Source organism: Equus asinus, chromosome 8, assembly GCF_041296235.1.
Source record: "Equus asinus isolate D_3611 breed Donkey chromosome 8, EquAss-T2T_v2, whole genome shotgun sequence".
Lineage (NCBI taxonomy): Eukaryota > Metazoa > Chordata > Mammalia > Perissodactyla > Equidae > Equus > Equus asinus.
The window spans coordinates 86,021,029-86,081,976 of NC_091797.1; the positions used below are offsets into that span (position 1 = coordinate 86,021,029).

The window sequence follows — 60,948 nt, forward strand, 5'->3', positions numbered from 1 at the left end:
CCCACCTCTCCCGGAAATGGGATCAGGGCTGGGGTTTCCCAACCCAGAGGAAAAATCAAGCTAATGGATGTATAAAACTAAGAGAAGGAATAATCGAAGGTAAAATAAAAGTGTTCGGTTTTTCTTATTCTGAACTAATCTAACAGATTCATTTTGTTCAAAATAATAATTGTAAAAATACAGTTGGTGATAATAGTTCATGGATGAGTGAAGTGTAGGAGAGCCATTTTACGAGGGATGGAGGGAGGAAGCAGGAAGACTCTGTCATAAGGGACCTGCGCTAACCATGAAGAAACACAGTTTTATTTCAAAGTGAACTGAGGTTACTAGTGAATTTATATTGCAAGCTCTAGGGAAACCATTTAAAAACTTTAAAAGAAGTATAATTGATACACTGAAAGAAAAGAAAAAAATGGAATCATATAAAATGCTCAATTAAAACCAGAGAGGGTAGGGGCCAGCCCGGTGGTGCAGCAGTTAAGTTCACACGTTGTGCTTCAGTGGCCCCGGGTTTGCCAGTTCTGATCCCGGGTGTGGACCTACGCACCACTTGTCAAGCCATGCTGTGGCAGGTGTCCCACATATAAAGTAGAGGAAGATGGGCACTGGCTCAGGGCCAGTATTTTCAGCGAAAAGAGGAAGAGTGGCAGCAAATGTTAGCTCAGGGCTAAAAAAAACAAAAACAAAACAAAACCAGAGAAGGCAAAAATAATTTGAAAAGTGCAAGACAAAAAAAGAAAGATCAAAAGCAATGGATAGAAATAGTTATAAATATGGTGGATATTAATCAAACTATATCAATAATCACTTTAATTATGAATGGACTCAATATAGCCAGTAAGAGACGGATTTCATCAGCCTACATTAAAAAAATAAGAACAAACTACATGTGTCAATGAGAAACCCACTTTAATTATAAAGACACAGCTAGGTTAGAAGCAGACAGAACAAGATAAGTCAGGCTAACACACATACAAAGAAATCCAGAGGAGCTGTATTTATTTCAGAAAGCGGATTTCAGAACAAGGAAAATTCTCAGGGACAAAGAGAGGCATTCCATATGTTAAAGGGGTCAATTCTACAAGAAGACGTAACAGTCCTTAACATACATCTCTCTAACAAGAGAACATCAAAGTATGTGAGGAAAAACCGATAAAACTGCCAGGAGAAATAGACAAATCCACTATCACAGTGGATGGACGCACAAATGGACAAATCCACCCCCACAGGACTAAGCACTGCTCTGTCAGTAACTGATGGACGCAGGAGGTGGGGCATGAGGAAGGATGAACTGAACGGTGTCATCCATCAACTGGATCTGATAAACATTGATCAAACACTGCACTCAACAGAAGCAGAATGCCCAGGCTTCAAAAGCTCCCATGAAACATTCACTGGATAGAACATGTTCCAGGTAAAAAAAAAAAGAAAACACTTCAACAAATTTAAAACATAAGAAATCATATACAGTAGGCTCAGAACCAAAAAGGACTTTAAAGTTTGAAACAAAAACGGAAAGATAACTGGAAAATCCTGAAATATTTGCAGATTAAACAACACATGAATCAATAAAAGGGGTCTCAAGACAAACTGCAAATATTTTCCACTAAATGAAAATGAATATACAGCTTATCAAAATGTGTGGGATGCAGCGAAAGCAGGACCCAGAGGGAAATTTACAGTGGGGAATGCACAGATTAGAGAAAAGAAAGAGCTGAAACAACAAGCTAGAGAAAGAAGGACAAAGGAATCCTAAAGTAAACAGAAGAAAGGAAATAATAAAAATTACAGCAGAAATTAATGACACTGAAAATGGGAAATCAATAAAGAAATTGATAAAACTAAAACTAGTTCTTAAAAAAAGATTTCAAAAATGGAGAAACCTGTAGCCAGGCTAATCTGAAAAAGAGAGAGAAACACAAATTACTAGTATCAGAAATGAGAGAGGAACTATATAAATACTGATCCCATGAACACTAAACGGATAATAAAGAAATACTTGATATTTGATATCTTCCCTGATGAGTTCTGTTGGATCTCTAGCAAATCTTGAAATGAACTAATTCGAATCTTTCCCTGACCCTTTCACAGCTAGCTTTTAACTTATATAACCAAGATATGGATGAGAATATGATTTAATGTCTAAATCATTTCCAACTTGTAAAACTCTATTGTGCATAAATTAGACATCATCAAAATGCAGAACTTTTGGGATTCAAAAGACACCATTAAGAATGTGAAAAGAGGGGCTGGCCCCGTGGCCTAGTGGTTAAGTTCTCACGCTCTGCTTCAGCGGCCCAGGGTTTCGCCTGTTTGAATCCTGGGTGCAGACACAGCACCGCTCATTAAGCCATGCTGAGGCGGCGTCCCACATGCCACAAATAGAAAGACCCACAACTAAAAATACACAACTATGCACTGAGGGGCTTCGGAGAGAAAAAGGAAAAATAAAATCTTTAAAAAAAAAAAAAGGATGTAAAAAGACAATCCACAATATAGATAAAAACTTGCAACTCGTATATCTGATAAGAAACATGTCTAGAATCTATAAAGGACTGTGGCAACTCAGTTATAAAAAGACAAATAATCCAATTTAAAAATGACCAATGAGCTGAACAGACACTTCTCCAAAGAAGATATACAAATGACCATTAAGCATGAAAAGATGCCCAGCATCATTAGCTACCAGAGAACTACCACTCAAAGCCACAGTGAGATATCATTTCACACCCATAGCATGGCTAGAAGCAAAAAGACAGATGGTAAGTGTTGGTGAGGATATGAAGAAACTGGAACCCCCACACACTGCTGGCAGGAATGTAAAATGGTGCAGGCACTTTGGAAAAAATTCTTCCGGGTACTCCAACAGTGAAACAGAGAGTTATCATAGGACCCAAAATTCCACTCCCAGGTACACACCCAAAAGAAATGAAAGCAGATGGCCACACAATGTGACTTGTATTGTGCGTGAACCATATCTCACTAAAGCTGTTACGACGATTAAAAGACTGCGCTGTGCATCGTCAACATAGACAGTAACCCCCAGAAGGGAGCATGGAATCTTGTTCACTCACTTGAAAGGACCTGAACTAGGGCAACGAAACCCAGAGGAATTCTATTAGTTAACGTTCAAGGTACCAGGAAATCCTGAAATATTCACGAGGATTTCCATGTTTTAATTTTTTTTAAAGCATCTAAGGTTTAAAAACATATTCACAAGTGTCAGGAAAGAATCATCAGCCCTGAGGGGGAGGGGAACACGGGGAAGTCATCAAATGGAAAGCAGTGTAAGAGTTTGGGTCACACAGATCTGCACCTGAATGTGAAAGTGGACCCCCATTTATTACTGCCCCACCCCCAGAGATGGGCTCAGAAGTCAAACAGCCCAATAACAACACCTCTCTCAAAAGCATCAGTTTGTGAAAAACTAAAATATTAAGAAATAAATATTTTGGAGTCATGAAGAACTGAGTCTTCCAGATTCCCACTTTTAAAACTAAAAACTCCTGAAGAGTCCATATCATAGGCATTGGAGGGACTCTCCTCCTCGTGATTGGAGTGGATTCCAGAAGTGACAGATGCCTTCAGGATACAACTGAAAAGAATCCAAGAGTGTTCTTAAAAGGCTCATTGTTGACACTGAATCTAATCCTAACTCTATATAAGATAACAGACATAAATGTGGGTCAGCACGACCAGAGGGTAGAGTGACAAGGATCATGAGAATTCAGTACATTGCAGTGATGTTGCAGGACGTGTCTATTAAAATCCAACAGGCTTTAAAGTACCTTCCACAAGTGATCAAACACAAAGACAGAGACATTCCGGATTGTCACAAAGCTGTGCACCTGTCCTTGATGCCAATCTTTGTCCCCTTCAGTTCACACAACCATCACTGACCACAATACGCTCCCCTGGGCGCACGCCACTCACCAGGGCCAAGGGGCCTGAGGTGCTGGTGCCACAGAAGTCTCGGCTACTTAGCCAGAAGACACCTCCAACCTCCGCCTCCCCTTCTGTCCTGGCAGGTCAGGAGGACCCCCACCCACCCCACCCTAAGGGCTCTCAGATGGCTGTCCTGACACAGTCAAGGTTCAATGATTTGGGGGATGTAGGGTCACCAAGTACGAATGCATAAAGAAGCTGCCTCTACCCGCATTATGATCCTATCAAGGAACAGTCTTGACCCTAAAAGGGAAGGATGTTGTTCCAGAATAGAGGACAGACCATCCCATGAAACCGCATTTGCCAAGCTTCCCCTGACATGTGTGTGCACATAATATAGAAATTGCACTCACCCCACCTTTCTAAGGGGTTTCCTCCTCTATAAATGGAGATGATGGTAAACCTGCCTGCTGGGGGTGTGGTGAGAAATAAGCACAGGGAGAGTGTGGCCCCAGTCCCAGCACAGAGAGAGAGGGAAGACGTGTCAGAACTTGATTCTCACACACACGTCTCCTCCTGTCCTTGATCTGCCCCCTGCCCGTCATCAAGGAAGATGGTCATGGGCCAGCCTGGAGCAGAGCTTGGCCGTGGGAACCAGGCCTTGGTGAGGCCCGGTGGGGACAGCAAGTCACGAGGCAGGGGTGTGGCCCTGAGTCTGCCACCAGAGCCCCACAACTTCATTAGTAGAAAGCAGCTTGCGTCCATTCTGCACACCCACCCGAGCTACTTTATACCAAGGACAGCGCTGGGCAGCTACAGTCGGGGCCACAACAGCTCCTGCTCTCCAGGAACTTCAAACCCAGGGAAAGGACAATCAGTGACATCCTCGGATAAGTGATGATCATTGATCTTGCACTTATTATAGAGGTTTAAATAGAAACATAAAGAAGCATGGCATTTGAAATATATTCAACAGGAATTGGAAAAATACCTAAAAATGAAATCACCCAGCTGAATGAGCATGGGGATTCATTTGCTTGTGGAAATTTTGGCAGGACGCTCAGGACCTGTGGAGGCTGCAGGCTGTGTTGTGTAGAGGCAGCGGAAGCACTGGGGGAAAAACTCAACCAAGAGTGGGGGCTGTCATTACTAGTGCCCCAAATGACCTGTGGCAGAATCTGACCCTCCCCCACACCTCCCCAAAGGGGTCATTTTATTCATGGAGACCCATGTGAGCACCGTGTGCTTCGCGCTCTGGAATCGCAGGACAAACCCACACATACCAGGACCCAGCCTTGGTCCTCTACCCAGCAGGGTGCCCTGGTGCCAAGTGGTGAGCCTACCTTGATCTGCCCAAGGCCGATGGTGACGGTAGCAGCAGAGGTGAGACCTTTAATGACTGACGGGGCCGGAGATGGTGGGGCAGGGTTTCAGCAGGAACCCTGGCCAGCCAAGAGGAAATACCAAGTTGGTCACAGCTCTGCCCGGTCCCAGAGGACAGGGGTGGACATGGGCTGGGAGATGGGGTGTGGGTGGGATTGAGGTTAAGGGCTGAGGGTGTGACATGCCCTGTGTGGGCTGGTTTGGAGAGCAGGAAAGGGAGTCCAGGGTCTGAGGGCCTGGGAACTTCTCCAAGTGCCCTGGCCTTTAAGCAGAACGGGGTAGGGCTTAGGGCTGAGGGCACCACCCCCTCCCCCCACACACACACACAGGGACAGCCCTTGGAATATAAAGAAGGAAGTGCTGAGGGCAGGGGCAGCCGCAGGAGGCAGGTGCCTCAGGGCCCCAGGAAGAGCAGCAACGCAGCCCCCACCTCAGCAGGAAAAGAGTCTCACCCAAGCCCAGGAGCCCATGGCCAACTGCATGCAGCCCCACAGGAAGGCCAGCAGCACAGCACAGGGGGGGTCACGGAAGGTGTAGAAGGAGACCAGGAGGGACATGATGGCCACGGGGCCCAGAGTCACATCCCGGGAGGTGCCAGGAAGAACTATATGAAGCACCCCTGAAGGAAGAGTGGAGGCCAGACCGCTGGGGAGAGAGAGCGATGAGCACCCAGGAGACACACGGCACACCCACGGTGTCCCTGGTGTAGACGTCTGAGCACAGGATCCGTGTGTCCATCGTGTACTTTGGGCACACCAGCGCACACAGGCAGGGTACACGCTCACCCTCCATCATCCACGGGTGTGACCTCCAGTGATCGAGGGACCTCTTCTCCACCCGCACCCAACTGGGGCCTCGGGTGCCACCTGCGGGAGCACAAAGGCCTGTGTGCCTCTGTGTGAGTGTGTGAGTCTGAGAAAGTGTTCTTAAAGCTACCGTGAGTCATCCTGCTGTCCCACCACACAATCCAGAACTAGGCCTGTGTCTGTGTGTGACAAGTGTGACAAGAGCAGTTACGGCGCGTGAGTGTGCCCAAAGGCAGTCACAGGGCTGGATTGTAAACCGAGACTTCTTGGGCCCCATGGAGCCCTGGCTGCCCTGCTGTCTGGAGGGGATACTGTGCATTTCTACTCTGCTGCTAGGTGGGCGCTGACAACCGGAGTGGGGTCAGGCCATGGGCAGGGCATGTGGCCCGCAGCAGGGCAGACATCTCACCTGGGGCTGGAGTCAGTCAGCTCAGCACAGGCCAATGCCTGGGGAATGACCTTGAGCCCCACCAAGAACCTGGCCGGTAAGTCCACTTGAGCCACCGCACAGAGAGGGGGTCAGCCAGGCCTGGAAGGGCAGCTTTCCCCGCAGGGCCGCAGGGGGCAGCAGAGGGCCGGCAGGGCCATGCGCGCAGGAGGCTGAGGGCCAGGGCCGAGCCAGCACCCGCACAGTACAGGGCACGCCTGGGGTGGGAGAGCGGGTGACACAGACCAACAGCCAGGGTCCAGGCCCCGGGAACCCAGCAATAGTGCGGGGGTCCAGGAGCATCAGGAGAGGCACAGCCTGTCTCCCCTCCAGGGGGTCTGAGTCAGATGGTTAAATCCGACCCCCCCCCCCTTGCTGGTCTAAGAGGGGAAGCCAACAACCTGTGCAGGGAGGGCCTCAACCAAAGGTGGATGTCCCCCCCACTGCTCACTGCTCTCCCTGAATCCCACCTGCCCAAACCCTCGGCGCCTTGTCTCCCTCCATCCACGCTGGCCCTGAAGAATAGGATAAACGATTTCTCAATGAGAAGCCTAAACGCTAATTAGACTCCAGGTTTTTCCTCCCCGGAGAATTTGTTTGCTTTTTTTTTCCTCCCCAGGGAATTTAACGGGAGCAGTGCACAGAGAAGCTGGGTGCAGGGGGCACCCTCGTCTGGCTGGCGGGGCACGGGTGGGGGACTGGAGACCCTGAGGGCGGGGAGCCTTTCCAAGCGCGCGGCATGGGGGCTCCACCCACTAAGGGGGTCTGCAGCGCTAGAGGTGGGGTCTCCCATCCTGAGGCCGCATCTTATCCAACCCAGACCTGTGGCATTCGCATCCCTGAAAATATCGCAAGGGTTCTAGTTGGTTCTGGAGAACTTTAGAGCCTCCTCGATTGATTCAGAGTGGCAGCATCCTCTATGATCCTGGCGCCCCCTGCCGCAGAGCCGGCCCCAGACCACCCCTCACCCAGGGCCCCGCGAGCCTCCTCTGGGCAGACCCCGGCCCCCACCCCCGAAGCCGCTTGCCTGGAACTCTGGGGTCTAAGGGTGGGGACTCCACGCCAGCTAACGGTCCGCGGCCTGCCGGCCCCAGCAAGGCCGAGGGCGGCGGGGACCCCGGTGGGGACGCCGTGGGTGGCGAATGGGGGTCCCCGATGGAGGCGCCCGCACCCTAGGGCCCCGCATCGCCCCTCGCGTCCGCCGCCCCCGGCCCGGGCCCGCCGCGGACTCACCTGACGCCGCAGCTTGGGGTCTCGGGTTGGCGCCACAGCCGGCTCGGCAGGAACCACAGAGGAGGGGGAGCGAGGGGCGGGGCCTGCGCGCACGCGTCCTCGGGGCGGGGCGGGCTCCGCAGCTTGGCCGGCGCTCTGTCCCGCGCACCTGGCGCTCCCGGAACGTGCTGCGCGTCCTCGCTGAGTGCGACCCACCGAACCCCCGCCGCAACGGGCACCGCTTTCCACGGCCGCTTGTTGTCCCCCTAGAAGCAGTCACTCGTCCCTCCCTCCAGCGGTCGGTGCTGACCCCAGCGTGCCCTGTAGCCCCGCCGGGCCGTTCCCTTCCGGTCTCTCCTCCTCTGCTGCCCCCAGACTCTTCGTGGTCTGCTCCTGGAAGAGGGAGACAGGGGCGGCCTCGCCCACCGCGGGATCTGCGGGGGTCGACCCAGCATTCGGCACCTCACTTCTGCCCCCAGCTCTGACCCTGCACCCCAACCCGTGCCCAGAGCAGTCTGGGCTAACCCTGCGGGTCCCCGGCTCGGGAGGATGGGCGGCTTTCCAGAGCTCAGGGATCCACAGATCCCAGAGAGGACACCAGAAGGGGGCTGGCGCCCAAGTCCCCAGAGACCAGCCAGCGTGCCCTGGGACTCTCATCTCCTCCTCATGGATTTCTCAGACCTCAGAGCCCTGTGGCTCACCTCTCATTCTCCTGGCTGAGGGGCACAGCCCCCCACGATCCACCTGTCCTCTCCCCCAACCCCATCCCCTCCCAGGAGCCACAGGTCCCTCCAGCGCCCTGCTGGAGTCTCCTGCAGACTTCCAGGTTGGTGACCCAGGCCCAGCTGTCACAAGGCAACCTGATTCTTTCCTGTTTGGAGGTCTGGCCCTCTGCCAGGTTCTCTCCTTCTGATCAACTTTGTGGTCTTGGATCAGGCCCTTCAGCTAGTTGTACCATAAACAGCTCTCCACTGAGGGGCGCCCATCAACTCCCCCCTCCCAGAAACAGGGCAGAGAATCTGCACGTGGATCCACCTCCTGCCAGAGCTGGGGTTAGTGCTGGAACCTTCCGGAGCCCAGATGTTGTAGCCCCTAGGTCAGGTCCTTCCTTGCTCAGCCAGGGCTGCTGCAACAAATCCCATAGATTAGGGGGCTACAACTATAGGTGTTTATTTCTCACAGTTCTGGAGGCTGGTAGTCCAAGATCAGGGTCAGGAAGGGCAGTTGCTGGTAAGGATTCTCTGCCTGGCTTGCAGATGGCCACCTTCTCGCTGTGTCCTCACGTGGTGGAGAGACAGCTCTCTCCTCTTCTTAGAAGGCCACAACCCTGTCAGATTAGGACCCCACCCTTATAACTTCATTTAGCCTTAAAGACCCTTTCTCCAGATACAGTCACGTTGGGGTTAGGGCTTCCCCTGGTAAATTTGGGGGGCACGGTTCACCTGCGTATGGCCCAGCTGGGTGTCACCCCGGCCTGGTCTCATGCCTGCCCAGGTATCACACCCACCTTGGCATCACCTGTGTATCACCCACCTGGCTATCACAATGCCCTGGTCTCCTGCCCACCCAGATTTCATGTCCACCCAGGGATCACGCCCACCTGAGCATCGCTGGCCCCAGCCACCTCAGCAGAACCCCAGGTCCTCCTCACTCGCACACACTGCTCCTTCTGAGCCCAGCCCACCATGTGTGTCCTCTTGTCTCCCAGCTTCTTCAGCAGATGACAGAGGCTTTGAGAGTGGCATCTGCAACATCTGCGCCTTCACCCCTTTACCTGGACACCTTGGCCCACCGCAGCCTGATCCTCTGCCATGCTGTCACCTCCGCCAGCAGCTGCGCCCCCAGCCGCCCAGGCTTCTCACCCGCCTGCCCCAGGGGAGGAGGGGAAAAGGAGGAGGGCATGGGAGAGAGAGAGCCCCAGATGCCTCTGCTGCAGGGAACCCCGTCCTGGTCTCCCCCCAAGGTGCTCCCACCTTCCCTCCCCCACCCCCAGCCAAGTGGTCCTAGTGCAGGCTGGGGGCTCCGACCACCCACCCGTGAGCCCTCCTCCACTGCTCTGTGTGACAGAGAGCAAGTCACTAACCTCTGTGTGCCTCTGTCTCCTCCCCTGTCACATGGGGTCATAATAACACCTGGTTGTGGGATTGTGATGGGATTGGCCAAGTTAACACTTTCTGTGTACAACACGTAGCAGGGTGCCTGGCATGCACTCGCCTACTGTTAACTCCTGTTAGGATGTTGTCCCAGGAGCTCGAGTGACCATAAGAGCTGCCGTTTAAGGCACTTACTCTGGTTTTATTGTGCTAAGAGAAACATTATGTAAAAGGTACCACTTTGCGCATTTTTAAGTGTCCATCAGGTATGGTGGCATTAGGTACATTCTCATTGTTGTGCAGCCGTCACCACCATCCATCTCCAGAACGTCTTCATCGTCCCAAACTGAAGCTCTGTCCTCACTAAACACTAACTCCCCGTTTCCCCCTCTCCCCAAGCCCCTGCAACCTCCATTCTACTTTCTGTCTCTATGACTCTGCCTACTCTAGGTCCCTCGTAGAAGTGGAATCATACAGTATTTGTGCCCTTTGTGCCTGATTTCACTTAGCATACTGTCCTCAAGGTTCATCCGTGTTGTAGCCTGTGACAGTACTGCATTCTTTTTCAGGGATGAATAGTATTCCAGTGTGTGGCTATAGCACATTTGTTGATCCGTTCATCCATCAATGGACACTGGGTTGCATCCACCTCTTGGCTGCTGGAATTGTGCTGCCGTGAACCTGGATGCACCCGGGCTCTCACGATTGATACATTGTCTCCTGACATCACCTTACCGTGAGCAGGTGTGCTCTGAGCGTCCGCATCTGAGAGAGCGAGGCTGAGCAGGAGGCCCACGTGCAGAGAAGGACAGAGACCTTCCTGAAAGGTCCATCAGGCAGCTGTGGCCACACTCCCTTCTGGGGGGGCGGGGGCGGGAATACGGAGGGGCTTTTCCTTCTCACCTGGCATCGTTCTGGTCTGTTTGAGTTTGTAACATGTGCCATGATCCCTTATACACTAGAAGAAAGCGAGTTAATAAAAAGAGGCTGCTGTGGTCGTTTTCAGTCTGTTCATGATAGAAACGTTGGGAAGAACGGAGAAGCGCAAAGAAGAACATAAAAGCCCCCCAGTGTTGGTGTGCGTCCTCCCAGCCTATTGTGTTTCCTGTCCATGTCCTATGGGAGGGACCTGGGGGCCTGTCGGGCCAGGAGGGAGAGGCAGGGAGGACCTCCCTGGGTGCCAGCCACCTGAGGTGTACACCAGGAGCTCAGATGACCGCCCCCGGCATTGGGCGGCCCTGCCTCTCAGGCTCCCTGGGGCAGCATCAGCGGAATGGATGGCCGCACCAGGCCCTCCACCGCCTCGCCTCCTCAGACAGGTGCAGACCTGCTGCTGCTGCCCGGGCTGGCTGGTGTCCCCACAGTGAGGGGCTTCGTGCCACCCTGGGGACAGGCTGGCAGCTTCCCCCCCTGCCCCAGAGGGACAAGGCCTTGACCTGAGCTACCCTCAGCCCCACGTTGCCTGCTCTGAGCACTTGTCCCCAAGGCCCCAGGCCTCCTGGCTGGGCCATGGGTCCACGAGAACAAGGGCCTGGGCTGCCCTTGTAGAGGCCACGGCCGGGCGCAGGGCTTGGGGGGCAGAGAAGGGAGCCAAGGGCAGTGGGAGACCGAGGAAGCTCTGGACAGGCCGTCTCCTGCCTACAGCATCACTGGGAGGAAGCACGTGGGGCGAGAGACAGTGTCCCCGATGGACTTGGCGTAAGGAGGTGGATAGCTCTGTCCTCCAGGTGGGGCGGAAGTCGCTAGAATTAAGCTGTTGCTTTGGAAAGTCCTGCAGACTCAGGATGACGGGGCGATGAGGGCCCGTGTCCCCTCCCCTCCCTCACACAGCCGGACCTCTGAGCAAGTGACACGGACACACGTCCCGGAGTCTTTAGTTGCAGTTCTTGGAGTCCCCAGATGATGGAGTGGGGGTGGGAGAGAAGGTTCTGGATACTCCAGTTAATCTGGGCAGAGGAAAAGGGGACCTGGGGAAGCTGAGGCAGTGGGTATCACGGGAGATTTTCAGTTCTAGGGGAGCAGGCAAAGCCAAGAGTGCTGTGCCTTCCTAAGGACTGGGGCTCCCCAGGGTCAAAAGGTGGGTAGTGTGTCAACCGGCTGACCTCAGCTCTCCAGCCTCCACTCCCAGTGCAGGCTCTTCTTCCTCTGTGTCACCTTCCATGGCCCCCACCAATGCGGACACCACCGCCCCAGGGCGGGACCTTCTGTAAGAAGTCTGGCAATGGGGAGCAGCCTGGGTGGATCCCAATCTGGGCCCCAGACCTAGGATCTGCAGGATGTGCTGGTAGGAGGGCCCTGCCCATGTTTCCAAGACGCCCCCTTCTTCCTCCACCTCATAAGTCTGGGGTCTGTGCCCCTCCTATGGGCTTGCAGGCCTGGCCTTGGATGTGTGACTTAGTGTCTAAGAAGAGACCCTCTGACTCGCTGGATCCAGGGCCCCATCCTGAGGCCAGTGGAGAGAAGCGTGAGGACGTGGAATGATGGACCCAGAAACGTGGAGGTTCTGGGCAAGCCCATTCACAGGAAGGAAAGTGATTTCAGGCCCCAGGAGGAGGGCCGGTGCCTCCATCTCCTGCCCCAGTTCAAGGGCAGTCACCCATCCCCCACCTATCTGCTCGAACCTTGACTCCCCACCCACCTGCCCCCCACCCAGGTGACTTACTTCATCACCAACACCCCAGCAGCCTGAGCTGACCTGGCCACTTAGGACACCACCATCAGCCAGATGGACCAAAGTGGGTTCAAGGATCCAGGCAGTGGGGCGTGCCATGGCCTGGGCCCCATCCTGGGCCAGAAGCCTGAAATCGTGGTGTTAACAGGGCTGTGTTCCCTCTGAGCCTCTAGGGTCCTTCCTGCCTCTTCCAGCCTCTGGAGGCTCCAGGCGGCCCTTGTGACATGGCTGCACCACTCCAGGCTCTGCCTCCATCATCACAAGGCCTTCTCTGTGTCTTCTGCTCTGTGTCTGTGTCTCTCCTCTTCTTCCTTTTTTTGGTTAAGAAGATTGGCACTGAGCTAACATGTGCTGCCAATCTTCCTCTTTTTGCTTGAGGAAGATTGTTGCTGAGCTAACATCTGTGCCAATCTTCCTATGTTTTATGTGGGATGCCACCAGAGCGTGGCCTGACCAGTGGTGCTAAATCCACATCCAGGATCCGAACCTGTGAACCCTGGGCCACAGAAGTGGAGCACGCAAACTTAACCAGCATGCCACCAGGCTGGCCCCTCTCTCCTCTTCTTATAAGGACACTTGTCATTGGATTTAGGGCCACTTGGGTACTTCAGGATGATCTCACCTAGAGAACATTGGCAATTACATCTGGAAAGACTCTTTTTTCAAAGAGGGTCATGTTCACATGTTCTGGGGGGACATGTCTTTTGGGGGGATCAGCAGTCAACCCACTACAGGAGGCTGGTGCCTTCCTCATTTCCCTGTTGGTGCCACTAGTTCCCAGTGACCTGGGAAGGGGGTGGGGGTGAGGGATCCTGCCTTCCAGCCCCTGCCCAAGGCTGACCCGTTAGCTCCATGGGCAGACATGGCATCCCAGAAAACACAGAAGCCAGCACATGGCAGGTAGCAGCTGCACAGGGGTGACAGCGGGCAGCTGTGAGATGGCCTGCAGCGCTTTTATTCTTTCTTCGTTGATCAAACTTGGTTAATGACGTCAGCAGTCACTCAAAAACTAAAACCCATCTGAGCTTTTTGTATTTGAAGAATAGACAGATTTCACTGAAGCTTCATTAACAAGGACTTTAAAAATATGTACAATTTATGAACTTGCATTCTGACCTTCCCATATTATCAATCTCAAAAATACTTAAAATAAGCTTCATGATTTTTGATACACCTACACTTTTATATTTCACTGTGCGGTAAATCACGATGGCAACAAGAAGTGAAGAATCTATCTCCTAGGATGGGCATAGGGCACGGCCAACTCCCATCTCAGTTCCCTTGATTCCACACGATTCCAGCCGATAGGTCGCGTATCCGTCAGCCTGGACCCACATATTCTAAATTGTTGAGCCAAAATGAGTGGGTATTTATATCAGGTATTAGTGAAGGGTGAGTATTAATAAAGCTGAAGGTTTTGGGTCTTCAGAAAGTAACAAAGTCAAATTAAAATGAGAGTTTTCCCTACCACTGTGTAGTTTACAGATTAAACAGGAATTTTTACAAATACGTATGGAGTAATATTAATGAAATTAAATGTACATGTCTGATTTTGTCTAAAAGCCAAGAAAAAATATATAATTGTTGGTGATGGGCAACGTTCTTGAGATTTATGAATACTCGAATACGACATTTCTGAAAATGCAATTTGTGTTAGAGAAACTCAGTCTTTCCCCCTCCTGCGTTTCTCTGCCGTGTGTCTCCTTTACTCCTCACAGGGGCCGCTTCACTGCTGACACTTCTAGTCAACAAATGTAGGAGGTTTTCCCCCCACGAAGCAATTCTCTGTGACACCAGCTGGGCGTCATATGGTTTAACTTGATTCTGACACTGTCTACCCGGAGACAGCGTCAGAGCCCACAGGTTAAGGGCCCTGTCCCACAAGACTGCTTCCATCCCACTTCAGATGCCAGGCACAGCAGTGGGTCCCCACATTACCCACAACTCCTGTCTGATTTGGCTACAAATTGAGGTGCCCACGACCCCCTTTTCAGGTTCGATTAATCTTCACCAGCATTAAATCACGGAGCTTTTTCCTAAGAGTCCACTGCACCTGCTTATCACAGTTCACACTGACCCCGTGGGTGCTGTCGACACGGAATGCTGTTGTCTAAAGGCCAGCGCTGTTCTCGAGTTCCGTGTTCTCACCGCTCCTTCTCTCTCTGACTTTCCGCACACATTGCTGCACCCCACTGTGGTTCTCTCCCTGCACAGATGGTCGACTGAAAGACAGGATGTTTCAGTCATTTATTGATCCTCATTTCTCAAACATGACCTTGCCCCACGGATAGAGTGAACTCAGTTTTCCTTCAGGTCCGCAGATATTCGTTAGAATTTCAAAATTCTAAGTACTTTCAAATGCAAAAATTGTAACAATCAGATATTATTTAAGAAGAGATTTGAAAGTCCTGTTTCCCACAGTGAGGAACCTGTATTTCACAGTCACATAGGAACACTGGAGATGCATGATATCCTCTTACATAATTTAAAGAGTCGCTGTCAGTCAAGCAAGGGAGACACCGGGCCCCGGGGGCTGAGTGTGGAGCTTTAACTCTGCAGGCGCTGCTGGCCTCACCTTGAGCAGAGCCTGGGGGCAGAGCAGGTTGGCTCTGCTCTCCTGTCTTGGGTTCCTGAGGCACATTTGGGGACAGGAGGTGGGAGTTTGGCCCCCGCTAAGCAAGATGTTGAAACACAGGGTCCATCCAACACAGGAGACTCTTAAAGTCCAGAACCACCCAGAATAGTGGGCAAGGACAGCTTTCCTGCTGTCCCAGGGGATGTCAGGCCAGCTCCTCTGTGCAAGGCGCCACCTGGGAAAAATGTTGTGAGTAACTCCAGGATGAAAACTGAGTCCCTCCTGCTGGACCCTGTGAGGAGCAGGAGGTCTGATGACCAGGATGGGCATGGGGACCCCGGCCCCCCACCCACACTCAGCAGGACCCGTCCTGAGACCTGCACAGTGAAAATGGGCCAGACCTGGAGCTCAGCCCTTTGCCCCTAAAAGTCCTTTTTCTTTCTAACACCCCCACCAAACTTTGCCTGTGCCTTTCAAATAAAAGAAAATCCTTATACTTTAATAATAAAATCATAAATTGTATGGTGTTAGTACATTCCAGCAAGAAAAGATCCCAGAAGACACTGCTTTTTAAAGTATAATACAAGTTATATTTGTTTTATTTATTAACAAAATTGGAAAATAAAGGAAATGTAAGTAATTTACAATCTTCATTCTTTAACATATCACAAGTTAGCATTGCATTGAATTTCCTTCAAATTGTGGTGTTCTGTTTGATTTTTATGTGTCTATGGAAAGTCTCTAGAACCTCAGCCTGAGAACCGGTGCCGTGAGGGGCCCCAGGGGTCAGGCAGCTCCAGCCGGGTTTGGACCCTGCAGGGTGTCCTGCTTGATGTGGGGACTACTAAGCGCCCGCAGGGATGCAGAGCTGGGCCGAGTAAGGGGTCCTGGTGTGTGAGATGGAGCCCGTGCCTCTGTCCCCCTCACGAGCTCCTGGTGACGCCGTGGCCAGTGGGGCTGAAGTCATCAGTTTCCTCTTCTTGCTAGCATCACCATCTCACTCACCACCAGTCCACCTGGCCCTGCGCACCAGCCAGCGTGGTGTGCAGGACAGGAACTGGTGGTGCCCCCACCGTGCTGCCCTGGGCTCCAGAGGGGCCTCCACGGGGCAGGACCCCGGGTATGCACACAGTCAGCCCCTTGCCTGCAGGAGGGCCTGGCCTTGGGGAGGGGCCAAGGATTCTACTGTGGACTCTTCAGTTTTTGTCCTAGAGACTAAAACAGGTGGAGAGAAAGAGGGGAGGAAAGGGGAAAGGGGGAGAGAGAGTGAGAAAGGGTAGCAGGAAGAGGCTGAAGAGGAAGGCAGGAGGGAGAGAGGAGAAGGAAGAGGAGGCAGGGAGGAAGAAGGGATGGAGTGGAAAGAGAGGTAGAGGGAAGGAGGGAGGGAGACAGAGAGGAGGGGAGGGGAGGGAGGGTGCTACTCATCCCGAAAGACAACAAACGTCAAGCAAAGGTTGAGGCTCCCGAAGTCAAATGGGAACCCCCACTTCACACCGCAGGGGCTTCTAGGCTTCAGGACACTGACTCACAACAGCCCGAAGCTCTGCTGGCACTGGAGTCCGGTGGGGGGGGGCAGAAACCACCTCACTCCAGCTCTGCACAAGACCTGCCTCACCTGGGGAAATGCGCAAATCCCTGGCCTGAGGTCTGCAGGCCCACACCTGTGCCCCCAGAACCTAAGCCAGGGAGCCTGGAGACCTCGCACCTGGGGCAGCCAGAACTTTCTCCTGTGTGTAAGACTCTAGAGAAAGGCATCCAGCACTGTGGTGGAAAGAGGATTCTTAAGAAAAGTCCAGGCAGCTGGCCTCCTGCTGGGGGGAAACAAAAGCGCTGCTTTTCCTCATCCAGTGTGTTCAATCCACAGCCTGAGACTTTGGTTCTTGTTTCACTTATCACACAGTAAACTTGTCTGTTAAAAAGTATGCAGTTCTATAAATTTTAACATGTCTAGATTTGTGTAATCACCATAATGAGAATACATAATGAGAATTTCATCTCCCTAGTAACCTTCCTTGTGCTGTCCTTTCATAGTCACACTCTCAACCCGGACCTGGGCTCTGGGCCACCGCCAGTCTGTTCTCCGTCACTCTAGTTTTGTCTTTTTGAGAATGTCATACAATGGAATAATATGGTATATAAGCTATTGAGACGGGCTTCCTTCACTCAGCACCGTGACGTCAAGATTCGTCTGAGTTGGCGTGCACATCGACGTCCAGTCCTTGTTGCTGCTGAATAGTACTCTGTCGTGTTGCTATACCACTGGGGGTCTATTTATTCACCTGTGGAAGGATGTTTGCATTGAATACAGTTTTTGGCTGTTACAAGTAGAACTTCTATAAACATTAGTGCAGATGTTTTTATGTGAACAGTAAATTTCTGTTTCTCTAAGGTTGATAGCCCTGGGTGAGCTTGCTGGGATGAGAAGTGTATATTTGATTTTATAAGAAACAGCCAAATCTCATCCAGAGGGGCTGGGCCATTTTGCATTCTCACCAGCAATGTATGAACATTCCAGTTGCTCAACATCTGGATACTCGGTATTGTCAGTATTTTTTTTTCCCATGTGAGTCATTCTAATAGATGTGTGGTGGTACCTCAGGGTGGCTCTAAGTTGATTACTCTAATCAACTGCCTAATGCAAATCGAACATCATTTGTTGAGTTATTTGCCAACATCATATCCTCTTTGCTGAAATGTCTATTCATGTCTCTTGCCTGTTTTGGGGAGGGAGTGGGTTGTTTATTGTTTAGTCTGGAGAGTTCTTTGTATACTCTGGACACAGTTGTCTTAGTCTGCTCATACCACAGACTGGTTGACTTAACAGATATTTCTTTTCTCACAGTTCTCGAGGCTGGAAGTCAGATATTAGGGTGTCAGCATGGTTAGGTTCTAAGGAGAGCTCTTTTTTCTGTCTTGCAGGTGGAACCTTCTCACTGTGTGTTCACGCGACCTCCTCTTTGTGGGTGAGGGGTGGTAGGGGAGGCAGAGGAAGACAGAGACATAGAGCTTTCTGGTGTCTCTTCTTTGAAGAGCACTGATTCCGTCATGAGAGCCCCATCCTCATGACGTCATCTAGCCCTAATTACCTCCCGAAAACCCCTTCTCCAAATACCGTCACATTTAGAGTTAAGTGTTCAACATAGGAATTTTGAAGGTAGGCACAAAATTTCAGTCCATTGCATTCTTCCCCTGACCCCCCAAAATTCATGTCCCTCTGCTATCAAAAATACATTCGTTCCATCCAAATAGCCCCAAAGGCCTTAACTCATTCCAGCATCTCTAAGGTCTAAAGTCCAAAATCTCATCTAAGTATCATTTAAATCATGTATGGATGAGACTAGAGCTACGATTCATCCTGAGGCAAAATTCCTCTCCAGCTGAGAAGCTGTGAAACTAGACAAGTATTGTGCTTCCAAGATACAATGATGGGACAGGCATAGAACAGACTTTCCCATGCCAATAGAGAAAGACCAAAAATAAACGTCTGTGATGCTCTAAAAGATTGGAACGACATTGAGATTCATGGAAGGCTACACCCAACAACTGAGGGTACACATTCTTTTCAAGTTCACATGGAACATTCCCTAAGAGAGACTACAGGCTCAACAATAAAATGCGCCTCAAAACTATTAAAGAAGAGGACTCTGAGTGTGTTATTTTGACCATAAGAGAATTAAATTAGAAATTAATAATAGGTATCTGAAAAATGGCCAAATATTTTGAAGTCAAGCAACATGCTTATAAAAAACCTGTAGGTCAAAGAAGAAGTGACGTTGGAAATGAGAAACTCTTTTGAACTGAGAGATGATTTTAAAGCCACATGTCAAAACTGATAGGATGAGGCTGAAGAAGATCTTAGAGGAACGTTTCTATCTCTAAATGCCTATATTAGAAAAGAAGAGAGGAATTAGATCAATTTTTGGAGCTCCCACTTTGAGAAGATGGGAAACTAAAGTGACGTATGCCAAAGTAGGCAGGAGGAAGTACACAGTAAAGCAAAACACTGGAACACAGAAAGTGGAAAACACAGAATCAATCAAGAGAATCAACAGAAGCAGAAGGTAGTTCTGCAAAAAGATTGATAAACTTGACCTACCTCTAGCAACACTCATTAAAGACAAGAAAGAGAGGGAGGGAAAGAGAGAGGAATTAACAGTCTAAGGAAATAAAGACAGGATATCACAGCCCTCAAACCAAGAGGATTATTCTGAGGCTTTGAAAGCTAAGTGAGGAACTCCTGCTAGTGTTTGCCCACCTTGATTTTCAAACTCTTTGGGGTCAATGACTCATTTTTACCTTCTTTTTTCTTCTTTTTTGAACTGGAATGTCTCTAATTTTTATCCAATGCCTGTCCCACCAATTGTCTATTGAGAACAGATCTCAAGACGGAGAGGAATTGTGCCCAGGAGCTGTACCTGATAGATTCTATTCAGGAGCCTCAGCAGCACCTGATGTGGACATTGAACTGATGCTGTCGTGGGATGAGGCTTTAGGAACCTTAAGAAGGTGTGAATGTATTTTGTATGTGGGATCTCTGGGGGCCAAAGGGCACATTGTGGTAGACAGAATTTCTACACTGGCCTCCCAAATGCGTCTCACCCTAATCCCAGAACCTGTGAAGGAGATGAGATATCAGTCCTGTGATTATGATGTTATATGGCACAGTTCTCTTTAGGATGGGGCGATTATCTGGGTGGGCCAGGCCTAATCACATGAGTTCTTAAAGGCAGAGAGTTTTCTCTGGGTGGTAGGAGAAGACAAAGCCAGAGACATTCGCAGCATGAGAAGGACTCGATGCCACATTATAGCATAGAGGATCTGAGGAAGGAGAAAGCCACCTGAGAAAGAATGCAGACAGTCTGTAGAAGCAGAGAATGGCTTCTGAATGACAATCAGCAAGGAAACAGGGACCTCAGTCCTTCAATGCAAGGCACTGAATTATGCCAATGCAGGAATGACCTTGGAAAGGGACGCTGAGTCTGGGTGAGAATATAGCCAGCCATCACCTTGATTTCAGCCCTGAAACCCTTAGCAGAGAACCCAGGCACATCATCCCAGATCCTGACCTACAGAGTCCACGATAATAAATGGGCATTGTTTTAAACGGCTGTGTTGGTGGTCATTTGTTACACAGCAATAGAAAACTAACACAGATGCTGTCTCTATTCTGCTGAGTTTCTGTCATCAGATACACATAATCTGATGCCAGCAGGAGCAAGAGTGTCTGCAACCACAGGGTAAGTCCTGCATGCACATTTGTGTGACTTGTCCTGACCCAGTGCCTCTTGAGGAACACCATGAAAGTCATTTCAAACTCTCAAGGAATGGCTCTTCACACAAACCTCTGAAAAAATTAAAAAGATGCAGTGCTTGATTCTAAATTGACATTATCTGAGAAGTCATCATCTATTTCTATTTCCTATGTCAAATTTATGCAATCTCCTTGTACACTGGAGCTCACCTGCCAAGATTTTAAAGCAAGGACCACTTACTGGCACAGACAAAATTCTTCCACAACAACAAAAACCTCCAGTCTTATTAAATTTCCCCAAATAAATGAAAGTGCCACCAATGCAACCCCTCCACCCATTGTCATGAAAAATAGGGAAAAAGGGAAAAGATCCCTTGTTGAAAGACCCAACGTAACAAACCTTTAAACTTGAAGGCCTAGTTTTCTGATTTTTATTTTTCTCATGCTCAGTCATGCGGGCCTCGCTCCATGAGATGGGTGGTCCCCAGTTCACTGGGCTCTCTCTGGGAGGAAGTCAGGTTAACCAAACGACAAGTCTCTCCTGTGAATCAGTCCCTCATCCACAAAATCCAGAAGGACATGTGAAGCCAACAAACACTGTCATCCCCAGCAAGCAATGAGTTTGCAGTGCTATCTTATCTAACAGAACAGAGATGACAGAGATAGCAGATAACAGAGAAAAAAAAGGGTATCCTGGTTTCAGCTTTTCCAGGGTGCCAGTTAGTTGGGCTACTTGCCCAGAGTCCAATTCTGTGGTAACTCCTGTGGGCAAATCTCCCAACAGGGGTTGATTGTTGGCAAAAAAAATTGCAGGTCCTGGTACTATGCATGTTGGCAAGAGGTTGGAGAAAAGAATATTCTCATAAACGGTGAGACTGTGACTTGGTCCCACTTCTTTGCAGGGCACTGAGGAGGGAGTTAGCAAAAGGGAGAAACGCACGAGTACTTTGATCAGGCAATTCCATTACAAGGAACCTCTCCTAGAGAAGAGTGCTAGCGAGGAGGGATATATGTGTAAGGGGCTCCCCTCCAGCACTGTTTGTAACCGTAAATGTTGAAACCAATTTCACGTCCATCAACTGGGAAACGTTTCAATGGATAATGACCAGTCCACACCATGAAAGGCTATGCAGTCATTTAAGAGAACATAGGAGATAATGAAAATGCTGAGTGATGGGCTGACAAGAACTCCTGTATAGTGAGTATTTACTATGTGCCAGACACTGGGCTCTGATAAGGTCAAATTTTACCAGAGCCTTGTGATCCTGGGGAATAGGGCAGGTTAAGAAATCCTGGGACCCTTTGCGTCCCGGTCAGTATGGCTGACTGCAAAGAACTGCCCTTTCCACGTGACTCAGATGACACACATGGACACCTTCCTTGTCTACTTATGACAAGGCCAGACACAGACCCTCCCATTTCCACTCTTTGCTTCACACATGATCAGCTGAACTGCTGGAGACACTAACCGATTAGAACAAAATGATTGTTAATCCAACTCTGGTTAAGTCTCTCTCCTTCCTCCAAGCCCCGGAATTTTGACCCGTCTGCAGCCTGAACTGAGTGTAGGCTGGTCTCAGGATGGCACATTCCCTGATCTGCTGTCTAATCAAGCCCCTTTCATCTTACATGTCCACACGTGGCTCTTCTCCCCTTGCTTACTGCCCCCATAAGAGGAAGCTCTTTTGTCTGACCCTTGAGACACTTGCAGATCTTACAGTCAAGGCTAGACTACTTCGCATGTAACTTGTTTGGTTAGATTTCAGTTGCGATCTACATTCATTCTTTTTTTTTTTAAGATTTTATTTTTCCTTTTTCTCCCAAAGCCCCCCGGTACATAGTTGTGTATTTTAGTTGTGGGTCCTTCTAGTTGTGGCATGGGGGATGCCGCCTCAGCATGGCTTGATGAGCGGTGCCATGTCCACACCCAGGATCCAAACCAGCGAAACCCGGGGCCGCCAAAGCAGAGCACACGAACCCAACCACTCAGCCACGGGGCAGCCCCTCTGCATTCATTGTGACATAACTATAAAACTAAATGAAATTTTCAGAAATTTCACCTCTTGACATTGAAAACACAATGCAACAAATGAACCCAACTGTGTATCCCTGTTGTAGAACAGCCATGTGGATTAGAACTCTTCCAAGAGACTCTCAAACACAATAATTTATCTGTACTCCAAGAGAGTGACAAAACCAGAAGCCACTTTCCTCAAGCGTGTTATTAGTGGTGGTGTTGCTATTGTCTGTATTGTTTTGTTTATATAAATGAGGGGAAAAAGTAAATGAGACATTTTGGGATATTCTAATTCTATTACTCCCAGTGTCCTTTAAAACAAAAAATGTCAGTGTTAGAGAAAGGAGATTCAGGTGAAAGATAGCCGATAAAATCCCGATAGTGGCAGCCCCTGTTGCCTAGTGGCTCAGTTTGGCATGTTTGGCTTCAGCAGCCTGCGTCCAGTTCCCGGGTACGGACCTACACCACTTACCTGCCAGTGGCCATGCTGTGGCAGTGGTTCATATACAAAAGAGGAACATTGGCGAGAGATGTTCGCTCAGGGTGAATCTTCTTCAGCAAAAAAAGAAAAAACCCCTGTAGTTCCAAATTAGAATTGGCAGTGTTGGTGAATATATGGGAGTACATGAATCCGTATGAACATAAATGCGCATTTCCTAGTTCTGTCCACTGGAAACTAATGAATGGCAATGAGTACCTCTAGGATACACAGTTGGATCTGGCAAGACCATTTTGCACAAAAAGAAACCAGAGTTTGTTAAACAAATGGCTGAGTCCAGGAAGGAGCAGTAAATATTCAAGATGAGATAGAAACACCTTGTCATACTGATATCAGGAGAGGTCTCAGAGAGTATTAGCATGTTATCAAAAGGATTAAGGGGCCAACTTGAGCTCACATTCTTTGCTGAAAGGGAGGATAATTGGAGCATCAGTAAGGACCATATTGCAATGGATTGAACTGCTTCTATGTGTCTGAATCCTAGAGTTCATGGCAACCCAGGAAAAGAAAAAGAAAGGAAGCTAACTGGTGACCACAGAGGGTGCTAGGGGACCAGCTCATTTAGCTGCAGTTCTCTTTACAGACTGTGCCGTTAAATGACTGACTAGTTATTTAGGGGAAGTTTCTCTTTCTACAAGTGTCCCAGGTAATAAGACCTGATGATGGACTATCACCAGTTTGCTCCGCGTCATCACTGAATGGACCTGGGCCTTGCACATGAAGGGCTGCTAACACCATTAGAAGAGGCACACAGGACGTGACGTGTCCCCTGATGGAAGAGCACACACCGCTTTTGAGGAAGTCTTGTCACCCTATCAAACATGAATCCGATCAGTGTCTGCATCTGCGGATCCAACACAGTGGCCACAAGAAACGTGTGGCTATTGAACATTTGCAATGTCGCTAGGGGTGCAGAGGAGCTGAATTTTAATTTTATTGAATTTATAACATTTAAATGTAAACTTACAAACTGAAGACAGGTAGAATGTTATTTTATTAGACCCAACTGTGTAAATTTCGTTTCCCTCAACAGTAGCAGTGTACAAGATGAGCCTTTTTTGTTGTTGACTGCTTGTACATGTTAGTTTCCAAGGTGGCTACTAAGTTTTTTTCCTTTTTTAGAGATTGGCACCTGATCTAACATCTGTCGCCAATCTTCTTTTTCTTTCTTCTTCTTCTTCTTCTTCTCCCCCCAGCCCCCCAGTACAAAGTTGTGTGTTCTGGTGGTAGGTCCTTCTGGTCGTGTGATGTGGGACACCACCTCAGCATGCCCTGATGAGCAGTGCCATGTCCGTGCCCAGGCTCTAAACCTGCAAAACCCTGGGCCACCAACGGGGAGCGTGGGAACTTAAGCACTGAGCCAGATGGCCGGCCCTACATTCATTAAATTAAGTTTGGCATTTGGCCCTGCGTTGTCTTTCTATCAGACAGCACTGCTCCAGATTCTACCACCCACTGAGAGGAAGTGTGGAGGACAGAGGAACGTGTTAAAGTGTATCCGGGGACAAAATCAGCCAAATTCCGACTGCGAGAATGCTACAGAACAAACACTTCAGTTTCATCACAAATAATTGACAAAAGAGGAGAGAACAAGAGTGAGAGGAAGAGAGAAAGTGAGAGAGAGAGAGAGAGAATGAGGGAGAACCTGTATATGCAAGAGGCTTAAAGACATATCCACTGATCATAGTTTGTGGATTTTTTTTGCATATTGACTCAAAGAAACAAACCTAAAAACAACAATGGGATAATTGAACACTGTCTATTTCATGATATTAAAGATTTTAAATTATTTACTGAATAATTGTAATACTATCATGATAATACTTTCAGAAAGAGTCATCATTTATGGAAACATTCTGTTATAATTACAGATGAACATGATGTGTGGGGTTTGCTTTAAATAATATAGGAAAAGGGACTTCAGCGGGATTGTATTAAAACAAGTTGAGCCTTCAGGTGATAATTGTTGAAGCTGGTCGATGAAGATGGGGATGTTCCCTTGTAGAATTCCATTTCTGTGTACTATAGAAAGTCTGCATTTGGAAAGAATGGTAGAGAGTACAGGTCCACCTAGGATGACGGCAGCTGAATTTCTCAGCATTATTTCAAAGGACTAGGAGTTGACATGGAGAGTTGTAAAAGAAAAACCCAGTTCATTCCTCCTGTGTTTTTCTTTCCCGTGTGTCTCCTTTATTCGTCACACAAAACACTTCACCTCTGACACTTCCGGTCACCAAATGTGTGGGTTTTTTCCCACACCAAGCAATTCTCCAGGACACCAACTAGGTGTCCCACAATTTCACTCAATTCGGACACTGTCTCCCTGGAGATAGTGTCAAATCCCACAGATAAAGGGCTCAGTCCCACAAGAATGTTCCCACCCCACTTCACATGCCAATTGCATGTAGTAGGTCCTCAGGCTACCCACAACTTCTGTCCCACTTGGCTACAAAGCAGAAGTTCCCACAACCCCTTCCTCAGGTTTGGTTAACCAATGCAAAGCCAGATGAAGACACACATAGGGTGAGGTCCAGAAGGGTCGCGAGTGTAGGAGCTTCTGTCCTCGTGGAGCTGGATTGCCTCACCCTCCTGGTGTGAATATGTACACCACCCTGGAAGACCTCCGAACCCCTGACTACTGGGATGATTTAGAGGCTTCTTTCCATAGGAAAGGTCAATTATTAACTCCATTTTCAGTCCCTGTCCCCTCTCTGGAGGGTGGGGCGTGGGCTAAAAATTCCAAGCTTCTAATCATGGCTGGGTCTTTCTGGTGGTCACCCCTAGCCAGGAGCCATCCAGGAGACCACCCAGAGTCACCTCAATAGAACAAAAGCCGCTCCTGGTGCTCCTGTCATTTAGAGATTTACAAGGGTTTTCAGAGCCCTGTGTCAGGGATGGGGTCAAAGACCAAATATTAGCAAAAGATTTGCTCCTTTCTTATCACTTATGAAACTACCAAGGTTTTAGGAGTTGTGTGCCAGGAACCAGGAGCAAAGAAAATAGTTTCCATTGTCTCACAAGAGTCCAAAACACCACTCATAAACTTCTACCCGAACCACCAGGGGCCAGAGAACACTGTGGACTCAAGTGGCTTCCACTGAGCCAGGTCTGGGGGCCACACAGCAGGGGGAGGATCAGCAAAGACCACGCACATAGAGGAGAGGACAGCAGGGAGGGCCTGCTCAGGAGGGAACACAGGGAAATCCTCCACAGAAAGGGACTGTCATAAACTCAGAGCAGGCCTGAGACCAGGGCCACCACAGCTCTGGCTGCTGGGGAATTGAAAGGAAGGGCTTCCACAGTGCAGAGGACCAGAGGTGACAATCTTGGAGAGGCACAATTGCTGGGGCCAGGGAGAGACCTGGAAGAGGACGTAGTGTCTTTGGAGGCTTGTGGGGAAGGAAAGAATGAAGCAAGTGGTAGAAATGAAAGGTCCTACTGGAAGAAAATAGATTCCCCAAATCCAGAAGACACAGCCCGCCTATCCCCAACCTCACGTCTCTTAGACGAATTGCACCAAAGAGAGGGATCCAGACCTAAGAAATGGACTAAGCCAAACAAATCACTCATCCGTTCCTAGAGAGAATGTTTGTTTCTCGTTCAGTAAACCTAAGCATGTTAATGGGAAAATCATGTAGCAGACAGGTGTTCTAAGATGACAGAAGAAAAAACCAGAACTAGAGAGTCAGAGAGTTCAGCTCATGAAACAATTCCCCTCAAAAGCAATGAGCAAACATAGGATCACTGTAAAATGCCATCCTGAACTGAATTCAATGTTCCTGACAAAGCATTTGTGGATACGAAGAAACAAAACTTCACATAAGAAATACTCAAAAGAGAACTGGGTACGAAACAGGAAATGAGAAGTTAGAATTGGCAGAACCAAGGAAAAAAATGAAGAAAAAGAAAACTCTCTGAAAAAAGGCTAAATGGCAAGGTTCATAAGGGCAACATATTTGTTCAAAATTATAAGAGACATTGAATAAAGAAAGTATCAAGCAGAACAAAAGCGAAGAAAAGATATTGAGACAGGATCAGAGAGAAAATCATAGATTCCTGGGAGAAATAGACTGGAATGGTCAACTCCAAGTTCTATCCTCTTAGAACCAAAAGACTTGAAAAAAAGAAAAACAAATTCCTCTCAAGTTCCAGACATTCCCAAAGTTCCCCACCCCTCAAAGCCAATTCACACGCAACTGGGAGAAAATGGATTTACACTCTCCATCTCAACAGAACATACAGAGCAAGACAATGTTTTTAAAAAACTGAATAAGAGTCATTGTGGGCAAGTCCTTTACATTCCACCAAGCTGTCCCTGCATCAGGCAGCAGAACGAGAGAGTTAAACATGCAACCCCTGGGGAGTCCTGATTCCATCACGGGAAGTCTTTGAAGGACCAACTCTACCCAATAAGAGATGACTGAGGAAATTTGATTCATGGGGGAAGCTTTAGCACATAAGTATGAACAGGAGGAACAAGAAGATTTCTATTGACTTAAATCCATATCCAACAAAATCAATCCTGAGTATAATGGATTATGCTAATGCATGTAAAAAATTCACGAGTCCACAGTGACAGTCACAACAGAAACTTTAATGGTATGAAAGGGGGAGGGAAGGTTCTTTTCCACAGCACTGTGCCAGCAGCTACAAGTATAGAGGAATGACGAAATTAGAAAATGTGCAGTGTACAAACAGGAATACGATAAGTGACACACAGCAGGGCTCATTAATGATGGTAAAAATTTTAGAGAGAGATCTTTAGAGAAGAGGATATTCATACACTCTCAAAGTACCACTCACCAAATTGCTAATGATAGAAAGAAAAAAAAGGCCTCTTTACAATGAACCGATCTCGTGGGCCCTCCAGAACAAAGTGACCAATGCTAGTCACACAGTAACGGTGGTGGATAAACTGGACATCCTTGGTCTCCAGGGGGCTGCGCTAGGACGCTCACAGCAGAAACTAACTGTACAGTGTTCTTGGCAGAAGGGTGAGTCTGAATTTCATCAGGAGGAAACGGTCAGACAACTTCAGAATGCAGACCACTGAGCCAGACGACTGACCTGTCCCCTGCAAACAAGGCCACATCACCACCACCACAGACAACCACAAAAGGGTGAGGAGATATTTTTGGTCCCAAAGGACTAAAAAAACACAATAACATAATCCTTTCAGTCCTTTGGAAGCGAAAATATCTCTTCTCCTCTTTGTGGTCGTCGTCTTTGTGGTGGCACTGACTGTTGGAAGAAAGGTCAGTTGTCTTGTTCAATGGTCTACGTTCTGCAACTGTCTGATAACGACCTCATGATGAAATTCAGCCTGCACATTCTCAACAAGAACACTGCGCGGTTACTACTGTCTGCTCCTAGCACAGCCCTGCTGGTGGCAAAGAACGTCCGGATCGACACGTTGTCTTTGCCCACTTGCTCCTGATTCTGGTTACGTAGCGGATGGGAATGGAGAGGAGCGAGGGTTAAGGTCTCTCAGAACCGTGTGTGCATCTAGGCATTGGGCTCCTTTGCGATGGACCACAGCTGGAGGCTGAGGGGCTGAGATTGCTCCCATCGAAGCAGGCTTTTGGAGTAAACATCGTGGAGAGTGGTTTGTGCTTGTGATGTGGATTCTCAGCAAAGGATCCCTCTGGTGTTCTGTTTGGGCTGGAGCTGGATTGGCTGTTTTAGATGTGTTGCATTAAGTGGAAAAGCGACTTTTCATAATGGAGTTTCTTCTTTTCTTGGTTTTGGAAGTCCTTGGTATCTGAGAGAGAGAGAAAAAACAAGCCAGTGTGAGTCTTTGTCAGGTCCTGCTGTGAGCTGAGCCTGGAGGGCTGGCTACATGGTGACAGAGGCCAGGAGCAAGCTGAGCTCCTACTGGGAGGAGGAGCTGAAGGGGAAAGTGAGATCCAAAGTTAGAAGAAGAACCTCCCTAAACTTCCATCCAGTCTGCGGTGCAGGATCCAGGGAGCCCTGTCCTCGCCCACCAGGAGCTGGTGACGTCCGAGCTCAGAGCTGCTGCAGAGCCCTAGCCAGATCCCCACCACCCTGTCCTCAGCAGCCACTTCACTCCTGAATCCCGTTCGTCTGGAGCAAAGGGATGGTTGTCTCACACCTCCCAGGGAGGGATGTGCTCAGCATCCATCACACATTCACAAACAGACTGCTGTCGGAGGGAGAGGACCCTTGGCAGAGAGGCACGCCCTCTTTCTCTCTCTGTCCCAGCACTCTGAGGAGGAAGGGCAGGCGATGGGAAGAGGTCCGGCATGGAAGAGCCTACAGGGACCTCAGAATATATCCAAATCCACTTCCACCTTCTGCAGATGAGGAGTGGGGATGCCAGGGGGCTCAGGCCTAACTAAAGCCGCCTGAGCTGTTATTGACAACCCTGGGGCCAGAACTCAGACCTCTCCCTTTGTGTCCATTTCGGGGAAGGTGAGAGGAAAGGCTCCAGTCCGGAGGTGTCGACAGGAAGTAGATACTGTTGGGTTTCCTTGGCTGGACGAGAGTAAGGCTTTACAGAGAAATATTCTCCCGAGGGACTGAGGAAGAACCCCACAAGGGGAAACGCACAATGGAATTAGCAAAAAAACAGCAAGGAGTATAACCATGGACGCATTCATTTTCCTTCAGTCCTCCTGTTGATTCCACACCAGGATACACCTTAGGGCATTGCTAGGAATATTCTCAAGGTCTAGACCAGAAAGTCTCTGAAGGGGATGCAGAAGGCAACTGGTTTGACTAGGTTCTCTTCCACCCGCCCTTTGATTCCCCCAAAGCACTCCCTCGGGAAAGATTCCTTTTAGGATTTACGCCGGTGTAAAGGATGGCATAAAGAAGCATAAACCTAACTCTTTTTCCTAACGTCCAATTTATTTACTATTATATTTTCTTTAGGGGAATGAATATAATGGTTCTCTTTGAGGATTTTACTTAATGACCAAAATTGATCAATAGTAAAATTTTCCAACTGTAGCGCCAAACCCATTGGACTTGATTTCAATTTGATGGACTGTGAACTTCACATTTTACATTATAAATATGAAAGAAGGGACTGGCGTGGTGACATAGTGGTTAAGTTTGCACCCTCTGCTTGGGTGGCCCGGGGTTCCTGGGTTCAGATCCCAAGCATGGACAGACACCCCACTCATCAAGCCATTCTGTGGCAGACTCCCACATACAAAATAGAGGAAGATTGGCACAGATGTTAGCTCAGCTACAATCTTCTTCAAGGAAAAAGAGGAAGATTGGCAACAGATGTTAGCTCAGGGCCAATCTTCCTAACCAAAAATAAATAAATAAATAAAAGAAAGAAGAGAAAAAAATTAAAGAAAGTACTAAATTCTGTTATTTGTAATAGGGAGGTATTGTTATCTGTAAACTGGGTTTCTATTTAATGTTTATTTCTCTTTTTATCTTGTATTCTAAAAAGTTGGAGAAAGTCTTTTCCAAGTAGAGTTCTTCTAATTCTAATCCATTCATCTACCTCTTTTTCTTCTTGATTTTCTGGCATGTTATACAGATAGTACAGTTGAGAGAGGAATACAATTCCATCAAGGACTGATGGATACTCAGACATTTCAATGAAGCACTGACATGTTTGGCACATTTCTATGCTGAACCTGAGGTCATAGGAGACAAAAGGTTCTTCTTATCTCTAGCTGCATAAAAACTACTTGAGAGCTTTCTAAAAATACTGAAGCCCAAACCCCACCCCAGACCATTTCAATGAGAATCTTGAGTTGTGAGGTCAAGGGATTCATCTAAATAAAAGTCCCCAGTTGCTTATTACATGGCAGTACTACTGCCAGCTCCGAGGAGGCCCTGAGGTGGGGACACTTGGTCCCTGGAAGCCCCATGCAGACCAGCCAAGGGCTGAGGAGAAACCCGACCCCAGGCCAGTCCAGCACTCCCACTCAGGCTCTCAGTGAGGTTTTTTCTTTTTAAAGATTTGCCCTGAGCTAATATCTGTGGCTAATCTTTTTTTGTTTTCTTCTCCTTCTCCTTAAAGCCCCACAGGACATGGTTGTATGTTCCAGTTGTAGGTCCTTCTAGTTCTGCGCTGTGGAACGCTGCCTCAGCATGGCCTGATGAGCAGTGCTAGGGCCGTGCCCAGGATCTGAACCAGGAAAACCCTGGGCTGCTGAAGCAGAGCACGTGAACTCAACCACATGGCCATGACCCAGCCACTCATTTAATTTTTATAACCGGGGCTCTTTCTCCTCAGTTTCAACACTTCCTATTCACATGGAGAAGTCCAGGGTTAAGGGTTGTCCTAGGTCGGGTTCCCTAACACATACAGGAGGAATATCCATGTGCAAGTGATCCGTTTGGACAATGCTCCCAGAAGAAAGAGGCAGTGGAGTTGGGGAAGCAGGGAAGGGAAGGCAAAGAAGCCAAGAAAGTGTGTGATTTCAGACAAAGCACAATGTGTTCAGTGGCTCAAAGATGCTTTGTGATGAGGAGGGCCAGGCTTTCCCTTGGCTAAGATGAAAGGTGAGAATATCAGGACAGCGGGAGTGGAAACACAGCAGAGGTCAGAGTGCAAACAGGAGACGGAGATGGAAGGGCCTGGCACAGTGGCAGCCCCCACGGAGGACAGAGGTGAGACCAGACAGAGGTAGCACCAGATGTTGAACAGAACAAACAAGGGAGAGAAAAAGAGCAGGAGACTGAGCTATAAGCTTAGACAGACAGCACTGAGGAATAAGTGCATCTGAGAGCCCCGGATGGGCTCACCTCTGGACCCTAAGCTTGAAGGCCAGGGAATCTGCATGCTAGTCTCCACTTGCTGAGCCGCAGTTTTCTTTCGAGAATCCTCTGTTGGATGACAATTGAGGCATCAATGTGGCCAATGACTTGACACCCCTGCTTGCTGGCATCCGAACACTCAAGAGCATCACCCTTCAGCGTGGGAGGGGTCTTCATCCTGAGGGATGCGTCCAAACCCAGCTCTGAAAAGAAAACCACAGCCAACAGGATCCACAGTTATTCACGACCCACAGTGACTTACTCCCCACCCGAGAGCGACATCGAATAAGGAAAGTGGCTCGAACAACAACGGCCATCTGAAAGTCCGTGGGGGTGAGGTGAAGCCAATGCAGACAGTGAGATTTTCTTTTTTGTCGATCTTTCTTACAGTGCTCAGTGGTGATGAGATGGTCAGGAGGCAAACACACTCCCATTTGCCAAAAGATATCAAGAAAAACAGAATTGATAAAGACAGTGTCTCAGTAGAGAAGACAAAGGGAAGGAAACCACATGGACAGAGGTTGTCCTACTGGCAGGAAGGAGATTGTAGAGATCACGCAGAACCAGAGTGCATGGGAAAACAGGAGAGAAAAAAACTGGGGGAGGGTGAAAGCAGGGGAGTTTACAAAACTTGCATATATATATGTCATATATGTACCCTATACAAGGCACACACAAAATACACAGAATGTATGACATAATATATAAATACATCTATGCATATGTGTTTTTTTCTCTAATGGAACAGATGAATAAATAGGGATTTGGAGGCATTGAATATGACATTCTAATCACTATTCTGGTCAGTTGAAATTGGAAAAAATTTAGAAGTGCAAGAAGAAGGAGAAAGCCTGTGGCGAGAAACAGATGACCCGTGGAACACCAGGAGGAGGAAGGTGAGGATAACACAAAGAGCATTGACGGTATCTCCAGAGAAGGATCGCTTACGTTCCCCCAAATTCCTCTGTGGAAACCGGATCCCCAGTGTGCTGGTGTTTGGAGGCGGGGCCTTTGGGCGGAAGGGCCCTCAGGAATGGGATTAGTGCCCTCATAAAGGAGACCCCACAGAGCTCCCTTATCCCTTCCAGCACGTGAGGATGCCGCGAGAAGACAGTCTCTGTGAACCAGGAAGGGGGCTCTCCCCAAACATTGAAGGTGCCAGCGCCGTGATGTTGGACCTCTCAGCCTCCAGAACTCCAATAAATAAATTTCTGCGGTTTCTATGTCACCCAGTCAATGGAATTTTTGTGACAGCAGCCTGAATGGACTAAGAAACTATCGTTGGCCAAAAAACCTGGCGTGGAGCCTGGTTTCCTGCTCAGGCCCCTTTGGAAAGTGAGCAGGAAAGAGAGCGACTAGGTCAGTGAGGCTGAGTCTTGGCTGGCATTGGGGAAGCCAAGGAGAAGGAAAAAGAGAGGCTAGAGGGTGAGAAGACAACTCAACAGCCCAAGATCTGACGGCACTTGTCAGGGCTACGCCTCCCCTGACCCTCACTGAGACTTTCTGTAGGACCTGTCCATGAGCGACAGGGTGCTCCTTGTTGCCCCACCTCCGCTTGAGAACATGGGTCTCTCCTCCTTCCTCAGAGGACACCGTCACCTGAAGGATGAGCACCAGGCAGCTCCAGGGCCCAGGAGGAGATGCTGAGAGTGGTGGAGGTTGAGGAGGAGCAGACCCAGAGGAAACGGATGTCAGGGTCTGGAAGCTCAGTTGTAAGCAACCTCTCAGGATCCTGAGGAGAAAAACACTGAGGACATGGACTTAGAGATGAGTAGAGATGGTGAATTAAATAGTCTCCTAAAAGAGACACTTGTGCACTTTAAGGATGAAGGTGGCCCTTTCCATGAAACAGAGGGAAAAACGTGAAGAATAAGGAGGACACTGAGCCGTGCACCAGTGTTTCCATGGGGACTGAACGTGTCTACGGCAGTGTTACTGGGGGCACCTAACAGGAAAACTGGCCTGATGATGGATCCTGAAAGGAGAGGGGAAAATGGGCAAACGTGCCTTTCTGACAGAGAAGGGAAGATGGGGTCCAGAGAGAGTGGAGACCATCAAGACTGCTCTGCATCAGACGGAACAAGGCACGGGGAATCATTTTGTAAGTGTTAAAGCACCAGAAAGATATGGGGGTAGATTCGACATACTCATAGTTGTTATCAAGCAATTTTTATTGAATCAGACACTGTGGAAATGATGTCCTTAATACTCCCAAGAGTATTAACGCAGTATGAGTAAGAGTATGGAATGCACACCTAATTCTCAGGGGATTCAGATGAGGGAATTGAGATGTAAATACCTAAGAGATTAAACAACCTGGCCAAGGGAAACAGCCAGTAAGATGCAACCCCGGGACCTGGAGCAGAGCTGATCCTAAAGCCCAGGCTCTCACCACCTCGCTCTCTCAGAGCCTCACGGGTTTCAACCTGACCTGAAGCGAGCATGGGAGAGGCCCCATTGTCGCCTCTCCCCACAACCCTGTGACGCCCAACACGTGAACTAGAGCTTCCTATTCTTCTTTTCTTTCTTACCTTGGAAGAGTGAACCTCGGTTTGCGGAAACACTGTTGGCTGCAAAGCTCCAGGTGGTGAAGGGAAGACCAAGCGTGGCTTTGCCATCCCCGCAATGGAACTGGTCCAGCTGCAGCCCCAGATAATTGCTCCCCCAGCTGCTTGGCTCCAGCGGTGCTTGTGAAGTTTGCATCTCTGTCCTTTGGAAACTCAAGTTTCCACTCAAAGGCCCTTGCTGACAAGCCTCCCAGGAAGGAGCTGAAACAAGAAGTGGTTTCAGTAGGACCAATCCGAGTTTCCCGTTGCTAAGCTCTCCCAGACCACTCATTTCAGAAGTCCCTGCTTGTCAGTGGTCTCAGGAAACAAACTCAGACTTCATGTCTATGAAGGAGATGTCGCCATGACGTGTGTGCCTGGGGAGGCCGAGATGGCAGGTGCCAAGACTGCAGTGACCTGAAGTGGACAATCACCCACTGGAGTCCAGAGGGCTTTGCATGGGCAGATGAGGTCATGCCTATTACTCTGTTACTAGTAACCTTAGTCCAGGAGCCTACAGAGAAGGTTCTAAAGAGGACTCAGGACATGGGGGAGAAAGAGTTGCTGGTGTCTACCCAGAAGAATGTCAGAGGAAGGGAAGAAGTATGGCCCCAAAGCTTCTGTTTCCAGTAAGAAGGGAGTTGGCAAACTGTAGACCAAGTTTGGAATCTTTGCAAAGTTCTGGAGCCTTTTGACCTTCCTTTTCTGTAAGTTTTGGCTGCCCTCCACCCACCCACACATATATATATTCTTTTGCCACTTGGTGGGCAAGGTGGGGGTCAGGTAGTAGCAGCTGTAAGTAATGTAGTAGAGGTCTGAGACCCTTATAAGAAACTTAGGGACCAGAAGTGCTACAGCATCAGGCTGTGTGTGGTTCTTCAGGGATGTAATATAGTGCACAGTCCTTATGTTACACACTCTTCCGGGGGGTCTGGGCTTTAGTCCCTAATCCAACATGTTTCAATTTCTTCTGTGAAATGAAAATCTATTCTCAGAAAGAGGGCTACCCAAAGACCTGAAATAGCCTCAGACCAGTCCAGGTCAGGCTAAGGCGGGTCATAACCCCCAGGGCCTTCTCCACACCACTGTGGGTTCCCCTTTCTCCTCCCCTCTGCACATCCTCATTGCCACCAATGTTTGTTTTAAATGTTTCGTAAAAATGTCATTTGGGATGGTGTTACCATGTAGATTCCTGACAACACACTCTATGAGACTTTCATCCTTGACACCTGGATCCATGAATCTCCTTCTGCTTCTCTGATCCTGTCCTCTCCACACGATCAAACCTCTGAATAATCCAATCACCCACAAGTCCTGTTCTCATCATGGTCCAATTCTACACATGCAGACTCCTCCCCCTGCCTTTGTAGTCCTTCTGTCCTGTGGCCTCATGTTCTTCTTTGCTCATAAGTTAGACTAGGGTCCTATCAGGCACACTGGTTGTTGACATTTCCATGAGATTAGAACACTAAGACGTGACTCATGCTTGAAGCTCTAACCCACACGTGGAAGAAGTCACTGAGCCTACACAAGGGATGAAACCCATGGCCGTTTATGGAGGAGGGGAAACCAGAGCCAGAGCTCTGGCTTCACTGAAACCAAGGGGCACAGGCAGGATGCGGCGTCCAGGATCTCGTTTTCAAATCTTCAGAGGGAGGTAGTCACCCCAGAGGAAGTAGAGAATCAGCTTTAAACCCCAAATCATGAGAACAGACCTCCAGAATAATTGAGTAAGACTGCTCCATGTGTGGATGGGCAGAGAAGAGTGGGAGACACTGCTCAGGAAATGCAATTAGCAGAAACACTGCAGGAGATGAGATGTGTCATCTTAAAGAAAGAGGTCTGACAAATACCTACTCTGCCCCTGCTGTAGTGCTGGCTGTGAGGTGGTCATGATCCCTTCTCTCTCCCACCTGGGGAAAAATGGCTTGCAGATGCCACTGAGGGACAGGCTGAGAGGGACATAGCTAGGGACTAGGGTGACAGCACAGCTCCCAAGCCCTCCTGAAATCTGTACTTAAAACTCGGTCCAAGAGCCTGCAGAAAGTATCTCTCTACCTGGCCAGCCGTGGTGAGCTTAAAAAATATGGAGGCTAACTGGGAGACCACTTGGATTTGTCTGCTTTCTAATGGGAGTACTCACTGGCTGCCTCCAGAGTCAAGCTGACTTGAGGCTCATCACACGGAAAGGCAGTGCTTCTGAGGGGTTCCCCAGAGGCAGACAGATCACGAGGACTGGAAGGAGTCGAATTCTGTTCACCTGCTGGATGTGCAAGGATTTCATTCACAATCTCCTTCTCCAGCAGCTCCCTCTCCAGACTGGTGAGAGAGGGAAGAGAAAAGAAGAGATCAAGAAGGATTAGACACCACGGTGTCCCAGCTGGTTCTGATTGAAGGGTAGGGTCCAAGGGCCTGGGGCAAAGCCTGGCTGTCCTGGAACAGGAGAGAGGGAGAGAGAGAGAACGAGAGTGAGCAGAACGTGCTCAGTGCCCTGGACCGGCAGTGAGGTGGTGACGGGGCTGCGCTCTCCCTGTAAGGCAGACGCATCACACTCGGAGACCCAACACAATGGCTTCCAGTTTGTGAATGCATTGTGTTGAATCTACATATGGCAGCCCAGCGAATGCAGGCCTCGGAGGCATCGTGGACTCCCAGAGATCTTGTGCCTTCTAGGCCATTTTCTGTCAATACTGTGACCTGTTATGTTTTTTTTTTTTTAATTTTGTCTAGATCCTTTCTGGCTATGCTATAGCTATGAAGGACCTAAGGCCATCAGTTGGGAAAGCAGACACGCATCTCATCCTTGATTTAGCCTTCCAAGAGAGAACAAGGGATTTCTTTCAGGGCAGGAAATCCCTGAGACTTCTTAGTTCCCCTTGTCAGACCGAGGCCACGAGTACCACAAAGACAAGAGACAACCTCGTTCAAAGGGCTTTGCCATCGTTGCTGGAGTGAGCGGAATCAGCAGCAGGGGCAGTGCTGGTTCCCCCTTGCCTGTGAACCCTGGGGCTATTTGGCCCTCAGGGTCTTTCTTTCAGGTGCTCTCCCCACATTGTACCCTTGCTTATTAGCCCTCCTCGTTCATTGTTACCTGGGGCTCAGCGATTCTTGTTCTTCCTCCTCGTCATCGTCTTCCAGGTTTTCTGCAAACAAAATCCAGACAGAGATGAAATAGTGCCCCTTCACCCTTTACAGACACAAAGGCCTGCCTGGGCACGGACAGCAATGGCCTGTGTATGAGGGCAGGACACACTGAGAGAGTTGTACTGACAGCCCCATGTGTGACTTTGAAGGAATGGCCTGGGATGGTGTCCTGACCCATCAGGCAGAATGTCCTTGATCTGCTGGATCCCCATCATGGCATGCTCTGAGTTTAACTGGGTAAAGATCAAATATCTTCTGTCCCCAAATCATTGGGTAGTTGTCCAGCTTCCCTCTGGAATTCTCTCGTTCTCTCCTCCTCCTTCCACAAAGCTGGTTCCCAGTCTCAGTGACTCTATGTCCACTCAGAACCCCCACATAGACCCTACTCCTTTCTCTAAAAGGAGGATAGAAAACCCCATGACTCACCCCTCCATACATCCCGGGACTTCACGGGGACCTGCATGTTGGCTTTTATATCATAAGAGGGGAAAATATTCTTGTGGAAAGTGTTCTGTTACAAATCAACGTATCTGCCCCAAGATTTTCAGATTATAACCAAATAAACCCCAAAGAGTTAGGAGTATGATCCCTTTCTGAAGCACATTCATGAGCATTCCCTTCTTTAGTAGTTACAGCTACCAGGCAACACATCTTTTGACCCACTTTACAGATGAGGAGACGGAAATCCAGGAAGGAGAAATCAAATACTTGCCTGTAGCTATAAAAGCCAGAGCTCAGGCAAGAGCCCGAGGAGCTCTGGCTCAGTCCAGGATTCTTTTCATTCTAACAAGCTGCCTCCTGTCACGTCCTCCTTTGTGTGCTGTGACACCAGGTGGAGGCTGCCTCCTGCCCCAAAGGGCACGGTCCCTCAGGGCGGAAGCAGGCTCTTGGAGCACTATGACGTCCTCCTGTGCATTTCTCCCCTCTGCTCCCACCCAGCCAGTCGTGGTCCTGTCATGGCTCCAAGTGCGATGTGGACACCAGGACAGCTGGCGAAAGCATTATGAGGGGAGATGCGGAGGCTCTTGTCAGCCAGGGACCTTGGAGGGGCTCAGCGCAATGAGGGCCTGTGGCCACCTTACCTGGGCTAAGCTTGCGGACAAGGCACTCTGCCAGCCTGGATCCCTCAGCCAGTTGTTCTTGGAAGCCCTGTCCCCAGTCTCTGCCAATGTCACTGTGGGTGAGGAGGTCCCTGAGGTGCTGATGGAGGAGGACAGAGAGCTCTCTTCCTTCCCGTGACGTCTGGCGTATCCGGGTCAGCTTTCGTGCATGATCATGAATGAGGAAATGGTATTTCCTAGGTGGGAGGGAAGAGAAATCCTCAGAGTGGAAATGGGCTCATGAGAGATGATAAGGAGTTTGAGAGAGATTTCGGTGAGAATATCCCCAAAAGGCCTTCCAAGTAGAAATCTGCTCATTTTTGGTGGACCGCATTTTTTCTTCTTTCCTTTTGCATTTTACACACAGTGACCCAGTGAAAACATGCTCCTGAGACACTGGAGACTGGAAGAGATCTTGGAACTTCTAGGCCTCCTTCTCTAAAGCTTGAGGCAAAATACGAATGTTTATTTAGTCTGGCTACTTTCCTTGTCATGAAATACCTGCCAACACGCTCAGGCCCACATGCAGAGAGCAGGTATGGACCTGACTCTGGGTTTTGACCCTCCGGAGGAGAAGGCATCTCTGAAGGGGCAGGACGTCTCTAGGCCTGGTTACCTCACTGGGAGTGAGACAGACTCCACATGCTGCAAAGAACATGGACGATCCAGATGGGGGGAGTGGAGGAGACCAGCACAATCAGCCAGTTTTGTGCCTCCTTGCTTCAGGAAAGCAGCTACTTTTGACCTCTGCGTCTGTTCTTTCCAGAACCTTCTCTGCATTTGATTGTACATTACCCTCCTCTGATCCTTCACTGTTACCTGGGGGTCAGCGATCCCAGTTGTTCTTCAGCCTCCTCTTCGTGGTTTTCTGCAAAGAAATTGAGAAAAGTCCATTTAGACATGAGCTAGTTCCACTTCACCCGTTACAAATGCAGGTGCCTTTCTGGGCCTGGAGACACGAATTACCTCTACATGAGTTCAGAAAGGTGTCGTGTTTTGTCTGTAAAGAAATGGGCTGCCGTGGTATTCTGATGGATGAGGTAAAGTGGCCCTGATCTGATGGGTCCCAGATGGCATGCTCTGGTGGAACTGGGCAAGGAGTTAAAAATTGATTTGGTTACCCAGATCAAGAGATGCTTCTGCAGCTTTCCTAGGGGCTCCTCCCACTCTCTCCTCCCTCCTGCCACAAGGCTGGTTTCCAAGCTCAGTGACTCTGCATCTCATCATGCCTTTCACAGAGAACCTCCTCCTTTCTCTCAGGAGATGAAAAACAATTCTGTCCCACGAGTCTCACATGACTTGGTCCTTCGTGGGGACTTCCACGTCTGCTTCTACCGTTCACCAGGAAAATTCTCTCCTCGTTAAGTGCTAAGTATTCTAGTGTAAACCCACATCCCACTACCAGATTCTACCATACCCAGTACTGAAATCAACCCCAGTGAGTGACCCTAGCATTGTGAAAGTATGCTCATAGGCCTTCCCTATTGGAATGCTACAGCTACCATGCAACACATGTGTTAATCACGTTAGAGATGAAGACACTGAAATCCAGGAAGGAGACATCTGTCCCGCGCCCACTGTTAGAAAAGACAGAACTCAGGCTGGAGCCTGGGAACGTCCACGCTTAGCTCAGGGCCCTTTTCAGCCTTACTAGCTGCCTCCTATCATGTCTGCCTTTCTGTGCTCTAACACTGGGTGGAGGCTGCCCCCTGTCCCAAGGGCCATGGCAAATGAGGGAGGAAGCAGGCACTCGGAACACTATCACCTCCACCTTGTACATTTCTCCTCTCTGTCCTTCCACCCAGCCGTTCCTGGTCCTGTCATGACCCCAAGTGTGATGTGGAAACCAGGACAGATGGCAAAAACATTAGGAGGGGAGAAGTGGAGTCTCCTGTGAGCCGGGGACATTGGAGGGCTCAGCACAATCAGGGCCTGTGGCCCCCATACCTGGGCCGAGCTTGCTGACAAGGGCCTGGGACAGCCTGCATCCCTCAGCCAATTGCTCTTGGAAGGCCTGCCCCCGGAGGTTGTTAAGGTCACTGCGGCCCAGGAGCTCCTTGAGGTTCTGATTAAGCAGGAGGGATAGCTCTCTTCCTTCCCGTGTCTTTAGACGTAACTGGGTCAGCTCTCCTGCCTGAAGTCGAATTAGAAATTCGAACTCCCTATGTTGGGTTAGAAAGGAAAACGTATAATTGGAATTGAGTCAAAGGTTCTTAGGACCTCCGCAGAGGTTTCTATGAGAACATCCCCCATTTGCCTTCAAAACAGAGTTTTTGGACATGTTTGGCAAATGCCTAAATAGTTTTGAAAGCTCCATCAGCGGCCAGGCAATACCAGCTCCTGAGGCATTGCAGACTCCAGCGTTCTTGTACCTTCTAGGCCACCTTCTCTCAGTATCTAACATAATACCATTTTGGTGGGTCTGGTTACCTTCCCTGCTGTGAAATACCTGCCAACGACCTAAGATGAACTCTGCAGAAAGCGGATGTGAATCTCACCCTGCCTTTAACCAACCATCCATGAGAGGACACGTGATGTCCGTGAGTACAGGAAATCCATGAGAGTAGTTGGTTCACCTTGGTTCAGACTAACTTTACAAGTACCAGAAGGAGACTGCACAGCCCCATTCAGAGGGATATGTCGTTGTTGGTTGAGGGAATGACAGGACTGCAATCTGCAGGTTTGGGTGACCATCGCATCACAGATGTGGTCACCTTTGTGCTCCTTGATCTTTCTAGGACCCTTTCCATACTTTACCTGTCCTTTACCCTCCCCTGGTCGTTCATTTTGGACAGTGGTTCTCTCTCTTCCACATACTCCTCGTCTTCATGACTTTCTGCAGACAAATTCAGAAACGTCTAGTCAGATATCGGCCCTGCCCTGGTAGATCATCACCCCCATGTCCTCTGCCCTGAGTCGAGCAAACAGTTAAATACGTCTATTTTCACCAAAGATCAGAGGGAACATGTCAGCAGCCTTCAAGAGGTGTTGCCGAAAGAGTCAGCTTGGCCCCAGCAGACACCCGGTCTTTGGTGAGATAGGTGGGATTGTACACCAAGATGAGACTGATGGATGGAATCCATACACCCCACGGAGGAAAGCGTATTTGGCGGTTTCGAGAGGCCAGGATCCTGGGTGATTCATAGAGGTGGGGCCACCAGGGCCCATGCCTTGATTTCAGCGAAAACTCCACACATGGAAAGACAAAGGTATCTTTGTCTCGTTCCTCAGCAGACTGTTTAGCAAGGACAAGATATCTCAGAGGTGAGAGAGACCAGAGTCCAGAGCTGAGGAACCATGGTAACAACATCTCCAAAGAAATAGGCAAGACTACCACCCTACTTGGACAGGCATTAATGCTGAGTTCAGGAACTCAATTAGGAAGAAAATTACAGGAGAGATCAGAGGGCCCATCTTCCTAGAAGGAGCTCATGGAGACTCCTGTTGTGCAGGAGCATCAGTGGTGGCTGGAAGCGTGTTATGATCTCTTGAATCTCCCCACTCTGGTTTACCTGGTGTTCATCAGCCTGTGCTTGGCATTGGGTCCCAGGGTGACAGAGATTAGATCTGGGACTTGGAAGGGTGTACAGCTACTTGACACACCCCATGTTTGTGCTTACAACTGAATCTTAGATTCTGATTGAAACCAAGATGGGTCTCCAAGGCCTGCCATCAAAGAGACATTTCTGTACCTGGACAGAGGTGTGAGCACAAAGAACATGGAGGCTACCTGGGAGACCATTCGGAGCTTGTCCTCTTTCCAATAGAGTACTCACGGGCTCCATCCAGACGAGAGCAGATTTCATGCTCATCAGATGGGATGGTGGGACTGTCGGGAGGGTGGCAGGAGTCAGACAAGTCATGGTGACTGGAAGGAGTCAAATACTTTTCATCCAAAGAATCCTGACACGCATCATCCATTTCCTCCTCCTCCTGCAGCTCCCAGCTGAGCCCAGAGGCACAAAGATAACAGAATATTAAACGAGGAAAGACTGGACACCGCAACTTCCCCACTGGTTCTGATTGGAAGACTAAGGGAGAGGTCACAGAAGGTAAAGAGGGCATCCCTTGAAACAGGAAGAAGATAACAGTCCTTCTCTGACTGCAACTAAGTGAGGCTGCCGTGGTGGGGGGAGGGAGGGCAGCAGGTGCTCACTGCCCCGTCCAGATAACAAGTTACTGAGGAAGGAGACTCAGCTCTCCTCTATGGCACAGTCATGACACAGAGCACACAACGAGAACCACAGGAGTTCCTGCAACTCGAAAGCATAACTTCTGTTCCACTTTTCTTACAGAGGCCCAGTGAGTAAAGGCTCCTGGGGCATTGTGGGCTCCCAGACATCTTGTGCCTTCTAGGCCCGTTTCTGTCAATACTGTAATACCATAGACACATTTTTGTCGAGCTGTATGTCGTGCTATGAAATCCTCACCGTTAAACAGGCGGCCAAATGTGCACACAGAAGTTATGCAACTTATCTTAGTTTTCCCCAAACAAGAGAGGACACGTGGTCTCCCTGAGTGCAGGAAATCTCTAAGATTGGTTAGTTTGCCTTGTGTCAAGCTGATTCTAGGTTCCTAAACTTGAGACATTAATACCAAGTGGAAACTAACAGGACAAGTCCCAAGGAAACAGACAGCATTCTTAAAAGGGGTGATTCGTGGGAGTGTGATGGGATGAAACAGGTCTACTGGTGCTTTCTAATTCTCCCTGGATTTGAGATCTTCAGATGTCACCATTGCTTTCACAACCAGGATTATCAGTTACCTGGGGGCTGTTGGCTCATCTCTTTCCTCATCCTTCTGATCTTTTTGAGTTTCTGCAAATAAATTTGGACAGGGCCAGTCATCATAAAAAGTTGCTTCTTGACACATTACCAACCCAGGGGCCTGTTTAAACACAGGGACATAAGTCTTCTCAGCGTGAGAACAGGATAGTCTCAGAATATTCCAGGAGGCCTCGGGTTGTGTCTTCTGAAAAGGGACCAGGCTTCCTTTCCTGAGTCATAGGGCAGACTGTCTCTGAATTGGCAGATCAATACAACAAAGTTCTCTTCCCTGGACCTGGGCAAAGAGTTCAACATAGTCTTCCCGAGGTCACGAGGAGCTCATCTAGTTGCTTTCTGGAAAGGCTGTGGCAAGATTCAGCTCTTATTCCATCAGATATGCTGGCTGCTGTTGGTTTGGATGAAGTTATACACCGAGACTAGACTGATGGATGGAATTTAATCACTCCTAAAGAGGAAAGAATCTATGGTGCCACCTAGAGAACAGGATTCTTGCTGTTCAAAGTGGTGGAGGGTGCCAGGGTTCACACCACGCCCTGGGTGGTAAACTTCCAGACACATTCAAGAGGTGTTTATCTTTTGACACTTAGATGGCTCCCTACTGAGGATAAACCAACTTAGAGGAGACAGAGACTGCTGTTTGGAGCGGAGCAGGCATGGTAACGGGGAGGACAGAGATTTGGCCTGGGACTCGGAAGAGTGTTGAACTACCTGACCCACCTGATGTGTGTGCTTAAAACTGAGTCCTAGATTCTGATCGAAACCAAGATGGGTCTCCAAGGCCTGCCACCAAAGAGACATTTCTGTACCTGGACAGAGGTGTGAGCACCAAGAACATGGAGGCTACCTGGGAGACCATTCGGAGCTTGTCCTCTTTCCAATAGAGTACTCACGGGCTCCATCCAGACGAGAGCAGATTTCATGCTCATCAGATGGGATGGTGGGACTGTCGGGAGGGTGGCAGGAGTCAGACAAGTCATGGTGACTGGAAGGAGTCAAATACTTTTCATCCAAAGAATCCTGACACGCATCATCCATTTCCTCCTCCTCCTGCAGCTCCCTGCCGAGCCCAGAGGCACAAAGATAACAGAATATTAAACGAGGAAAGACTGGACACCGCAACTTCCCCACTGGTTCTGATTGGAAGACTAAGGGAGAGGTCACAGAAGGTAAAGAGGGCATCCCTTGAAACAGGAAGAAGATAACAGTCCTCCTCTGACTGCAACTAAGTGAGGCTGCCGTGGTGGGGGGAGGGAGGGCAGCAGGTGCTCACTGCCCCGTCCAGATAACGAGATACTGAGGAAGGAGACTCAGCTCTCCTCTATGGCACAGTCATGACACAGAGCACACAACGAGAACCACAGGAGTTCCTACAACTCCAAAGCATAACTTCTGTTCCACTTTTCTTACAGAGGCCCAGTGAGTAAAGGCTCCTGGGGCATTGTGGGCTCCCAGACATCTTGTGCCTTCTAGGCCTGTTTCTGTCAATACTGTAATACCATAGACACATTTTTGTCGAGCTGTATGTCGTGCTATGAAATCCTCACCGTTAAACAGGCGGCCAAATGTGCACACAGAAGTTATGCAACTTATCTTAGTTTTCCCCAAACAAGAGAGGACACGTGGTCTCCCTGAGTGCAGGAAATCTCTAAGATTGGTTAGTTTGCCTTGTGTCAAGCTGATTCTAGGTTCCTAAACTTGAGACATTAATACCAAGTGGAAACTAACAGGACAAGTCCCAAGGAAACAGACAGCATTCTTAAAAGGGGTGATTCGTGGGAGTGTGATGGGATGAAACAGGTCTACTGGTGCTTTCTAATTCTCCCTGGATTTGAGATCTTCAGATGTCACCATTGCTTTCACAACCAGGATTATCAGTTACCTGGGGGCTGTTGGCTCATCTCTTTCCTCATCCTTCTGATCTTTTTGAGTTTCTGCAAATAAATTTGGACAGGGCCAGTCATCATAAAAAGTTGCTTCTTGACACATTACCAACCCAGGGGCCTGTTTAAACACAGGGACATAAGTCTTCTCAGCGTGAGAACAGGATAGTCTCAGAATATTCCAGGAGGCCTCGGGTTGTGTCTTCTGAAAAGGGACCAGGCTTCCTTTCCTGAGTCATAGGGCAGACTGTCTCTGAATTGGCAGATCAATACAACGAAGTTCTCTTCCCTGGACCTGGGCAAAGAGTTCAACATAGTCTTCCCGAGGTCACGAGGAGCTCATCTAGTTGCTTTCTGGAAAGGCTGTGGCAAGATTCAGCTCTTATTCCATCAGATATGCTGGCTGCTGTTGGTTTGGATGAAGTTATACACCGAGACTAGACTGATGGATGGAATTTAATCACTCCTAAAGAGGAAAGAATCTATGGTGCCACCTAGAGAACAGGATTCTTGCTGTTCAAAGTGGTGGAGGGTGCCAGGGTTCACACCACGCCCTGGGTGGTAAACTTCCAGACACATTCAAGAGGTGTTTATCTTTTGACACTTAGATGGCTCCCTACTGAGGATAAACCAACTTAGAGGAGACAGAGACTGCTGTTTGGAGCGGAGCAGGCATGGTAACGGGGAGGACAGAGATTTGGCCTGGGACTCGGAAGAGTGTTGAACTACCTGACCCACCTGATGTGTGTGCTTAAAACTGAGTCCTAGATTCTGATCGAAACCAAGATGGGTCTCCAAGGCCTGCCACCAAAGAGACATTTCTGTACCTGGACAGAGGTGTGAGCACCAAGAACATGGAGGCTACCTGGGAGACCATTCGGAGCTTGTCCTCTTTCCAATAGAGTACTCACGGGCTCCATCCAGACGAGAGCAGATTTCATGCTCATCAGATGGGATGGTGGGACTGTCGGGAGGGTGGCAGGAGTCAGACAAGTCATGGTGACTGGAAGGAGTCAAATACTTTTCATCCAAAGAATCCTGACACGCATCATCCATTTCCTCCTCCTCCTGCAGCTCCCTGCCGAGCCCAGAGGCACAAAGATAACAGAATATTAAACGAGGAAAGACTGGACACCGCAACTTCCCCACTGGTTCTGATTGGAAGACTAAGGGAGAGGTCACAGAAGGTAAAGAGGGCATCCCTTGAAACAGGAAGAAGATAACAGTCCTCCTCTGACTGCAACTAAGTGAGGCTGCCGTGGTGGGGGGAGGGAGGGCAGCAGGTGCTCACTGCCCCGTCCAGATAACGAGATACTGAGGAAGGAGACTCAGCTCTCCTCTATGGCACAGTCATGACACAGAGCACACAACGAGAACCACAGGAGTTCCTACAACTCCAAAGCATAACTTCTGTTCCACTTTTCTTACAGAGGCCCAGTGAGTAAAGGCTCCTGGGGCATTGTGGGCTCCCAGACATCTTGTGCCTTCTAGGCCTGTTTCTGTCAATACTGTAATACCATAGACACATTTTTGTCGAGCTGTATGTCGTGCTATGAAATCCTCACCGTTAAACAGGCGGCCAAATGTGCACACAGAAGTTATGCAACTTATCTTAGTTTTCCCCAAACAAGAGAGGACACGTGGTCTCCCTGAGTGCAGGAAATCTCTAAGATTGGTTAGTTTGCCTTGTGTCAAGCTGATTCTAGGTTCCTAAACTTGAGACATTAATACCAAGTGGAAACTAACAGGACAAGTCCCAAGGAAACAGACAGCATTCTTAAAAGGGGTGATTCGTGGGAGTGTGATGGGATGAAACAGGTCTACTGGTGCTTTCTAATTCTCCCTGGATTTGAGATCTTCAGATGTCACCATTGCTTTCACAACCAGGATTATCAGTTACCTGGGGGCTGTTGGCTCATCTCTTTCCTCATCCTTCTGATCTTTTTGAGTTTCTGCAAATAAATTTGGACAGGGCCAGTCATCATAAAAAGTTGCTTCTTGACACATTACCAACCCAGGGGCCTGATTAAACACAGGGACATAAGTCTTCTCAGCGTGAGAACAGGATAGTCTCAGAATATTCCAGGAGGCCTCGGGTTGTGTCTTCTGAAAAGGGACCAGGCTTCCTTTCCTGAGTCATAGGGCAGACTGTCTCTGAATTGGCAGATCAATACAACAAAGTTCTCTTCCCTGGACCTGGGCAAAGAGTTCAACATAGTCTTCCCGAGGTCACGAGGAGCTCATCTAGTTGCTTTCTGGAAAGGCTGTGGCAAGATTCAGCTCTTATTCCATCAGATATGCTGGCTGCTGTTGGTTTGGATGAAGTTATACACCGAGACTAGACTGATGGATGGAATTTAATCACTCCTAAAGAGGAAAGAATCTATGGTGCCACCTAGAGAACAGGATTCTTGCTGTTCAAAGTGGTGGAGGGTGCCAGGGTTCACACCACGCCCTGGGTGGTAAACTTCCAGACACATTCAAGAGGTGTTTATCTTTTGACACTTAGATGGCTCCCTACTGAGGATAAACCAACTTAGAGGAGACAGAGACTGCTGTTTGGAGCGGAGCAGGCATGGTAACGGGGAGGACAGAGATTTGGCCTGGGACTCGGAAGAGTGTTGAACTACCTGACCCACCTGATGTGTGTGCTTAAAACTGAGTCCTAGATTCTGATCGAAACCAAGATGGGTCTCCAAGGCCTGCCACCAAAGAGACATTTCTGTACCTGGACAGAGGTGTGAGCACCAAGAACATGGAGGCTACCTGGGAGACCATTCGGAGCTTGTCCTCTTTCCAATAGAGTACTCACGGGCTCCATCCAGACGAGAGCAGATTTCATGCTCATCAGATGGGATGGTGGGACTGTCGGGAGGGTGGCAGGAGTCAGACAAGTCATGGTGACTGGAAGGAGTCAAATACTTTTCATCCAAAGAATCCTGACACGCATCATCCATTTCCTCCTCCTCCTGCAGCTCCCTGCCGAGCCCAGAGGCACAAAGATAACAGAATATTAAACGAGGAAAGACTGGACACCGCAACTTCCCCACTGGTTCTGATTGGAAGACTAAGGGAGAGGTCACAGAAGGTAAAGAGGGCATCCCTTGAAACAGGAAGAAGATAACAGTCCTCCTCTGACTGCAACTAAGTGAGGCTGCCGTGGTGGGGGGAGGGAGGGCAGCAGGTGCTCACTGCCCCGTCCAGATAACGAGATACTGAGGAAGGAGACTCAGCTCTCCTCTATGGCACAGTCATGACACAGAGCACACAACGAGAACCACAGGAGTTCCTACAACTCCAAAGCATAACTTCTGTTCCACTTTTCTTACAGAGGCCCAGTGAGTAAAGGCTCCTGGGGCATTGTGGGCTCCCAGACATCTTGTGCCTTCTAGGCCTGTTTCTGTCAATACTGTAATACCATAGACACATTTTTGTCGAGCTGTATGTCGTGCTATGAAATCCTCACCGTTAAACAGGCGGCCAAATGTGCACACAGAAGTTATGCAACTTATCTTAGTTTTCCCCAAACAAGAGAGGACACGTGGTCTCCCTGAGTGCAGGAAATCTCTAAGATTGGTTAGTTTGCCTTGTGTCAAGCTGATTCTAGGTTCCTAAACTTGAGACATTAATACCAAGTGGAAACTAACAGGACAAGTCCCAAGGAAACAGACAGCATTCTTAAAAGGGGTGATTCGTGGGAGTGTGATGGGATGAAACAGGTCTACTGGTGCTTTCTAATTCTCCCTGGATTTGAGATCTTCAGATGTCACCATTGCTTTCACAACCAGGATTATCAGTTACCTGGGGGCTGTTGGCTCATCTCTTTCCTCATCCTTCTGATCTTTTTGAGTTTCTGCAAATAAATTTGGACAGGGCCAGTCATCATAAAAAGTTGCTTCTTGACACATTACCAACCCAGGGGCCTGTTTAAACACAGGGACATAAGTCTTCTCAGCGTGAGAACAGGATAGTCTCAGAATATTCCAGGAGGCCTCGGGTTGTGTCTTCTGAAAAGGGACCAGGCTTCCTTTCCTGAGTCATAGGGCAGACTGTCTCTGAATTGGCAGATCAATACAACAAAGTTCTCTTCCCTGGACCTGGGCAAAGAGTTCAACATAGTCTTCCCGAGGTCACGAGGAGCTCATCTAGTTGCTTTCTGGAAAGGCTGTGGCAAGATTCAGCTCTTATTCCATCAGATATGCTGGCTGCTGTTGGTTTGGATGAAGTTATACACCGAGACTAGACTGATGGATGGAATTTAATCACTCCTAAAGAGGAAAGAATCTATGGTGCCACCTAGAGAACAGGATTCTTGCTGTTCAAAGTGGTGGAGGGTGCCAGGGTTCACACCACGCCCTGGGTGGTAAACTTCCAGACACATTCAAGAGGTGTTTATCTTTTGACACTTAGATGGCTCCCTACTGAGGATAAACCAACTTAGAGGAGACAGAGACTGCTGTTTGGAGCGGAGCAGGCATGGTAACGGGGAGGACAGAGATTTGGCCTGGGACTCGGAAGAGTGTTGAACTACCTGACCCACCTGATGTGTGTGCTTAAAACTGAGTCCTAGATTCTGATCGAAACCAAGATGGGTCTCCAAGGCCTGCCACCAAAGAGACATTTCTGTACCTGGACAGAGGTGTGAGCACCAAGAACATGGAGGCTACCTGGGAGACCATTCGGAGCTTGTCCTCTTTCCAATAGAGTACTCACGGGCTCCATCCAGACGAGAGCAGATTTCATGCTCATCAGATGGGATGGTGGGACTGTCGGGAGGGTGGCAGGAGTCAGACAAGTCATGGTGACTGGAAGGAGTCAAATACTTTTCATCCAAAGAATCCTGACACGCATCATCCATTTCCTCCTCCTCCTGCAGCTCCCTGCCGAGCCCAGAGGCACAAAGATAACAGAATATTAAACGAGGAAAGACTGGACACCGCAACTTCCCCACTGGTTCTGATTGGAAGACTAAGGGAGAGGTCACAGAAGGTAAAGAGGGCATCCCTTGAAACAGGAAGAAGATAACAGTCCTCCTCTGACTGCAACTAAGTGAGGCTGCCGTGGTGGGGGGAGGGAGGGCAGCAGGTGCTCACTGCCCCGTCCAGATAACGAGATACTGAGGAAGGAGACTCAGCTCTCCTCTATGGCACAGTCATGACACAGAGCACACAACGAGAACCACAGGAGTTCCTACAACTCCAAAGCATAACTTCTGTTCCACTTTTCTTACAGAGGCCCAGTGAGTAAAGGCTCCTGGGGCATTGTGGGCTCCCAGACATCTTGTGCCTTCTAGGCCTGTTTCTGTCAATACTGTAATACCATAGACACATTTTTGTCGAGCTGTATGTCGTGCTATGAAATCCTCACCGTTAAACAGGCGGCCAAATGTGCACACAGAAGTTATGCAACTTATCTTAGTTTTCCCCAAACAAGAGAGGACACGTGGTCTCCCTGAGTGCAGGAAATCTCTAAGATTGGTTAGTTTGCCTTGTGTCAAGCTGATTCTAGGTTCCTAAACTTGAGACATTAATACCAAGTGGAAACTAACAGGACAAGTCCCAAGGAAACAGACAGCATTCTTAAAAGGGGTGATTCGTGGGAGTGTGATGGGATGAAACAGGTCTACTGGTGCTTTCTAATTCTCCCTGGATTTGAGATCTTCAGATGTCACCATTGCTTTCACAACCAGGATTATCAGTTACCTGGGGGCTGTTGGCTCATCTCTTTCCTCATCCTTCTGATCTTTTTGAGTTTCTGCAAATAAATTTGGACAGGGCCAGTCATCATAAAAAGTTGCTTCTTGACACATTACCAACCCAGGGGCCTGTTTAAACACAGGGACATAAGTCTTCTCAGCGTGAGAACAGGATAGTCTCAGAATATTCCAGGAGGCCTCGGGTTGTGTCTTCTGAAAAGGGACCAGGCTTCCTTTCCTGAGTCATAGGGCAGACTGTCTCTGAATTGGCAGATCAATACAACAAAGTTCTCTTCCCTGGACCTGGGCAAAGAGTTCAACATAGTCTTCCCGAGGTCACGAGGAGCTCATCTAGTTGCTTTCTGGAAAGGCTGTGGCAAGATTCAGCTCTTATTCCATCAGATATGCTGGCTGCTGTTGGTTTGGATGAAGTTATACACCGAGACTAGACTGATGGATGGAATTTAATCACTCCTAAAGAGGAAAGAATCTATGGTGCCACCTAGAGAACAGGATTCTTGCTGTTCAAAGTGGTGGAGGGTGCCAGGGTTCACACCACGCCCTGGGTGGTAAACTTCCAGACACATTCAAGAGGTGTTTATCTTTTGACACTTAGATGGCTCCCTACTGAGGATAAACCAACTTAGAGGAGACAGAGACTGCTGTTTGGAGCGGAGCAGGCATGGTAACGGGGAGGACAGAGATTTGGCCTGGGACTCGGAAGAGTGTTGAACTACCTGACCCACCTGATGTGTGTGCTTAAAACTGAGTCCTAGATTCTGATCGAAACCAAGATGGGTCTCCAAGGCCTGCCACCAAAGAGACATTTCTGTACCTGGACAGAGGTGTGAGCACCAAGAACATGGAGGCTACCTGGGAGACCATTCGGAGCTTGTCCTCTTTCCAATAGAGTACTCACGGGCTCCATCCAGACGAGAGCAGATTTCATGCTCATCAGATGGGATGGTGGGACTGTCGGGAGGGTGGCAGGAGTCAGACAAGTCATGGTGACTGGAAGGAGTCAAATACTTTTCATCCAAAGAATCCTGACACGCATCATCCATTTCCTCCTCCTCCTGCAGCTCCCTGCCGAGCCCAGAGGCACAAAGATAACAGAATATTAAACGAGGAAAGACTGGACACCGCAACTTCCCCACTGGTTCTGATTGGAAGACTAAGGGAGAGGTCACAGAAGGTAAAGAGGGCATCCCTTGAAACAGGAAGAAGATAACAGTCCTCCTCTGACTGCAACTAAGTGAGGCTGCCGTGGTGGGGGGAGGGAGGGCAGCAGGTGCTCACTGCCCCGTCCAGATAACGAGATACTGAGGAAGGAGACTCAGCTCTCCTCTATGGCACAGTCATGACACAGAGCACACAACGAGAACCACAGGAGTTCCTACAACTCCAAAGCATAACTTCTGTTCCACTTTTCTTACAGAGGCCCAGTGAGTAAAGGCTCCTGGGGCATTGTGGGCTCCCAGACATCTTGTGCCTTCTAGGCCTGTTTCTGTCAATACTGTAATACCATAGACACATTTTTGTCGAGCTGTATGTCGTGCTATGAAATCCTCACCGTTAAACAGGCGGCCAAATGTGCACACAGAAGTTATGCAACTTATCTTAGTTTTCCCCAAACAAGAGAGGACACGTGGTCTCCCTGAGTGCAGGAAATCTCTAAGATTGGTTAGTTTGCCTTGTGTCAAGCTGATTCTAGGTTCCTAAACTTGAGACATTAATACCAAGTGGAAACTAACAGGACAAGTCCCAAGGAAACAGACAGCATTCTTAAAAGGGGTGATTCGTGGGAGTGTGATGGGATGAAACAGGTCTACTGGTGCTTTCTAATTCTCCCTGGATTTGAGATCTTCAGATGTCACCATTGCTTTCACAACCAGGATTATCAGTTACCTGGGGGCTGTTGGCTCATCTCTTTCCTCATCCTTCTGATCTTTTTGAGTTTCTGCAAATAAATTTGGACAGGGCCAGTCATCATAAAAAGTTGCTTCTTGACACATTACCAACCCAGGGGCCTGTTTAAACACAGGGACATAAGTCTTCTCAGCGTGAGAACAGGATAGTCTCAGAATATTCCAGGAGGCCTCGGGTTGTGTCTTCTGAAAAGGGACCAGGCTTCCTTTCCTGAGTCATAGGGCAGACTGTCTCTGAATTGGCAGATCAATACAACAAAGTTCTCTTCCCTGGACCTGGGCAAAGAGTTCAACATAGTCTTCCCGAGGTCACGAGGAGCTCATCTAGTTGCTTTCTGGAAAGGCTGTGGCAAGATTCAGCTCTTATTCCATCAGATATGCTGGCTGCTGTTGGTTTGGATGAAGTTATACACCGAGACTAGACTGATGGATGGAATTTAATCACTCCTAAAGAGGAAAGAATCTATGGTGCCACCTAGAGAACAGGATTCTTGCTGTTCAAAGTGGTGGAGGGTGCCAGGGTTCACACCACGCCCTGGGTGGTAAACTTCCAGACACATTCAAGAGGTGTTTATCTTTTGACACTTAGATGGCTCCCTACTGAGGATAAACCAACTTAGAGGAGACAGAGACTGCTGTTTGGAGCGGAGCAGGCATGGTAACGGGGAGGACAGAGATTTGGCCTGGGACTCGGAAGAGTGTTGAACTACCTGACCCACCTGATGTGTGTGCTTAAAACTGAGTCCTAGATTCTGATCGAAACCAAGATGGGTCTCCAAGGCCTGCCACCAAAGAGACATTTCTGTACCTGGACAGAGGTGTGAGCACCAAGAACATGGAGGCTACCTGGGAGACCATTCGGAGCTTGTCCTCTTTCCAATAGAGTACTCACGGGCTCCATCCAGACGAGAGCAGATTTCATGCTCATCAGATGGGATGGTGGGACTGTCGGGAGGGTGGCAGGAGTCAGACAAGTCATGGTGACTGGAAGGAGTCAAATACTTTTCATCCAAAGAATCCTGACACGCATCATCCATTTCCTCCTCCTCCTGCAGCTCCCTGCCGAGCCCAGAGGCACAAAGATAACAGAATATTAAACGAGGAAAGACTGGACACCGCAACTTCCCCACTGGTTCTGATTGGAAGACTAAGGGAGAGGTCACAGAAGGTAAAGAGGGCATCCCTTGAAACAGGAAGAAGATAACAGTCCTCCTCTGACTGCAACTAAGTGAGGCTGCCGTGGTGGGGGGAGGGAGGGCAGCAGGTGCTCACTGCCCCGTCCAGATAACGAGATACTGAGGAAGGAGACTCAGCTCTCCTCTATGGCACAGTCATGACACAGAGCACACAACGAGAACCACAGGAGTTCCTACAACTCCAAAGCATAACTTCTGTTCCACTTTTCTTACAGAGGCCCAGTGAGTAAAGGCTCCTGGGGCATTGTGGGCTCCCAGACATCTTGTGCCTTCTAGGCCTGTTTCTGTCAATACTGTAATACCATAGACACATTTTTGTCGAGCTGTATGTCGTGCTATGAAATCCTCACCGTTAAACAGGCGGCCAAATGTGCACACAGAAGTTATGCAACTTATCTTAGTTTTCCCCAAACAAGAGAGGACACGTGGTCTCCCTGAGTGCAGGAAATCTCTAAGATTGGTTAGTTTGCCTTGTGTCAAGCTGATTCTAGGTTCCTAAACTTGAGACATTAATACCAAGTGGAAACTAACAGGACAAGTCCCAAGGAAACAGACAGCATTCTTAAAAGGGGTGATTCGTGGGAGTGTGATGGGATGAAACAGGTCTACTGGTGCTTTCTAATTCTCCCTGGATTTGAGATCTTCAGATGTCACCATTGCTTTCACAACCAGGATTATCAGTTACCTGGGGGCTGTTGGCTCATCTCTTTCCTCATCCTTCTGATCTTTTTGAGTTTCTGCAAATAAATTTGGACAGGGCCAGTCATCATAAAAAGTTGCTTCTTGACACATTACCAACCCAGGGGCCTGTTTAAACACAGGGACATAAGTCTTCTCAGCGTGAGAACAGGATAGTCTCAGAATATTCCAGGAGGCCTCGGGTTGTGTCTTCTGAAAAGGGACCAGGCTTCCTTTCCTGAGTCATAGGGCAGACTGTCTCTGAATTGGCAGATCAATACAACAAAGTTCTCTTCCCTGGACCTGGGCAAAGAGTTCAACATAGTCTTCCCGAGGTCACGAGGAGCTCATCTAGTTGCTTTCTGGAAAGGCTGTGGCAAGATTCAGCTCTTATTCCATCAGATATGCTGGCTGCTGTTGGTTTGGATGAAGTTATACACCGAGACTAGACTGATGGATGGAATTTAATCACTCCTAAAGAGGAAAGAATCTATGGTGCCACCTAGAGAACAGGATTCTTGCTGTTCAAAGTGGTGGAGGGTGCCAGGGTTCACACCACGCCCCGGGTGGTAAACTTCCAGACACATTCAAGAGGTGTTTATCTTTTGACACTTAGATGGCTCCCTACTGAGGATAAACCAACTTAGAGGAGACAGAGACTGCTGTTTGGAGCGGAGCAGGCATGGTAACGGGGAGGACAGAGATTTGGCCTGGGACTCGGAAGAGTGTTGAACTACCTGACCCACCTGATGTGTGTGCTTAAAACTGAGTCCTAGATTCTGATTCAAACCAAGTTAAGTCTCTAGGGCCAGACTGAAGAGATGACATATCTTGACCCGGACAGGGACGTGGGGAACATGAATATGGACACTACCTGGGAGACCTGTTGGAGCTTTCTTCTCCTGTTGATGGCAGTTCTCAGTAGCTGCAACCAGAGCAGAGAAGTCTTCGTGCTCCTCAGACAAGAAAACATTGGTGCTGGGAGGCTCATGGGAATCAGATGGGTACTGGTGACTGGAAGAAGTCACAGGGCCTTCATCCACTGACCCCTTCAGGGCTTCATTCACACTCTCTTTTTCCTGTAGCTCTGTGCTCAGGCTAGGGGAAAAAGGATATGATGAAACCAAGAAGGATCGGATGCCAGAGTCCCAGGTGGTCCTGATTGGTGGTAGAGAGAGTGGTCACAGAAAGTGAGGGACAGTCCCCTCAAAGAGAAAGAAAACAATCCTCCTATGATGAGGGCATGGTCTGGCTGCCCCTGAGGGCAGGAGAGAGGGGAGTGGGCGCTCAGTGAACTGGCCAGATAGCACTCAATGAGGAAGGAGAATCAACTCTACCTGGATGGTACAGCAATGGCACTCAGCAGACACAGAGAACCAGAACAGTGGCTCAACCGCGTGCAGAAATGGTGTTGAATTTTACATACTGCCACCCAAGGAATGCACGTTCCTGACACATTGTAGATGCCCAGAGACCTTGTGCCTTCTAGACTTCTTTCTATCAATATTGTGACGGGACATGATTGTTTTGGTCTAATTACCTTTCTTGCTATGAAATGCATGCCAACAAGCTAAAGTCCACTATGCAGAAAGCAGATATCCATCTCATCTTAGGTTTAGCCACAGAGGAGAGAACAGATGGATTCTGTGACTACAGCAAATTCCCTGAGACGGGTTAATTTCCCTTACGAAAGTATAACAAGTATCACAAAAGCAAATGACAACCTTTGTAGAAGGCTATTTCCTGATCGCTTAAGTGAATGGAATAATTCAACCAGCAGTTTCTGTCACTTTTGCCTTAGAAATCTGTGGCTAGTGTTGGCCTCTCGGTCTTTATTTGGGAACCATCCTCTTATTTTACCCATCCTCTTCCAGGCCCTGATCATTCCTTGTTACCTGGGGTCCATTGATGCTTTTTCTTCTTTGTTCTCCTCCTCTGCATGATTTTCTGCAGAAAAATTCAGAAATTCCAAATTCAGAAATGTCCAGCAGGCACTAAGGAGTTCCATGCCACCCATTGTAAACACAATGGCCTGTCTGGTCACGAAGACATAAATACCCAACTACAATTTCAGGATACACTGAGAGAATCGTACTGAAAGGTCTCTTCTTTGTATTAAATGAATGCCCTTTCTTGTTCTTATGATCCATCAGACACAGTTTCCCTGATGGCATGCTCTACGTGAAACTGGAAAAAATGTTAGACATGTCTTTTGCTGCCAAGATCACCATGTACTTTTCCAGATTCCCTCTGGACTTCTACAACTGTATCATTTGTCTTGACGTAAAGCTGGCTCTCAGGCACAGTGGGAACTTTCTCCAAGGCGACCATAAACAAGCCTCTCAGTCTCCCCTCAAGACGTCTAAAGAGACTTCCAGTTTCTGGTCCCACAAGTAAGGATCTTGGAAGTCATCACTCCTGTCCTCACAACAAGAAAGGAGCTGAACAAACTGAAAATCAACCACTCTTCTTCGATCCGTCAGAGAATGAAGGTCAGAGAGCAAACCACTGCCCCCAAACTGGACATACAAACAGGCTAGGCAAACAAAGAGAATTACAACCTATTGAAGCAGAAACCTAGGCAGGAGCCAGGAACAGAGGAGGAAAACTTAGCATGTAATTGACTAATTGCTGGAGACTCAGTGTGGAGAAGTTTGAGTTAAAAGCATCAGGGGGCCCAGTTGTGGGAGAAACCCAAGAGTTCTGGAGAGTTTTCTGTCCAGGAGCCCTATCAGTTTCTCACAGTGAAGACTAGAGAAAAATCTCCTTACACCTCTGGCAGAGTGAGATGAAAGTAGCTATTGGGAGATAGATCCGGAGCATTTTGTTTTTCTTGACAAAGCCTGCTCTCAAAGAAACTATTTGACCAGAGCCTAACCAACTGGGATTTTACCACAACCCAACTGACCTTGGGGAAAGGAAATGCCCAACTCCAGCCCCTCTAGCCTTCCTTTTCCATCGAGGGGAGCAGGAAGGTGAACCCTGAGAAGCTCTTGTGAAGGCCACAGCCCAGGGACCCAGGCTGACTCACAGACTGAGCCCTGATCATAGGACTACAGAATGTGTCCACACACACACACACACAACTTACCAGCACATCCATAGGGATCCTAGATGATAACAGGGGAATATAACGGAAAGGATACAACTGAAAGAACTGCACGTTCTCAGGCCTCATTTAAGCAGAAATCACCAGGGACACTCAAGAGAGCTGAGAACACAAAACCAAGTATTCCAGAGGGGACTTAAGCCTCTGACATCTACAGCTCCAATAAACAGGAAACCCAGCCTAACCCCTAGCCAGATAAAGACAAAACTTCACACTAAGGCCTACTTACCTCAAATCCTTTACCCAGTATATCATGTTTGGCTTTTAACAAAACATTATAAGACATACTATGAGACAAAAAAAAAACACAGTTTGAAGAAAGAAACTAAGCATTAGAACCAGGCTCCAATATGGCAGACATGGTGGAATTACTAGAGCAGGAATTTAAAATGACAGTGATGAACGTGCTAACGGCTCCAAAGGGAAAGGTGGACAGCATGCAGGAACATAAGGGGAAGGTAAGTAGAAAGATGGGAACTCTAAGAAAGAATCCAAAGGAGATGGTAGAAATGAAAAACACTGGGACAGAAATGGAGAGTGCCTTAGAGGTTCAACAATACACTGGACACAGCTGAGCAAAGAACCTGCGAGCTTGGAGAAATATCGAGAGAAATTTCTAAAACTGAAATGCAAAGAGGAAAAAGAATGAAAAGGAAGAGATGATCCAAGAACTGTGGAACAATCACAAGAGGTGTAAATATGTGTAACGTGACTATCAGAAGGAGCACGGAAGAAGCATTTGAAGCAATAATGACTGAGAATTTCCTAAAAATTTCTTCAGTTTTTGCCACCCAAAGGTTTTTTTTTTTTTTAATATTGGCACCTGAGCTAACAACTGTTCCCAATCTTCTTTTTTTCTTCTGCCTTTTCTCCCCAAATCCCCCCAGTACATAGTTGTACATTCTACTCTGGGTTCTTTTAGTTGTGGCATATGGGATGCCGCCTCATGGTTTAATGAGAAGTGCCACGTACGCATCCAGGATCTGAATCAGTGAAACCCTGCACTGCCGAGTGGAGCGTGTGAACTTAACCACTTGGCCGTGGGGCCAGCATCCCCTAAAATTAATCATAGACATTGAACCACAGATCCAGGAAGCTCAGAGAATAGCAACCAGGGAAATACCAAAATGTATACACCTAGGAAAGAATATCATATTCAAAATGCAGAAAATCAACAACAAAAGAAAAGTCTAAATGAAGCCAGAGGGGAAAATACCTTACCCGGAGAAGAGTAAGGATAAGAGGTATATCAGACTTCTCTGAAACCATGCAAGCAAGAAGAGAAGGGAGTATAAGGAAGACACCCCACCCACCTCGAATTCTGTATCCAGTAAATTATCCTTCATCAGCAAGAGAAAAAGACAACATTCCTAGACAAAGAAGAATTGAAGGAATTTGTCACCAGTAGGCCTGCCTTGCAAGAAATGTTCAAAGAACTTCCTCAGAACAAAGGAAAACGATATAAGTCAGAAACTGGGATCTACACAAAGAAAGGAAGAGCATTTTGAAGCAATGAATTCAAATACCATAATTTATTTGTCTTTTTCTTGATTGATCTAACTGATAACAGTTCAAAACAATAGTAGCAATAATGGATTTGGATAAGCAGCTTATGGATAAGTGAAATGAATGACAGTAATGCTCTAACGGATGGGTGGAATGAATTGGGAATACTGTGTTATTAGGCACTTGTGCTAGCCATGAAACAGTACACTGTTCTTTGAAAGAGCACTTGGATGATTTTTAAATGTACATTGCAAACTCCAGGGCAACCACTGAAAAAGAAGAAAGAAAACATAAGAGTACAGTTGACACGCCAAGAGAGGAGGAAAAAACGGAATCACGTAAAATTCTTTTTCACAACCAGAGAAGACGGAAAAAGAGTGGAAGACAAAAAAAAGAAACCAGGAAGAGAGAACAATGAATATAAAACAGTAACTAATATGGTAGACGTTAATCCAAGTATATCAACAAAAACCTTCCAAGTCAGTGGTCTAAATGCACCAATTAAAAGATAGACTGTCAGAGCGGATGAAAAAATAAGACTTAATTAGATGATGTGTATAAGATATCCACTTTAAATAAAAAGGCACAGATATAATAAGAGAAACAGGATGGAGAAAGATATACCACGCTATCACTGATCAAAAACAAAGCTGCAGTAGATCAAACAATTTCAGACAAAGCAGACTTCAGACCAATGAAAATGATCAGGGATAAAGAGGGGTGTCACGTAACAAAACGGGGTCCATTCTCCAAAGACATAACAGTTTTTAAGGTGCACCTAGGAGAAGAGCACGAAAATAACTGAGGCAAAAACTGAGAGCTGCAAGGAGAAGTAGATGAATCCGGTATTACAGTTGGAGATTTCAACACCCCTCTGTCAGAAACAGAGAGATCCAGCAGGCAGAAAATCAGGAAGGATAGAGTTGAAATAAACAGCACCATCAATCAACTTGATAGAATCGACACTTCTACAATTCTTCATCAAACGAGGGGAGAACACAGATTCTTCTCAAGCTCACATGGAACATTCTCTAGGGCAGGCACTATGCTGAGAAGGAATGAGAAAAAAGACAGAAGATACAGATTACTTACATGAGAAGTGAAAGAGGGACTGGCACTACTGATCCCATGGACATCAAATGGATAATCAAGGAATGTTAGGAACCAATCTGTGCCCTGAAGTTTGAAATTCATACTTTACTTGAAACATACAATCTACCAAAATTCCCACAAGGAGAAACAGATCATCTGAATAGGCTTATATCTACTACAGAAATTGAAACAACAAAAGAATCTTCCCAAACAGAAAGCACCAGGCCCAGATAAATTCACTGGTGAATTCTATCAAATATTTAAGGAAGAAATTAGGCCAGTTGTCTACCATCTCTTCCAGAATATAGAAACAGGGAATACATCCTAACACATTCTATGAAGTCAGCATTCTCCTAATACAAAAACCAGACAAAGATGTTACGAAAAGGAACACTCCAGGCCAATAAGTCTCATGAACATAGGTGCAAAAATCATCAACAAGATTTGACAGATTGAATCCAAGAAAGTATACAAAGAATTATACACCACAACCAAGTGAGATTGATTCCAGCTATGAAAAGGGGGTTCAACACTCAAAAATCAATTAATGTGATTCACCGTCCATCAGGAAAGAAACCTCTAGTTGGACCACTGTGGCCTGTACCCAGTGCATTTCTCCTCTCTGTTCCCACCCTGCCAGTGCTGCTCCTGTGATGGCCCCAAATGGGACATGGAAACCAGAACAACTGGTTAAAAAAAAAATCCTCGTGAGTGGAATCT

At 48.2% G+C, this 60,948-nt stretch overlaps 1 long non-coding RNA gene across 1 annotated transcript; it reads right to left on the minus strand.

Annotated features, from left to right (window-relative positions):
* Positions 1-27,392: 27,392 nt before the first annotated feature.
* On the minus strand, positions 27,393-47,052 carry LOC139045934 (uncharacterized). Its single transcript, XR_011505394.1, has 2 exons — positions 36,257-47,052; positions 27,393-34,335 (listed from the first exon to the last, which is right to left on the minus strand). It is a non-coding gene; the product is annotated as an uncharacterized lncRNA (long non-coding RNA).
* Between the last annotated feature and the right edge of the window lie 13,896 nt (positions 47,053-60,948).